At 41.9% G+C, this 72,089-nt stretch overlaps 2 protein-coding genes across 4 annotated transcripts in view; both read right to left on the reverse strand.

Moving 5' to 3' along the window:
• Positions 1-17,790: 17,790 nt before the first annotated feature.
• On the reverse strand, positions 17,791-58,052 carry smtna (smoothelin a; the record flags this gene model as incomplete). Its single annotated transcript, XM_084324931.1, has 10 exons — positions 17,791-18,380; positions 23,556-23,707; positions 26,482-26,605; positions 28,346-28,436; positions 28,856-28,978; positions 32,163-32,238; positions 32,332-32,427; positions 55,265-55,410; positions 55,976-56,026; positions 58,040-58,052. 10 exons carry the CDS (start codon positions 58,050-58,052, stop codon positions 18,233-18,235), a joined length of 1,020 nt encoding a protein of 339 aa, XP_084181057.1. The 3' UTR covers positions 17,791-18,232.
• Positions 58,053-62,422: 4,370 nt separating this feature from the next.
• Positions 62,423-72,089, reverse strand: part of slc35e4 (solute carrier family 35 member E4) — a 20,512-nt gene continuing 10,845 nt past the window's right edge. For all 3 annotated transcript variants that reach the window (XM_084325322.1, XM_084325324.1, XM_084325323.1), the window contains exon 3: positions 62,423-69,618. In XM_084325322.1, coding sequence (XP_084181448.1) covers positions 69,089-69,618 — 530 coding nt within the window. In that variant the 3' untranslated portion in view covers positions 62,423-69,088. The remainder of the gene's footprint in view (positions 69,619-72,089) is intronic.

A 72,089-nucleotide genomic window follows, 5' to 3' on the forward strand; every position in this document is an offset into this window, starting at 1 on the left:
TGGGTACTCTTCCACATTGATTTTGTCTTGTATCTTTCCTTGGATCACCATGTCCCTTCATGCCCCTTTCTCGTGTCCCTTTGTCGTTCTTCATAGTTGATCTGCTTTGAATCGGTTCAGGTCCCCTCTTTTCTTCCTCCCGTCCTCCTCTCCTCGTCCTCGTCTCTCGGTTCTGGTCCACCTGCGCGCCCTCTCCATCCTCTGCGTCAGCGTAGGCCTAGGCCGTAGGCCTCTCTCCTTCCCCTCCCAGCACCTTCCATCCTCTCCGCGCCGTGTCCCTCGCCGCCTCCTGCACGCTGTTGGGACCTGGTTCCTTTCTTTTTCTGAATTTTCTTTATTTCTACATAGCTCCAACGTTTCATTGCCACCTCCGTTGGATTTTTCAGTGTTACATTATATGGTCCGCATTGCTCCTAATCCAATCTGTGTGGTGGCCTGGTTGCCTGAATACTTTTACCAACCGATTTCCAGTTCCGCGTTCACGTTCTGCACTCTGATTGGCCACTGACGTTTCTGGTCGCGCCAATCGTGTGACGCGTCTATTCTTCACTGGTTAAGCTTAGGCACTCTTTCGAAGTTGGTTAAGGTTAGAGTTTGTCTTAGAGCAGGGCGATAGAACACCAGCCCTGATTCCAAACTCTAACCTTAACCAACTTCGCGACTGGGCGCACATGTCACATGACCAGAAACGTCAGTGGCCAATCAGATCGCACCAGAAACGTCAGTGGTCAATCAGATCGCACCAGAAACGTCAGTGGCCAATCAGATCGCAGAACGCGAACACGGAACTGGAAATCCGTTGGTAAAAGAATAGACGCGGCCTGGTTAGCCTCTATGTTAGCTTGTAAGCTAGTTTGTATGTTAGCCTGTAGCTTCTCTGCACTGACATTCAGCGTCCCGCTAGCTTGTTCTACCTGTTGCATCATTGCCTCGTGTTGAGTCTTTTCCATCGGTGTATTCACTTCATCTGGGGCTGCTTTTCTTTCATTTGTCCTCGTGTTCATTCTTCCTTCTTTCTTTTGTCCTCGAATCTTCACTTTTTATTTCGTTTTGAATTGTTTTACTTCCTTTTTTTGATATTCATTGACCGGGAGCTCTTTCATGTGGCTGCTCACCAGAACATCGCAAACCGGAAGTCTATATAGCGATTTTATCCAAATCGCTTTACAATTTATGCCTCACATTTACCCATTCACTCACACATTCACACACCGATGGCAGAGGAATACCATACCAGGCCATACCATACTGTGCCGTACTGTAACATTCTGGGTTCTTGGCTTAGGAACCCAGCTGTCATTCTGGAGTTATGTCACCTGGTGGTTGGTATTTGCACTTTGGTTGTCACGCCCCATTCCTGATGTGTCACTGATTGGAACTTCACCACTGGTTGCTGTCATTGAGCTGTCAATTAGCTGTCACTGTTAATTGTTGGAATGTTGGTTTTGTGACTATTTATTCACTCTCTGTTCCTTTGTATTTTATCGAGGCTTCAGATATCCGTACGTGTGGGAAGGAGCTGGTCAGATGTTGCTGAGCCACTCGCTGTGCACTTATCTTTACTATTGCTCTTTCTCTCTGTTGACGCCCGGTGTCTTTCCTGACTATACGTTGCTCTATGTGTGCTTAATAAAAGACATCTCCAAAGAAAGAGCTTACCTATCTCCGTCTCTCCTTGTCTCCTCCACCATTGGACTCACAACTACTCACCTGCAGACGTAACACCGTACCGTACCATACTATTCCATACCATACCATATACTGCTACATACTATACTGTGCCATACTGTACCATAACATACTGTGCCGTACCATACCATACTATACCATACCATAATGTACCGTACCGTACCATACCATACCATGCCATACCATACCACACTGTACCGTATCGTAGCATACCATGCCATGCCATACCATATACCACACTATACCATACCATACCATACTATACCATATACAATACCATACCATACCATACCATACCATACCATACCATACCATACCATACCATACCATACCATACCACACTATACCATATACCACACTATACCATACCATACTATACCATACAATACCATACCATACCATACCATATTGTACCGTACCATATACCGTACGATCATAACACTTACGCAATAGACAAAATTGCTAATGAATCTCAGTATGTAGAATGGATCTTCTATCAGATGTTATATGTTCAGAGACTGATTCATGTTTATGGTATTTTACTGTGATACTCAATAAGCCTACAGTTGCCTAGTAGCCTCAACTATAGGCAGTAGGGCTGAATAATAGGAAAGAAATTCATATGGTAATCTGGAATCTTTCTGATATCGCTTATATATCACAATATCTGTTGATGTATACAAAATCACAGGATAAATACCAAATTGGTTGTTATCTTTCATTTAGATGACAGAATTGTGCACAAAGATATCACAATAATATGTATCCTGATATGATACGAGAAACAATATTGAATTATCGCCCAACCCTGCAGTCATGCCAGATGTCAGACAGGTACAGACAGCTTCTCCTGGTCCTCTCCCGTCCAGAAATGATATGGCTACACCTTGTTTACTTATTCATGACATTCATATTACAGGCCCAGGGGTAAATGAAAGTTGCATGATGTGACCCATAGTAGCTTAGAGGACTTATTGTGCTCTTCACTTATTATACTTATAGTGAATGTATGGTCATCAAATTCACAGTAAAGTATTAAAGTATTTAGTATATTCATTCAGTATTTAATCAGACAAGTATCGTTCAGTGCCAAAATAGTTTAAGCAACCCTGACTGACAGGCAAGAATATACGCCTGTATAATGTCTGAATTATCAGATCTAAAGCATACATCCAGCACAACCTGCATTTGTTCAGTTTTTCACAAGGCTTATTAAAATGTAAAAACGCGGTGTGAAGATAACAGCCGGTGGCTGTCCTGCATGCAGAGGTTCGGCTGTGATGAGGATCATTAGCTACACTTACCTTCCTGCGTTTCCCAAGGTGAACCTGTCCCCTCGCCAAGATATGTCACTGAGTCACACAAGACGTCTGGTCCATGATTTCAACGACTGTTATCAAGGTCTGACTGTAGGCTGTCATACGGTAGAATAATGTCTGATTCCACGGCCCGAATGAGCCCAGAGTGATGATGCAAGCTGCCGGTACCGTGGACAGCGAAATGCCAGTCGGTCACGCAGCTCGAGGCTGTCGGTGGTGCGCCGTGCTGCCTGTCACGACGAGAGGAACCTGTCACACTTGATGTCTGTGGTTCCACGAGACTGCATATTAATAATTCATACGACAACCGTTAGTTATACGTTGTATATTTTTTGTCTGATCGGAGGCAAATCCTTATTGCATGTTGGGATAATTGCGCAGCACAGTTGGACGGGACGGCTCACCTGCTCCGGCCGCCCGGACACTCCGCACAACGTTCATCGCGCACCTTTCCGTCCGCAGATCGTCCATGATCCATCCATCCATCCGATATGAAACGCGCCCTCTGCGTGGATTTCACTGTTTATGTTTAATGTCAAATGTTGGGGCTACTACCGCTGAGCATCTATCATAATGACGTAGTAGAACACGCACGGCATGTGGAGAATTAAAATAGCAGGCCTGTATAGTATACCTGCTATGCTGAGTGTACTTTGAGTGTAATATACTCATTGCCCGGACGCGTATCGTTATTACCGAATTTACCGGGCAATGAGCCAAGACCTCTCTGGGACGCCCGCCTGGCTATAAGGTCGATAAGCGCCTTTCCAGCCATCATATTCAATATAGGCTGATGGGCCGTAACCTACATCACTCGTCGGGGGAGATTGTCCCATTATGGGAATTGGTAACCATGCACAGACATCACACGATGTGCTCAAATGTAAGCTATTAAAAAACAAGGAGCAACCCTTTAATCTGTTTATAACATCACAAAATTGATTTAAACTGACTCTCCCTCGACCTCTCTCTTTCTCTCTCTCTAAAGAAGATACATGATGTAATTCTTGTTTTATAAGTGTATTAAAGTGGGTAGATGGTTTACAGGCACAATGCTGTCGGCAGGTGGACGACATCAGTCGAAAGGTCAAAAGGAAATCATGCGTAAAATAGCAAAAAAATTACTTAACCAAACAGACATAAGAACCAGTTAGTGAACTGAAAGTGGACTTTCACCTAAATACATTGAAATATATTTTTACATCAAATATTTTTAAACCGTTGGCATGAGATTGTCCTTTCCAACAAAGAATACTGTTTATTTTTAGCAAATAAATACAACTTCAGTTTAAGTTAGGATTTTATTGAATTATTTACTGCTGATATGACTAAAAAACACAAATCAAAGCATAGTCTATAACGCATATACAAATTATTCACAATCTCCAAAGAAACATGGAATGGTTGGAATCAAAAAAGCATAGTGGCACAGGTTTCTCCAGAGAGCAATCAGGCAGAGTGACTCTAGACCAGCAGTTCAACCTGATGACATAAACATTGACATTCTAAATGGACAAAAGTGTATTGTACTTGATGAAACACAAGTGAAGGGAGGTGCCCACTTGATAATGCTGCATGGCTCTCACTGCCTATATCTTATTTATAGACATGTTAGACTTTATTTTGGCAATGGGGGTGGGTTTCTTCATTGAGCGCTTATCCTTATCATTAGGGCACAATCTTGTGTTTTATTATAAATCCCTGTTGCAGTGTTTGTTTGCTAATATAGCTGACAGGGGGGGGGGATATTGGTCCAAACTGTACCCCTAGCAATGCAATCCATGCACTTACATGGTCTATAAACTCTATAAATGCTCTCCTTCAATACATCATGCTGATGTCTATCCAACATGCCATGGATCCACTGGTTTTCACTAAGTTCAAGCCCTTCAGCTCTGACTGCATTAATACATGTGTGCGAAATGACTAGACGTAAATGTCAAATGTGTAATCTGGGTGAAATGGACCACTGATCCTTAAGTGCCAGCTGTCCACTCAAAACACACGCACACGCGCACACACACACACACACACACACACACACACACACACACACACACATATACACACATGGTATGCTGATAAACACACGTACACAAACACAGAAACAAGTACAAACACTGCACATAGTACTGGCTGGTTTAAACCCCAGGCTATGTTATATGATGTTGTATGGTCTGACTACATGCTCCATCGCAGAACAGCATTGACATTAAAGGGGCTTTAGTTAGTCTCTTGTGGAAAATAGTTTGATGGTAGTTTTAGTTTTACCATGGTACAGGGTATTGTATAAATAATTTACCATGGTACTATCATGGTAAAGGTTATATCACCATGGTACCACTTTAGTACTTAAATAACACCATGGTATAATCCAATTTAAAACATTATACCGATGGTAATATCATGGTATTTCCATCATAATTCGGTCACTACTCACTACTATATCGTCATAGTGACAAAAAAACTATGCAAATACTGTGATACCTTTTTGGAAGTACTGTGATTTTTATATGATTGCAATAAGTTAAGAAATAAGGAGCTTGAGAAGTAGTTGTTTTTTACGTTTTTCAAAAGTAGCTGTAATTTGAGCAAAACTAAAATTATGTTATTTGGAAACTGTAGATTAAAGTACAAGTTAAAATAAATGATGTGATTATTGAAAGAGTTTATGAAAATAGGTGTCCATATACAATCTGCTGGAAACCTCACATAAAACATGTCCAAACTAAACTGTCAAGAAGCACAATCTGGATAAAAAAATCACTCTACATTCTCTACTGTTCACTAGTTTTATACCATATTTAAATTACTGCGCTGAAGTATGGGGAAACACTTATAATTCTACACTACAACCACTTTTTATACTCCAAAAAAGAGCCATAAGGGTAGTTCACATTGCAGGTTATCGTGATCACACAAACATTTTTAAAGTCAAAAACATTCAAGTTAAATGATCTTGTGGAATTTAAAACAGCACAATTAATGTATGAAGCAAAAGGTCATGTACTTCCAGGAAACATTCAAGAACTGTTCTTTGATAGGGAGGGGGGTTATAATCTGAGGGGAGAACTCAATTTAAAAGTGCTTAGTGTACGTATACCAGGAGAAGACACTGCATTTCAATATGTGGAGTGAAACTGTGGAACAGTCTGAATGTGGTGCTAAAGCAATGTCCAAATATGAGACAATTCAAACTGAATTATAAAGAAATGATGTTCACGAGGTACAGGGATGAGGAAGGGATTTGACATTCACGGGTGTTTAAATTCTTATTTGATTTATTTCATGTTTTACATATAAAATTTAGTTTTTTGTTTTGCATATATATATATATATATATATATATATATATATATATATATTGTTTTGTAAGGTTTTAAATTAGTACACTCATTGAGTAGTGGGAAAGGGGTATGATTAAATAAGTGTATACTTCTTCCTACTCCTTTTCAAATGTAAATTGAGTTATGTTTAGCTTTTGTTTATTTATTTATTTCAATTAATTTCTTGATCAATGATTTGTTTTGATTTTATATTGTTTGTATTTATTTACATGTTCGAAATAAAGATTTCAATCAATCAATGTGTATTAACATAGACGTATGAGCATATAGATATGTACAGTTAATTATTCTTTAGCTACTTCATTATTCATTAGATTATTGTATTATGGAGCTTGTTTTGTCTGTGTGTGTGTGTGTGTGTGTGTGTGTGTGTGTGTGTGTGTGTGTGTGTGTGTGTGTGTGTGTGTGTGTGTGTGTGTGTGTGTGTGTGTGTGTGTGTGCGCGTGCACGCGTGTGTGCGTGCGTGTGCGTGTGTGTGTGTGTGTGTGTGTGTGTGTGTATCCGAGCTCCGGGAGGGTCATCAAGGAGAACCTGCCTTTTCTCAGTCCTTGCCCCACAATGGTGGAATGAACTACCCAAAGCTAGCTTGTTTGGAGTTTGCTGACCACTCAGTCTCACACTCAGTGTATAAGAACGCCGCTGTTGGTGAGGATGTTTTAAAATTTACCATCAAAGCAAGACTGCAGGTATTACCCACTCAATACAATCTGTCCACTTGGTATCCTCAAACTCACAGTCCATTCTGTTTAAACCATCAGGATTCACAACACCTAGAATCCATTGCACACATAACAAACGGATGTAATGCATACAAACACCTGTACATCGCTTGTCATGACCGTATTGTGGACATTGTGTCTGATGTGGTACGGAACATATCACCATCTAGTGCAGCAATGTACAAACATGCCAGAGTGAAACCAGAGTGGTTTGGCCTTACCAACGATGTTTTTGCTAACATACCAAATACACTGGACGTTGTTTTTGTTCACACCAGCCACAGGGAGGTGCTGGTCATAGAAGTAGGCTGTACCTTTGATCTGTACATGGACCAGGCCTTCCGGGACAAGTATATCAAATACCAACCACTGCTCAGTGTGATGGCTGACCTTGGGTATAGGTGTAGATATAGGTTACTTGTGTTCGGAAGTCTTGGCCATGTACACAAATGCACCATGACCGGTCTGAGAATTGCTGCAATGTCTAAAAGAAAAGCCAAACAAATAGCCAAATATTGCTCTGTCTCAGCTATTATTGGCAGCTTAGCCACGTGGAGAAGGAGGTGCTATGTGTACCCTTAAGTGTTCAGTGCTGCTTGGCCCCGATACATTTGATTCCCTGTTTATGTAATATAATTTGTGGAACCAAATAAAGTATTAAAATGTGTGTGTGTGTGTGTGTGTGTGTGTGTGCGTGCACGTGCGTGTGCGTGTGCGTGTGCGTGTGCGTGTGTGTGTGTGTGTGTGTGTGTGTGTGTGTGTGTGTGTGTGTGTGTGTGTGTGTGTGTGTGTGTGTGTGTGTGTGTGTGTGTGTGTGTGTGTATCCGAGCTCCGGGAGGGTCATCAAGGAGAACCTGCCTTTTCTCAGTCCTTGCCCCACAATGGTGGAATGAACTACCCACCCCAGTTAGGACAGCCGAAACCCGTCCAATCTTTCGCCGTCGACTAAAGACACACTTCTTCAACCATTATCTGAAATAATAATATTTTTTTTTTAATCTAACCCTAACTAACCTTACTGTCATGCACTTGTCCTAATAAACGAACCTACACTGTAGCACTCAACACTTTGATGAACATTGTTACTCAGCTGATAGAATTGTGCCCTTCCTGATGACTTGTCATACAGGAGTGTGGATGGGCAACACTGCCTTCATCAAGGAATGACAACTGCGACCAAATCAGATAATGCTGTGGTTTATACCAGTGGTTCTATGAGATTCTGTCTCAGGGACGCAATTTATGGAGATCTTTGTTGTTAGATGTGATCGAGTCCAGAATTACACAACTGTCTGTACTGATGAGATAACAGTGAAGAGATTGGACTTAACTTCTAGTGAATAAAATACAAGTGAAATTAAACTGATTTGCCATTTTCCTGGGGGGTCCCTCCCCAGACCTCACGTTGAGAGAGGGAACTGAAGGAGAATGAATAGAATACTGTTAGTACCATGGAGGTATAACAGCAACACTTCTTTGGCAAAGCTGCTTCAGAATGCTGTCTGTGGATGGTGGATGGTAAAGGTGTGACTCCTCATGTGTCTTTTCCACTACACTAGTGTGCCATACTATACCATACTACCATACCACACCACCATGCTCAAATTTACTCAGTTTGGGTAAAATGTACTCTGTGAAATTTACTGTGTATCTATAAGGTGTTCTTATGTTCTCTGTCTGTCCATCTGCCTGGTTCCGTTTTCTTTGTCCTGTCCATTTATTCGTAAAAGAAATTCCCCGGGCTGCACCCCAGACCGATGTAAAAATTTGCTTGGGGGAGGGGGCGCATTATAAATGCAAATATCATATCATATCATATCTATCTATCTATCTATCTATCTATCTATCTATCTATCTATCTATCTATCTATCTATCTATCTATCTATCTATCTATCTATCTATCTATCTATCTATCTATCTATCTATCTATCTATCTATCTATCTATCTATCTATCTATCTATCTATCTATCTATCTATCTATCTATCTATCTATCTATCTATCTATCTATCTATCTATCTATCTATCTATCTATCTATCTATCTATCTATCTATCTATCTATCTATCTATCTATCTATCTATCTATCTATCTATCTATCTATCTATCTATCTATCTATCTATCTATCTATCTATCTATCTATCTATCTATCTATCTATCTATCTATCTATCTATCTATCTATCTATCTATCTATCTATCTATCTATCTATCTATCTATCTATCTATCTATCTATCTATCTATCTATCTATCTATCTATCTATCTATCTATCTATCTATCTATCTATCTATCTATCTATCTATCTATCTATCTATCTATCTATCTATCTATCTATCTATCTATCTATCTATCTATCTATCTATCTATCTATCTATCTATCTATCTATCTATCTATCTATCTATCTATCTATCTATCTATCTATCTATCTATCTATCTATCTATCTATCTATCTATCTATCTATCTATCTATCTATCTATCTATCTATCTATCTATCTATCTATCTATCTATCTATCTATCTATCTATCTATCTATCTATCTATCTATCTATCTATCTATCTATCTATCTATCTATCTATCTATCTATCTATCTATCTATCTATCTATCTATCTATCTATCTATCTATCTATCTATCTATCTATCTATCTATCTATCTATCTATCTATCTATCTATCTATCTATCTATCTATCTATCTATCTATCTATCTATCTATCTATCTATCTATCTATCTATCTATCTATCTATCTATCTATCTATCTATCTATCTATCTATCTATCTATCTATCTATCTATCTATCTATCTATCTATCTATCTATCTATCTATCTATCTATCTATCTATCTATCTATCTATCTATCTATCTATCTATCTATCTATCTATCTATCTATCTATCTATCTATCTATCTATCTATCTATCTATCTATCTATCTATCTATCTATCTATCTATCTATCTATCTATCTATCTATCTATCTATCTATCTATCTATCTATCTATCTATCTATCTATCTATCTATCTATCTATCTATCTATCTATCTATCTATCTATCTATCTATCTATCTATCTATCTATCTATCTATCTATCTATCTATCTATCTATCTATCTATCTATCTATCTATCTATCTATCTATCTATCTATCTATCTATCTATCTATCTATCTATCTATCTATCTATCTATCTATCTATCTATCTATCTATCTATCTATCTATCTATCTATCTATCTATCTATCTATCTATCTATCTATCTATCTATCTATCTATCTATCTATCTATCTATCTATCTATCTATCTATCTATCTATCTATCTATCTATCTATCTATCTATCTATCTATCTATCTATCTATCTATCTATCTATCTATCTATCTATCTATCTATCTATCTATCTATCTATCTATCTATCTATCTATCTATCTATCTATCTATCTATCTATCTATCTATCTATCTATCTATCTATCTTCAGGAGATGTAAGCCCCCCCTTTATCCAGTCAACATAGGAGGGAAAGACATCGAGATGGTGGAGTCCTACAAATTCCTGGGTGTGCACCTGGATAATAAACTGGACTGGTCTCTGAACACTGATGCCCTCTACAGGAAGGCACAGAGCTGGCTGTTTTTTCTGAGAAGGCTCAGGTCGTTTGATGTGTGCAGTGACATACATGTTCTACCAGTCAGTGGTAGCAAGTGTGGTATATTCTAAGCACATACCTAAGGTTATTTACAGTACAATGAGGTTGTTATCTGGAAGGAGGAAAGATCATACGTGATAGAATGGTCTCCTCATCTGACTTCAAATATAGCCAGCAAGGAATAAACGTGCAGTCAAGACCATTCTAACCGTTCTAATTCAAACTCATATATTTATTGCAGAGAGGCCCAAAGGTGAAAATGCAGCAGTTACATACAGGGATTATTCATCATTTTACATAAGACATGATGTACAAAAGGATTGATGAGGTTTACATAATTATAGCCCATTCACGGTGGCTCTCACATCAAAACAAGTCTGCACATAAAAGTAGTCATGTTTATCAATGGAATAGAAGACTACTCCCTTTGCCACCACATAGTTAAACCTGGTCTAAGATAGGCATCTTACTCTATATCACAACAAACAGTGATTATTCCATACAGTTTACTTATGTCATGGCAAGAGTACAGTCTGTGGAGCTGGTGGAGGCCAGAAAACCCCTGGGGTGGGGTATATCTGTCTGGCCTGTCTCTGTAACCATGCGTTTCCTATTATATACCCTGATATCCACCAATAATAGCACATTTCTAATAATACGTTTGGTCCAATTAGATTTCTTGATTCTATATATGGAGTCTCCTCTGTTCCAATTGGTTCTGGATTCTAAAAACAGGCGTTCTTCTGTTTCTTGGGTCCCAATCAGATGATCTTCTGGGGGGGGGGCGGTCCGCCCCACCCACCAATCTCCTTGTTGTGTGGGCTGTGGTTTCTTGATGAGCACAGAGTCTTAACCCTAAAACCTTTTCTATATTTGTAGCTTTAATGTAATGAGTTACATATATATTCAGCATTAAACCAATGTGGCATTGTCTATATTTTAATACCAGATTCCCTATATAAAGTATACTGAATTAATAGTTCTAATGGTTTAGGTTCTAGCAAGCTTTACAACCTGAGTGAAATAGCATTTAAGCATTACATCACACGCAGGAGTGGTTTGTGACCAATAAACCATGCCTAGGGGTGGTTGTTAGGCCCGAGGCGCAGCCGAGGGTCGTTAGACCCCCCTAGGCATGGTTTATTGGTCACAAATCACGACTGCACGTGGTGTAAAGCTTTTATACAACTGCCAGATTCATCCAACCTTATTTCTATACAATAAACACACATTAATCGAAGATTTATTGAAAAAACCATCCGCCAGAAAAAGTAGTTCCCACAACTCCATGTGGAAGCAGCTTGAAGTGCATCCAACCAAACTAACACATCCAACTGTGTATTATTGGAATGATTGAGAGAAGTTGCCTCATGTGGAAGCAGCTTGAAGTGCATCCAACCAACTAACACATCCAACTGTGTATTATTGGAATGATTGATTGAAAATTTTATTACCAGATGCAGAATATAAAGTAGGTAAAACAAATTAAAACGTTTTCTTTGCCCTATAGGAAAAAAACGTTTTCTTCGCCCTATTTTTTTATTTATTTCTTTTAGCCTAAACTTAACCAGTTGGAAACCAGGGGTACAGTAATAAAATTAGCAATCAACCAATCAATCAATTCAATAGACCATGCTCACTTAAAACAGCGCTGCTTCTCTCTCAGTCTGACTCCCCCGCTGTTGCAGACAGGAGTGTGTGTGTGTGTGCGTGTGTGTGTGTGTGTGTGTGTGTCACAGTGTGTGTGTGCGTGTGTGTGTATGTGTGTGTGTGTGTGTGTGTGTATGTGTGTGTGTGTGTTTGTGGGTACGCCAGCGACAGTGTGAGAGAGAACGCTGCAGTCAGTAGAAAGTAGGAAGGAAGAAATTTAAATCAATCAATTAATCTATCAATCAATCCGCGATTTTTCTTTTGTTCTAGATTGAGTCAAGACCCATCAATTACATCATCCAACATTGTTTAAAGGACTAACACATTCCCCTTGACAGAATCGCTTCATATTTAGTCGTTATGGTGCTTTCAACATAACCATTTATTGTCCGCGATCTTGTTTTCTCCCGGAGTGAGCCGGGGAGGGTTATGTGATTTGGTTGTGGGCGGGTCCTGAGCCCAGGACCGTGGATTGTTGCCAATAAAGACGTGTGAATGGCCAATCAGAATCGAGAAATTTGCATGCCGTTGTATAATATTACTTAAATAACCAGTTTGACATTCTAAATGATATTCCAATCTAATTAGTCAGTTACCTTTTAAAATGATATGGTTTAGTTTCCTACAGATCTCCACTCTTGAGCGTGGGAAGCTCTACTCATCTTAGTCATATTTGTACTTAAGGCATTATTTGAACCGTGTGTTTTGTCTCTAATCTATTATTGTATGGATTCAAACAGTTTTACACATTGGTCTTGTTTCACAGAGGCATATCAGCTTCATTTAGCCTCTTGCTCCCCGGTTCAACCGTCACCCTAGAAGGTGTTTCTTGTTCTATAGATTAGCAGTTGCTTGAGTGGGGGGTTTGGAATGGCTGTCTTCTAAATACAGTTGAGTAATCTGTTTGTGTGGGGGTTGGCCTGAAGACTCTCCCCAGAATGTCACACAACACTGAAGCCTGATACTGTTTGTTCCAAACTAATTTATACATGGATTTGTTATGAAATACACAGTCAAGAATACCACACAAGCATAGTTTTTTATGCTGCAGTCTGCTGGGGAGGCAACATGTCAGCCAAGAACACCGGGTGGCTGGACAGGCTAGTAAAGAAGGCTGGTTCAGTCCTTGGCAGGAGGGTGGACCCACTGGGGGTTGTGGTGGAGAGGCACACACGGAGCAAGCTGCAGGCCATCATGAGCAATGACAGCCACCCTCTCCACCACACCCTGGCAGGACAGAGGAGCAGTCGCAGTGGACGACTTTTATCGCTGCACTCGCGGACTGAGCGGTTCAGGCTGTCCTTTGTCCCCACAGCCATCAGACTGTTCAACACCATGTGACCCCCCCCCCCCCCCTCTCTCTCTCTCTCTCTCATGGCCTGGGCGCGCCCGCACCCCCCCGCCCCATTGGGACAATGTGCAATTCATTTTAAATTAATTTTAAATTGTAGGGCACAAAACTGTAATTTTATATAGCAATTTGATTTTATTTGACGTAACAATAGTGCTCACCATTTATTTATTTAATTCATCACAACTTTGTACCTCAGCGCTGACCTTCATTGTTTGTTTGTTGTATTGGTTGTCCTTTTTTATTGCTCTATTGTCTGTTAACTGCCTGAGCTGTTACTGGATACCTGCATTTCCCCAAGGGGATTAATAAAGCATCTATCTATCTATCTATCTATCTATCTATCTATCTATCTATCTATCTATCTATCTATCTATCTATCTATCTATCTATCTATCTATCTATCTATCTATCTATCTATCTATCTATCTATCTATCTATCTATCTATCTATCTATCTATCTATCTATCTATCTATCTATCTATCTATCTATCTATCTATCTATCTATCTATCTATCTATCTATCTATCTATTAGGGATGCTCGATATTGGCTTTTTTACCGATACCGATATTCCGATATTGTCCAACTCTTAATTTCCGATACCGATATCAACCGATACCGATATATGCAGGGTTTCCCACCCCAAAAAACGGAATAATTTCAGGTAACTAATCATTTCACTGGATATATATATAACAAATATTGTTATTGTTTTTTTCTTTTTTTAAACCGATACAGATATTTTCCGATATCACATTTTACTGCCGATATCGGCCGATAATATCGGTCGGCCGATAATATCGGACATCCCTACTATCTATCTATCTATCTATCTATCTATCTATCTATCTATCTATCTATCTATCTATCTATCTATCTATCTATCTATCTATCTATCTATCTATCTATCTATCTATCTATCTATCTATCTATCTATCTATCATGGGATGTGGTCGCTCCATTCCCCTCCTACTCCAACAGGATCACCTGCTCAGTACTCAGCCCTCAGATTTATCACCGGTGATCTGCAGTTATCTGCAGTTATTCTTAATTGATCCACAAGGTTCTATTTTGGCCCCTGTCTTATTCTCCATCTTTATAAATTAACTAGGAAATGGGATAAACCCAGCACGGTTTCATTTATACACTGATGATACAGTTGTTTGCACAGTGGCTTCCTCTTTAACTCAGGCCATAGAGCTTCTACAGCAGGGGTGGCCAACCCGTGGCTCGCGAGCCGCATGCGGCTCTTTGCCCGTCAATGTGCGGCTCTTCCATCCATAAAAAAATTTAAATAAATAAAGATTATTATTATTTTTTTTTTTTACTTTTACTTTTTTTTTTTATGTCACTCATTCCATAAGGACGTAGACTAAACATTTACAAAAAAAATTTAAATGGTCCATTTGCATGTTCTTGGTATCTGAATCTAGGGACATATATGGATCAGTGTCAGAAATAGTGTGTCTGTTACTAGGCTTGAGTAAATTGTAATGAACCAAAGGAGAATATCAATTCTATTTAATTTTTTTTTTATCTTTGACTATGAATAACACCATGCTAAAATTGACCAGACCTGAAAAATCAAAGCAAATGAATAAAGGGAAGATGATTAAACAGAAGGTTTTGTAGATACAGTACTGAATTCTGCCATCTTTTTTATAATGTAAATTTCTCCACCATTTTTCATCATATTGCAACACCGTTTTTTGCAAGACGTTCACAGAAAGGTAGAGAAACTAACTGTGTTCTGTTTTATGGCAATAACGTTCAGGTTTGTGGGAGATAATCCCAAAAAATAAGAGAAATAAAAAAGTAAATCCAGAAGTCAGATGATTGACAGGGGCTGGTAGTTTTTCGAAATTTGAAAGCCCTGAGTCTCTTCCTTCAAAAGACTACTCTCACTTTTGGATGTGCCACTTCCTCCAGTCAATATGCGCCGGTTTCCGACTCAATGCCCTGAGATTTCTATAATCTTATATTTCACTAATAACAGTTAAAATAATTGGTAAACAAACGTAATGCTGAAAATATACACTTTTACTGTATATCTCGGGCTTAAGAGGTTAACCCTGTGAGGCCCAAATTAAAAAGACATTAGCAACTTCAGAGGCCAGAGGGTGGGACATATAAACACATTTACTATCAAATAGCATTGTGAGGCTGAACAACAGGACCAACTATACTATGTGCTTAAAGGGGAACTATCTTATAAATGGCCTTTTTCAGTGTTTACCATTGTTTCTTAGCTATGTGGACTTATATTAATAGGATCTATGTCTCTAATTCTCATATTGGCGCATTCTTCCAATTCTCCTCTCACAATATTCACCCTCACTGAACTGAGTCATCTGAAAATGTGCATATCTGTGATGTCAGAAATTTCTCAGCTGCATAATAATGTGGCAGTTGATGTTGCAGTTGGCACCAGGCCACACAGTGGTTGGAGCCCAGCCTCAAAACGGCTTAAGATCTTGAGGTAGAATTCTTTTATTTTTTTTAAACCTAGGTGTTCCATAGACTCACAGGAATTGTGTAAAAGTGCCCAAATAGTGAAAGAAATAGTAAAATAGTTCCCCTTTAACATTTTTTAAATAAACATTATTTTTTTAAATGGCTAAAAGTGATTTTGTAATTTTGCAACCGTGGGTCTCACAGGGTACTTTTAACCCTGTGAGGCCCAAATAAAAAAGACATTAGCAACTTCAGAGGCCAGAGGGTGAGACCTATAAACACATGAAGGGTGCCGTGACTGAAAAAAAAGGTTGAGAAACGCTGGTATATGGTGTGGCTCTTTGTGGTACCACAGTAATTTTTGTGGCTCTTAGGGGCCTTTCTCACTCACTGTTCGGGGTCGAATCAGACCCGGCTCGCATCAGAAAAGGGTGTGTCTGTCTGAGTGAGAACGCTGTCCCCCGTCCACGCCCCCCGCTGATTCGTCCCCGGCGGCGCTGAACCTGGGCCGGTGAAATAGGTGGTCTCGGGTGCGCACTAATGGGAGCGGGGGGCGTGACACACACAACGTCGCATGTGGAGCCTCACAGCTCAGTGGATGAAAACATGAAGCCACGTTACAAAGCACAAAGCGCAACACTTCCCTGGCTCGCATTAGGCCTGGCAATTTTGTTTGCCATTGCTATGTCTATACATACATACAAAATTTTACTCAGTTTGAGTAAAATGTACTCTCCGAAATGTACTGTGCAGTAGATAAATGACATGCAATATAATTGCCATGAGCGATGGGATAATGTTAGCTGCTGAACAGGCTAAGCTAACTAGCGTTAGCCGTTAGCTTAGCGTTTGCCACAATGCTATACTATTATACTGGCATATTCTCTGACTGGTTGGCCACCCCTGTTCTACAGGATGCTTTTAATACACTGCAACACTCCTTGCTAAGGCTAAGACTGATCCTTAATGTAAAAAAGACCAAGTACATGACCTTCTCTCGCTCTCGAACTAATACAGCTGTCCCTCCGATTCTGACACTGGAATGCCTTGACAAAGTAGCATCCTACAAATATCTGGGCATATGGATTGATGAAAAGATGGCCTTTGATGTTCATATTGGGAACCTACTGAGAAAACGTAGACCTAAATTGGGCTTTTTCTTCCGTTTAAAGAAATGTTTCCCGTCTGAAGCCAGGAAGAGAATTGTGCAGAGTTCCTTTCTGTCTGTATTAGACTATGACGATGTGATTTATATGCATGCTCCTTCCTCCCTGCTTAAAAAGCTGGATTCTGCGTACCATACTGCTATACGTTTTGTAACGGGTGCAGGCTCTCGCACCCACCACTGCACTTTGTATCAGTCTTTAGGGTGGTCCTCTCTGTACCAAAGAAGACAATCACACATGTTGATTTTTATCCTTAAGTCATTGCTAGGTATAAGCTGCCCTTATATATCTCCAGACTTCTGTCCTTTTATACTTGCTTTTTTAATACCAGACAAGCAGCAAATGGGATGCTTTTAAATGTTTCTTTGATGCAGTCAGAGCTTGGTGAAGCTGCATTCTCCCACTATGCTCCCTTTGTATGGAATACGCTGCAAGTGAAACTTTGTCTAGTGGCACTTCCTACTGTGAATGCTTTTAAAGGTATGCTACGATTAGCCCTTCATGAAACATGTAACTGTTTTACCTGATGCTATTGCTGATCTGATTATGCTTCTTGCCACTGCACAAATGGCCTTCTGTATTTGTATGTGTATGTTTTTTGTTTAATGCCCTTGTTTTTATGTTTTTTTATGTTGAAACTTGTTGTGTGCTGTGTTGGTCAGGACTCCCTGGAAGAAGAGATCTTGTATCTCAATGGGACATTCCTGGATAAATAAAGGATAAATAAGTAAAAAAAATATTCTTATTATTTTTGTATTTATTGCATGCTGTATTTCTTGACATCATCTGAAATGAGAGTTGAACTTGATTTTTGAGACTAAATAAAGGTTGAATGAATTGGCTTATGGCCCGGTACGGTATGGTACAGTATTGTGTTAGTGTGAGAGCTGTGTGTGGGTCTAGGCTTTCTTCTTGGTCTTTACCAGGCCCTTATCCACCAGGCAGCGATAGAACTCCTGGATGTAGGTGTAAACACACTTCCAGTCAGGCTCTGGCATGCGTACCAAGTCATCCACGTCCAGCAGGGGAGGACAGTCTGCCAAACGTCTGGAGAGAGAGAGAGAGAGAGAGAGAGAGAGAGAGAGAGAGAGAGAGAGAGAGAGAGAGAGAGAGAGAGAGAGAGAGAGAGAGAGAGAGAGAGAGAGAGAGAGAGAGAGAGAGAGATGGATCACATGGATCTTGTAGGAGCCATTATGATGGTGGCATATTATTTTATTATTTGTAATATTATTATTAGACACCTGGTGGCGGGTTTTAGATTTGACAGCACTGGTTAGGTACTTAGGGTCACAGGTGCAGTAATCAACTAGGACACAGGTAGTGAGGAGCACACCGTTCTTACCAGTAGCTCAGTAACAGTAGCTCAGTAACAGTAGCTCAGTAACAGAAGCTCAGCAGCTCAGCAACCAAAAGCCAAGAAATACCAAATAAATATAGAATACCATATAATTCCTACAGAACCCACACTGGCAATAAATTGAATGTACAACTGCAACTTCAGCGATAAACACCCCTAAACCTGGAATCACGACTGGACATCCATCATTGCTGTGTCTACTGCGTAAGATCACTCCCTACCATACCTGTGAAGTAACAGGCAAGAGAAAACAGGACATTGGAAATGAAAAAGGCTGCTAAGTCAAGAGATGTATTGAAAGGGCTCATGAAGTCAGATGAAAATGCAAATGCAGTAAAACGCCATTTGAATGAATTAACCACTCTGTGTGATGAAGCCAAGGAAAGTCATTCATCATTGATGATTTTACCATTACATGAAGAGGAAATTGAAAGGCAAAACGAATGGTTTCAACCAAAAATGACATTCTAGAAGGTTTTATACAGGATGTACATCTGTGGCTATCAGAAGTGGAGCAGCAAATACATGACATACTTGAAAAGGAAACACATGTCACTACTGAAGGTGAAAGACTGAGTGATGTAAATTCTGATGATATTGGACCTCATGACAGTGTATCAAATACTTCAAAATCAAGATCCACACACAAATCCATTGCATCAAAAACATCTTCCACCTCATCTGCTCGTATTTTAGCTCAGGCCGAAAAGGCCGCTATAATGGAAAAGGTTGCTGCCTTAAAGAAAAAACATACACTGGAGGTACAACAAGAACAAATTAGAAAACCAGATCAACTCAGAAGAGAAAATGATGCACAACAAGAGCAACTCAGGATGCAACAAGAACAACTCAGAAGAGAAAAAGAGGCACAACAAGATCAACTCAGAAGAAAAAATGGGGCACAACAAGATCAACTCAGAAGAGAAAATGAGGCACAACAACAACAATTCAGAATGCAACTGGAACAGGGCGGTTAGGTGGCCGAGCGGAGATTGCGTTCGTCACCAGCCCCGGAGCTGTGAGCTGGATTCGCCTGTTCGAATCCAGCTCACAGCTCCGGGGTTGTCACCAGCTTGGCTGGCCGTCTGCACTAATACAATTGGCTGTATTAGAGGGTGGGAGAAGCTGGCGGGGTGGGTCCGGGTCGTTGTAAACAGCGACTCCTACAGTTCGGTCGGGGCGCCTGCTAAGCGCGGATAGGACTCGAGGGGGATAGTGTGGTCCTCCCACACGCTACGCCCTCTCGATGAGAATCCGCGCTGCCAGGTGAAAAGAAGCGGTGATTGGCTGGACGTGTGTCGGAGGAAGCACGTGGTAGCCTCCACTCTCCCAGATGATCTGACTGTGGGGGGTAAGTGCGCAGCGACCAGGAAGGGACTGGGAATTGGCATACGACTAACATTGGGATGGGAGAAAATCGGAGGAAAATGGAGGGGGAAAAAGACAAAAAAAAAAAAAAAAAAAATGCAACAGGAACAACTGGAAATGGAAACACAGCTGGCAGCAGCAAATATAAAGGTGCATGTACTGGAAACAATGGGATCAAGGAACAGTTCAAGAGTGTCAAGTGGGAGGAGCTCAGACTTGCAAAAAGGAGCTGCTGCTGCTCAAAGGGAAACTAAGGCCCAGTCTGAATGAATGAATGAATGAACGAATGAATGAATGAATGAATGAATGAATGAATGAATGAATGAATGAATGAATGAATGAATGAATGAATGAATGAATGAATGAATGAATGAAAACTTTATTTAACAGATTGCAGAATGGGTACAATACAGTACGGCTCAATACATACAATTGTTAAGGGGATGCAGACCTGAAAAAGACGTTTGTCTTGTTTCCATCAGGGTCCCCCATTTTCAATTCATATAGACATTTATGACATACACAACATACATGACATTTATGGCATAGGGACATATAGGTATTTAGTACTGATACATTTGTGACATAAACGGTATTCAAATATACAGTACTGTTACCCCTAGATCCTGACAGAGTATATAAATATGATGGGGAGGGGACTGTACATTAGGAGGGGGTGGGTGGGTGGGAGAGAAATATCCATACGGCGGGGAGGGAATATGTACATGCGGTGGGGAGGAGACTGTCTATTAGGAGGTGGTGGGGGTTTTGGGCATTTACGGTGGCCAGTTTCGAATTGCAGCCTCCCGTAGGTGCTCTTTAAGAGCAGTTTTGAATGTGGGTAGGGATTCACATTCCTTTACAGCTTTGGGTAGGGCGTTCCACATTGATGTGGCATAATTGCGAAACGTGTTTAGTCCCTTGTTTGAGCCGAATCTGGGTTTAACATGATTTGTTGAGCTTCCTCTGGTGTAGTGGTTGTGGTATTCACTGACCTTTGGGAAGTATTTTGACATGTACATGGGTACCTTAGTCGTATAGTGTAGACCAGGCCCATTGCAAGTTGCTGTACTCTGTCGTCTACTCTAAGCCATCCTAGGTTGTCAAAGTGGGCAGGGGTGAGGTGGGTTCTGGGGGTAAGGTCAAGTAGTAGTCTGACCAGTTTGTTTTGTGATGTTTGTAATTTTGTTTTAAGCGCCTTTGAGGTGCTTTGGTACCATGAGGTGCACGCATAGTCGTAGTACCCTTGAATGAGTGCTCCTGCCAGAGTCTTCAGGGTATTCTTGTTTACCAGAGAGGAGATCCGGTACAAGAATCTAGTTCGTTGGTTGACTTTTCTTATTACATTGGATGCCATTTTGTCACAGGAAAGATTTGCCTCTAGGATGGAACCCAGGTAGGTAATTTCGTCTTTCCTTGTGACAATATTGTCACCCACTGCAACTGAGAAGCCGTCGGTCTTGCTGAGTTTGTTATTTGAACCGAAGAGAATGGACTCTGTTTTGCCCATGTGTAATGATAGTTTGTTATCAGCGAGCCATATGCAGATTTTGCCTAGTTCCGAGCTGAGGGTTTTTTCAACCTGCAACTTGTTCTTGTCAGAGACCAGCAGGGCTGAGTCGTCCGCAAACAGGAACAAGTTGCAGTCACAGGCTGACGACATGTCATTTGCATAAATTAGGAAGAGTAGCGGTCCTAGTATGCTTCCTTGTGGAACACCACAGCTCACTGTGAGGGGGGGGGGGATAGAGTACCGTTTACCTCTACCATCTGTTCTCTCCCCTCCAGGTAGGATTGCATCCAGCTCACTGATAAGCTATCAAGTCCACACGAGCGCTGGATTTAATGTAACCATGATTGTGCAGTTGCACTGTTCGGGCACACACAACCGGGGTTTTGCTACACTGCAACCATGGTCTTTGAAAACCGGAGTCCAGGGTGAAGTTTTGCGCACATCCCGGTTGCAGTGGGTGCGTGTGGTGTGGGCATAGCAATCGAGGTTATTCCCAGTGTTTAGAGCAGAGCTGTCGCAATTATTTCCCATGTTCACGGCAGACTGTCGCAAACAATAGCAAGTTAGCAACCGAGCACAGGGTTAGAGTGATTAGAGCAGAGCCAGCTACACCAGTGTTTACAGCAGAGCTGTCCCATGTAGCGTTATATGAAAATGATTGTAACAAACTTTTGTTCGAAACGTATTGTTGAAGAGTGTTGTGATCGACTGATGTCTGTTGTCGCATTCCTGACCCGACCAGAGTAAAACCTGTAGCTGCGGCTAAACTAAACTCATGTGTTGTCAAGTTATTGTTATAAGGAACCCAGTCCAGACTGCATCCCCTTAACAATTGTTTGTATTGAGCCGTATTGTATTGTACCCATTCTGCAATGTGTTAAATAACGTTTGCATCCATTCATTATACTAGCGTTAACGTTACATTATTATGTTAGCATGTAAGCTATATACTATACATAGAGAATGCCATTCACATTAGCATGTAGCTAACAACACCGGATATCTTTTTGTGAGACTAAACTATCCGCTCTTGGTGGTAAATTGTGTTGCTGTTGGTTTTGTTTCATCAACAAATGAGAGGCAGAACACAGTGAATGTATCCGTTTGTTTATTGCACTTTCTTTCTTTGCTGAAAAATATATGCTCCGTTGGCTAAATGGCTAACGCAAGGGTATTTAAAGATGGCGGCTTTGTTTTGTTTTTAAGCAGGAAGTGTAGTGAGCGTTCAACCTTTTCTGATTGGTTGAAATGGCCTTCATGTCTGAACAACATCGCCGCCTACTGCTTTGGCATTGTACTACATGTATCGGTTGCTGGTTTTCCAGCCGCCGTGAGTACGCGGTTATACGTGGTTATTCACCTGTGTGGACAGAGGTTTATTTTTTTCAAACGTCGGTTACTTTAAATCCAGTGCTCGTGTGGACTGGTTCAAAGCCTCCCTCCCTGCCACAGGCTGTGAGGCCTAAACAGCCTATTTGTGATACACCTGCCAAAGCTCATTCTATGACTCCTCTAATGCAATATTCTCTCCCCAGCCAACAGGTTCAAACTGAAAATATACAGGTTCATTTGGAAAAGGATGTTCAAGGTCATGTCATTCATACTACACCCCCTGCCGGTGATATATGTGCTACAAAGACAGAATGACATAACTGCTTTACTGGTTAAGCAAAATCTGTATTATACCACCAAGAGACATTCCTGTGTATGATGGTGATCCATTAAAATATGAAGGTTTTATCAGTGCATTTGAGGGAGGAGTGGAGAAAAGAACTGATGATGACAGTGACTGCTTACACTTCCTAGAGCAATACACAAGAGGACATCCAAAAAACCTGGTCCGCAGCTGCCAACATCTGCCTCCATCACAGGGCTATCAGAGGGCAAGACATCTGCTCAAAGAGCATTTTGGGAATGAGCACAAAATTGCAAGGTTAAGGGAGGGGTGGGTTTATACACATGAGAGAAAAAGTAAGGGACCCACTCTGCGGTACTGAAGGCCAGCTGGAAGTTTTCCCTGCGCTGGGTGGGGTTGAGGGTGTAATACTCGAAGGCATCGGGGAAGAAGCGGTGCACCAGGGCGCAGAAGGCAATGCCGTCACTCCAACTGGATGAGAAGTCACGGATGTTCACTCCCTGGACATAGACGAGACAGAATCGGACATCATGTTATTTCCACCATTTTATGATCACTACGACAGTACCCTCAGTATCATGATTTAAATTGGATTATACTGTGGTATTACTTCAGTACAGAAGTGATATCATGGTGGTAGTACCATGGTAAATTATTTATACGATGGCCGGTACCGTGGTAGCAGTAGCACATCATTTGGTTGCACAAAAAATTTCATGAATGAGATGCTGCAGCAATTTTCTCTGTGGTCCTCTTTTTCAGTGTGTCCGAAATAACCCAGATAAATTGCGGTATCATTAATAAATGTTGGGTTTACATTGGCATCTCCTCCTCAGCAATGTTGTACTTGATGATCATTTCCTCTTGTGATAGGTTTGGTCCCTTTCACACATGGACTGGCCTCCTGGTCTTAGTCGCACATCACAGCGCAGTCCTAAATGTGTGTAATTACAAACTGAGCCCATGTCCGAACACAAGCGGGTCATTGTTTGCAGTATTCACACAGCAAGCAAGTATTGATTAATATGGACTAACCATATTCAATCAATATCTGAATTGAGAAGAGAAAAAATATATAATAATAAATAAATAAATAAACGACTAACATTCATACTGTCTTTTACTAGTATGCACTTTGCTACTAAGGAATCTATTTCTGCTGTACAGTCCTTGTCCTGAGTGTACATATCTGTTTAATTGACTGTATGTCCGAAACAATATCTATATTTATTTTGTGGTGTATTTGCTTTAGTCTATATATTCAACAGACCTATATTTTGTCTACTTATATGTAGATATGTGCAATACGTCTGGCATATATGTGTATAATTTGACCTTGTGCTCATCTCATATTGCAATGAAAAAACTTCAATAAACAAAGTTTTGAGAGAGAAAAAAAAAGGAATCTACCTTGCCCATATTACTACCTACTATGCTAATATGTCTATACTACTATGCACTCAAGACTGTACCACTCGCTCAATAAAGCTTTGAAACTGGAGATTCTTTAAATATCAAGTCAAGATGATGAGCCAGTTTGCGCCGCTGTGGATGAGAATATGAAACGTTGTTTGCTCATCATCCAAACAGTTCACATAGATTAACAGTGTATGAGTAATAAAAACGTTTTGGATTGATGCACCTGTCCTGGCAGCGTCTATTCGAATACCAACCGTTTTGTGCGTTTTGCAAATCTGATTGGCCACTGACGTTTCTGGTCATGTGACATGTGCGCCCAATCGCGTGACGCGCCCATTTCCGCCCCGACCAGCAGCAAACTACATAACGCCTAGTTTATCACTGGTTAAGCTTAGGCGACTCTTTCGAAGTTGGTTAAGGTTAGAGTTTGGAATCAGGGCTGGCGTTCTATCGCCATGCTCTAAGACAAACTCTAACCTTAACCAACTTCGAAAGAGTGCCTAAGCTTAACCGGCGAAAGAACTTGCCGTCACACGATTGGTGCACATGTCACATGACTAGAAACGTCAGTGGCCAATCAGATTCGCAAAACGCACAAAACGGTTGGTATTCGAATATAGGCGTCCTGGCATTGTATGTGCTTGCAATTTCTGGTGTGGTAGTGAAGTGTCTGGTGTTTGAAGCTGGCAGTTCCAGGTGTGAGTTTGGCATTAGTTCCAGGTGTGAGTTTGTCATTAGTTCCAGGTGTGAGTTTGGCATTAGTTCCAGGTGTGAGTTTGGCATTAGTTCCAGCCTCAGGTGTGAGTTTGGCATTAGTTCCAGCCTCAGGTGTGAGTTTGGCATTAGTTCCAGGTGTGAGTTTGGCATTAGTTCCAGATGTGAGTTTGGCATTAGTTCCAGGTGTGAGTTTGGCATTAGTTCCAGATGTGAGTTTGGCATTAGCCGCAATAGTCTGCCACACTGTTTGCAATAAACACAGTAGGCCTACATGTCGTTTTGTGTTTCCTCATACCTTAGCCAAACCACTCGGGTGAAATATCGGGGTATAATATCTTATGTTGCAATGCCGTGACCAATAACATTTTTAGTAGCACCGGACAGATTTACGGAGGACAATGCGAGCAAACTGAGTGCAGTCTGGAGTCCGGGACAGAATAAAGAAGAAAACCTCTACATGCTCTGACTACAGCAAGATGTATGTGTTAATAATACCAAAACAAAAAAGCAGAATTTGTATTGTCTTTCTTGTTAATTTAGGTGAGCTATCTTTATATTGGTAAGCCTCTAGGGGTTTTTAATCTGTTTCAGTTATTGCTTGTTCCCTTGTGCAAAAAAGAAAAAAAACTATGGTGCATTTTAAGTGGGGCAACAGTGGCTCAGGGGTTAGAGCGGTCTCTCTGGTAATTGAAGGTTCCCAGTTCAATGCTGGCTCCTCCCGGCAGCGTGTGGAAGTGTCCTTGAGCAGGTTGGCACCTTGCATGGTCGCCTCCGCTGTCAGTGAGTGAATGTGTGAGTGAATGAATGTGAGGCATACGTTGTTGCATAAGCTTTGGATAAAAGCACTACATAAAGGCAGTCAATTTACCATTTAGGTGTCCACATGTTCACTGTGTTAGCTGTCCTAGCCTACAGGAGAGTATTCATAGCATATTTAAGTCTTCAAAGTCTATATTAACACCAGCAATGAGCAGTAATTCACATTTATATGGAGTAGCTCCAAGTGCACCCATATGACATCACGGGTTAGAGTCTCAGTTCTGGCTACTTTTTGGGTACCCGTGCCTTTTAGAGGACAGTGGATGAGGTACTGGAGAGCTATATTTAGCGGGACAGGGCAGTGATTCAGAGGACAGACCTCATATGGTTGTGTTTTGGCTTTGCACCACTCCAGCAGCATGTGCTTGACGTTCCTCAAGTTGGGCGCTGCGCTTGCTGCGGGGGCAGGACACGTCACCGCGGCTGCAGAGGGGCTGGCCTGGCTGGAGAAAAGACACACACACATATACACACACATACACACACACACACACACACACACACACACACACACACACACACACACACACACACACACACACACATATACACACACATATACACACATATACACACACACACACACACACATATACACACACATACACACACACACACACACACATATATACACACACACACACACACAAACATATACACACACACACACATATACACACACATATACACACACATATACACACACACACACACACACACACACACACACACACACACATATACACACACACATATACACACATATACACACACATACACACACACACACACACACACACACACACACACACATATACACACACATATATACACACACAGATACACACACAGATACACACACATATATACACACAGACATATGCACACACATATACACACATACACACACATATACACACACATACAAGTATACACACACACATATACACACATATATACACGCACACACACATACACATATACACACATACGTATACCTGTCAGCTTAATGACCAGCCTTATAGGACAGTGAAGCCACAGCATACAGCTCCTCAGCAGCTTCATGTCATGTCATCTTATTATATTTTTACACCATACCTACAAAAATGTGGATGGAGGAAGTAAATGGATTTAAGGCTTTCCTCTCTCTTAATGGTCACCACTGATGTGCTCTTTAGCAAGGCACTTAATTCCCCCTGCTCTAGTGTCTCTACTTAACTGGTCAACAGTGCCAGACTGTGGTTGTACTGGGCAGCTCCTAGTGGTCAACAGTGTCAGACTGTGGTTGTACTGGGCAGCTCCTAGTGGTCAACAGTGTCAGACTGTGGTTGTACTGGGCAGCTCCTAGTGGTCAACTGTGTCAGACTGTGGTTGTACTGGGCAGCTCCTAGTGGTCAACAGCATCAGGCAGTGGTTGTACTGGGCAGCTCCTAGTGGTCAACAGTGTCAGACTGTGGTTGTACTGGGCAGCTCCTAGTGGTCAATAGTGTCAGACTGTGGTTGTACTGGGCAGCTCCTAGTGGTCAACAGTGTCAGGCAGTGGTTGTACTGGGCAGCTCCTAGTGGTCAACAGCATCAGGCAGTGGTTGTACTGGGCAGCTCCTAGTGGTCAACAGTGTCAGGCAGTGGTTGTACTGGGCAGCTCCTAGTGGTCAACAGTGTCAGACTGTGGTTGTACTGGGCAGCTCCTAGTAGTCAACAGTGTCAGGCAGTGGTTGTACTGGGCAGTTCCTAGTTGTCAACAGTGTCAGACTGTGGTTGTACTGGGCAGCTCCTAGTGGTCAACAGCGTCAGGCAGTGGTTTTACTGGGTGGCTCCCAGGTGTACTGTGAGTGTGAAGCAGGGAGTTGCTGAAAGAATGTAACTTTCCCTGGGTAAATAAAGGTTAAAAATGTATTCTTCATTCAGATGTGAGGGAACATGGACATGTTGGTATTATTATCATGACATGTTGTAGACAGCACTGGCATTTAACCCTTTCACTACCACACTACAGAAGGTTAACCTTTCACTACCACACTACAAAGGGTTAACCTTCTGTAGTGTGGTAGTGAAAGGGTTAACCATTTGCCGTGTGGCAGTGAAAGGGTTAATCTCATAAAGAAGACATCAGCAGGAGCAGCAGTCTAGATGGCTTGTCAAACGTTGTCAAGACGTTGTTGTGCTACAGTGATATGACTCACCTGCCTGCTGTCCTGTTGAAGGGTCCGGGGGAGGAGGAGGAGGAAGAGGAGGAGGAGGAGAAGGAGGAGGAGGAGGACTGGCTGCTGGGTTCTGAGGAGACACAGAAAACCAAGAACAGACCTGGAAAAAATATTGATGATAGGAAAGAAGCTTGGATGCAACTGTGTGTGAGTGCAGTGCAGTGTTGATGTCAATTATCTTCCAAATTCAAATCAATCAATCCAAAATATAATGTGCAACTAACTACTATTAATCATCTTCATTATAAACATGGGAACACAGTAACAATTTTCTTTACCAAAATATTTTCCATTTAATTGAATAATTACACCCTGAGTTGACTGTACTGAAAGCTAGTTGACCCATCATCATCATCTTCTTCCTCGTCTTCATCTCCATCATCTTCATCATCATCATTGCCACCATCAACACCATCCTCCTCCTCCTCCTCCTCCTCCTCCTCCTCCTCCTCCTCCTCCTCCTCCTCCTTGGTGTGTTGGGATACTTACTGTGTGTTTGTGTCTGGTTGGTGGTTCCTCTCCCTATGCTGCTGGTATTAGTGGTTCCTGTCTTGGCCAAACCCTGCTGCTTCAGATCCTGCTGCCTCGAGCCACGCTCCTTTTCCCGCTTCTCTGAGGACAGAAACAGAGGAGGGACATGTCTGAAGGGGCAGAGACTCCAGGGACATTCTCATCTCTAGTTAAGGTTATGGAGGGCCGTGAGGTCTCCAGTTAGGTTATGGAGGGGCGTGCGGTCTCCAGTTAGGTTATGGAGGGGCGTGAGGTCTCCAGTAAGGTTATGGAGGGGCGTGCGGTCTCCAGTTAGGTTATGGAGGGGCGTGAGGTCTCCAGTAAGGTTATGGAGGGGCGTGAGGTCTCCAGTTAGGTTATGGAGGGGCGTGAGGTCTCCAGTTAGGTTATGGAGGGCCGTGAGGTCTCCAGTTAGGTTATGGAGGGCCGTGAGGTCTCCAGTTAGGTTATGGAGGGGCGTGAGGTCTCCAGTAAGGTTATGGAGGGGCGTGAGGTCTCCAGTTAGGTTATGGTGGGGCGTGAGGTCTCCAGTAAGGTTATGGAGGGGCGTGAGGTCTCCAGTTAGGTTATGGTGGGGCGTGAGGTCTCCAGTTAGGTTATGGAGGGGCGTGAGGTCTCCAGTTAGGTTATGGAGGGCCGTGAGGTCTCCAGTAAGGTTATGGAGGGGCGTGAGGTCTCCAGTAAGGTTATGGTGGGGCGTGAGGTCTCCAGTTAGGTTATGGAGGGGTGTGAGGTCTCCAGTTAGGTTATGGTGAGGCGTGAGGTCTCCAGTAAGGTTATGGTTAAGGTAAGCATAAGGTTTATTAACAGTCTACTCTTGGTACTTTAATCCCTGTATTTTACTGTCCCGGCCGTTACATTCCCTGTACTGGAGTCTCCCTGTGGAGAGGAGTGTGCCTCACTCTCACACAGTTCTACACATTCACACCTGGGAGCTATCCAGTACAACTACAGTCTGACACTGTTGACCACTAGAAGCTACCCAGTACAACTAGAGCCTGACACTGTTGACCACTAGGAGCTATCCAGTACAACTACAGTCTGACACTGTTGACCACTAGGAGCTACCCAGTACAACTACAGTCTGACACTGTTGACCACTAGGAGCTACCCAGTACAACCACTGCCTGACACTGTTGACCACTAGGAGCTACCCAGTACAACTACAGTCTGACACTGTTGACCACTAGGAGCTACCCAGTACAACTACAGTCTGACACTGTTGACCACTAGGAGCTACCCAGTACAACTAGAGCCTGACACTGTTGACCACTAGGAGCTACCCAGTACAACTACAGTCTGACACTGTTGACCACTAGGAGCTACCCAGTACAACTAGAGCCTGACACTGTTGACCACTAGGAGCTACCCAGTACAACTACAGCCTGACACTGTTGACCACTAGAAGCTATCCAGTACAACTATAGTCTGACACTGTTGACCACTAGGAGCTACCCAGTACAACTACAGTCTGACACTGTTGACCACTAGGAGCTACCCAGTACAACTACAGTCTGACACTGTTGACCACTAGGAGCTGCCCAGTACAACCAGAGTCCAATGGTCACCTCCATTAAAGGGCATGGACAACATTAGCCTGGATGACCTTAGGCTGACGTCATCCAACAGCCTTCAACCTAGACAGGTGGTAACAAGAAGCTCAATCAATCCTCCTTCCAATTTTCTGCTCCCAGCAGTTGGAACAACATGCAATAGTTACCCTTCCCTGTTACCCTTCGAGACATCTTTTTGTCCTCTTGCCAGGCCATCATTGTTAATAAGAATTTGTTCTTAATTGACCTGCCTGGTTAAATAAAGGTTGAATTAATACAATACATAAAAGTATTGTATTGTGCTGTGCTGTGCTGTGCTGTGCTGTGCTGTGCTGTGCTGTGCTGTGCTGTGCTGTGCTGTGCTGTATTGTATTGTATTGTATTGTATTGTATTGTATTGTATTGTATTGTATTGTATTGTATTGTATGGTATGGTATGGTATGGTATTGTATTGTATTGTATTGTATTGTATTGTATTGTATTGCATTGTATTGTATTGTATTATATTGCATTATATTGCATTGTATTGTATTGCATTGTATTGTATTATATTGCATTGTATTGCATTGTATTGTATTGTATTATCCTTGGTATTTACCTCTCTTCTTCTTGAGCAGGTCTCTCAGTGTATTGTATAGTATTGTATTGTATTGTCCTTGGTTTTTTTTTTTTTTTTAAGGGCATGGACAACATTAGCCTGGATGACCTTAGGCTGACGTCATCCAACAGCCTTCAACCTAGACAGGTGGTAACAAGAAACTCAATCAATCCTCCTTCCAATTTGCTGCTCCCAGCAGTTGGAACAACATGCAAAAGACTTAAAAAAGGTACAAATTGATCCCCCTCACTACTCATTTAAGAAGCTGTTTATACACACCTGTAACTGTCACCCAGCCTTTTAACTGTAATTTGACTGTTCTGCTTCATGTATTACATACCTTGTAGTTTCCCTTACCTCTGTGATGTACATTTACATTTACATTTAGTCATTTAGCTGACGCTTTTATCCAAAGCGACTTACGACAAATCATCAGGAAGGGCACAACTCTATCAGCTGAGTAACAATGTTCATCAAAGTGTTGAGTGCTACAGTGTAGGTTAGTTTATTAGGACAAGTGCATGACAGTAAGGTTAGTTAGGGTTAGATATTTTTTTATAATTTTTTTATTCAGATAATGGTTGAAGAAGTGCGTCTTTAGTCGACGGGCGAAAGATTGGACGGGTTTCGGCTGACCTAACTGATGTATGTATCGTCTGTCTCTTTTCTATTTTATAAATAAAAATAGTTACCCTTCCCTGTTACCCTTCGAGAGGCCTTTTTGTCCTCTTGCCAGGCAATCATTGTTAATAAGAATATGTTCTTAATTGACCTGCCTAGTTAAATAAAGGTTAAATTAATACAATAAATAAAAGTATTGTATTGTGCTGTGCTGTGCTGTGCTGTATTGTATTGAACTGTACTGTATTGTATTGTATTGTATTGTATTGTATTGTATTGTATTGTATTGTATTGTACCATACTGCATGTAAGCCAGTATTGTCCTTGGTCTCTCAGTGTATTGTATTGTATTGTATTGTATTATCCTTGGTATTTACCTCTCTTCTTCTTGAGGTCTCTCAGTGTATTGTGTTGTATTGTATTGTATTGTATTGTATTGTATTGCAGTGTATTGTATTGTATTGTATTGTATTGTATTGCAGTGTATTGTATTGCATTATCCTTGGTATTTACCTCTCTTCTTCTTGAGCAGGTCTCTCAGTGCTGCCCTCAGTTTTCTCCTCTCCTCAAAGTCCACGGCCTCGTCCAGCTATCAGGCCGGTTCAAACAACAACTCAAGGTCACAATAAATCCTTCATATTTCTCTTTGGGAAACAGAACATAATCACTTTGACATGCTCACCATCTTATTGAGAACCTCTTCATCGTCAATAGCAGCCAGATCCTGGCTGGACAGCCCATCTGACCCTGCTGGGCTTCCTTCCGCCGCTGACTCCATCTGCAAGGAGGGTAAATGGAGGAGATGTCACTGCCATTATATTGCATAATATCCTGTTAAAATTGGGATATAAGGCATTCGTCTGCATTTCCATTCAATTTGGTTCTCTAACACTTATGGGAGATGAAACCTCTCCCCCTCTCTTTGATCTTTCCCTCAACCATCCTTTCTTCCTACCCCCACCCCTCACTAACCCAAATAAACCCTCCCCCATCTTTCCATTATGTCCCCAAATTGTCACGACACCCCTATACATCGTGTCTTCCTGTGGCCCCCACCCCTTCCGATGTCTATGTATAAAGATGTTTGAAGATCCGGTGGGGAGTCTCTCTTCCAGTGGTGTCCTAGCTAAGCGCCTCGGTGAGAGTCATCCAGCCTAACTCTGACTATTTTGTATTGATACTTTGATTGAGTTAATACATTGTATTAACCAGGTCTCTTTTGTCTGAGTAAGTTATTAGCTTCGGCTATTTCCACCACACACTCCACCAGTTCAATCTGAGCATGTGCTGTACCCCCATTCCTCATTGGGTGGCTTACTGGTGACTTAGCCTCTAATATATTAGCCTTGTCCACAGGAAGTCACTGTACAGGGTAGTGTCTAGATCCCACTGCCCGGAGGGATGTTTTTTAAATGTATTTTTAATGTGTAGGTAGTGGGAGGAGTTACAGCAAAGAGGGCAGTATAGTCTATACTATAAAGAGGACACGCTTGAACATCACAATATAGTCTATAGGGAGAGGACACGCTTGGACATCACAATATAGTCTATAGGAAGAGGACACGCTTGGACATCACAATATAGTCTATAGGGAGAGACACACTTGGACATCACAATATAGTCTATAGGAAGAGACACGCTTGGACATCACAATATAGTCTATAGGGAGAGACACACTTGGACATCACAATATAGTCTATAGGAAGAGGACACGCTTGGACATCACAATATAGTCTATAGGAAGAGACACACTTGAACATCACAATATAGTCTATAGGAAGAGACACGCTTGGACATCACAATATAGTCTATAGGAAGAGACACGCTTGGACATCACAATATAGTCTATAGGAAGAGACACACTTGGACATCACAATATAGTCTATAGGGAGAGAACACACTTGGACATCACAATATAGTCTATAGGAAGAGACACGCTTGAACATCACAATATAGTCTATAGGGAGAGGACACACTTGGACATCACAATATAGTCTATAGGGAGAGGACACACTTGGACATCACAATATAGTCTATAGGACACGCTTGGACATCACAATATAGTCTATAGGAAGAGACACGCTTGGACATCACTAGCAAAACTGACTCGTGCAATAACAATCAACTGACTACTAACAAGGCTTGACTACTGCAACGCACTGTCATAATCACAGCACGGGCCTACTTCACTCCCCCTCCTTTTCCCCTCACGTCCTCCACACGCTCCTCTTCATCCCCCTCTCCATCCACTGCACACTCCTCCTCATCCTCTCTTTCTCCAGTCACCCCTTCCTTTACCCTCATACGCCCAGCTGTATTTCATCCCCCTAATTCGCACGCGGTCAAGCACACCACTCTCCACAGCTGCACTCAATCCTTCCCTGATGGGGGGACTACTTCTACACCTCGACGCTGACCAGAAGCTGTCGTGGTATTAATTACCACTGCCCAGGTACGACGTCTCTGCCGAAAGCTCTGCTAGATACCAACCGCGTATTTGTAACCGCGTATTTGTAACCTCTAACCTGTTTCTCTCCTGTGCCCCAAAGGACCGCCGTCCCTGCCTGGACGTCACCTGTTCCCGACGAGGAACACTTGTTCTCCCGCTGCAACCCAGCAGCTCCCAAGACAAGCACCAGGACCGCTTGCTCGCTCACTGCCGCCGCGGCAGCCACAAGACAGAACATAACCCTGTTCTATTTCCCCCAATTCCTGTGTTGCTCAATTGACATTAAACACCCTTGAAACCGCTCCTATCTCTTCTCGTGTATTCAGCAATTGGGCTGTGCTCCAGACCCCAGTTCTCACACGCACTGCTCATCGGGATCCCTAGCAAGAGCATCCAGAAGCTCCAACACATCCAGAACTGTGCTGCTAGGATCCTGATGAGAGTGCGGAAATATGATCACATCACACCCATACTCCATTCCCTACACTGGCTCCCTGTCTCCTCCAGGGTTGAATACAAGGTCTCCCTCCTCACCCATCAGTGCATCCACAGCAATGCCCCCTCCTATCTAAAAGAGCTTATCGTTCCCCCGACCTCCACCCGCTCCCTCCGCTCTGGACACTCAAACACACTCCAACCCATACACAGGACACACCTCTGCACCATGGGTGACCGGGCCTTTTGCTCAGCTGCTCCTCGGCTGTGGAATGCCCTTCCCGACCATCTGAGAGCACCACAGTACGTTGAGGTTTTTAAAAGGGGCCTAAAAACATTTATTTTTAACAAGGCACTTGCCTGAATTATTCTTTTACTTTTAATTTGACTTCTATTCATTTTTATTATTATTATTATTATTATTATTATTATTATTATTATTATTATTATTATTATTATTATTATTATTATTATTATTATTATTATTATTATTATTATTATTATTATTATTATTATTATTATTATTATTATTATTATTATTATTATTATTATTATTATAATAATTATTATTATTATTATTATTATTATTATTGTTATTATTATTTTATTTTTATGTTCTTCCATTTCATTGGTTGTTTTATTCATTTTAATTGTTTTTATTGATTTTACTTTTTATCTTTATCTCCTGTAGCACTTTGAGATTTTCACAAATATAAAGTGCGGTACAAATTGAATTTATTATTATTATTATTATTATTATTATTATTATTATTATTATTATTATTATTATTATTATTATTATTATTATTATTATTATTATTATTATTATTATTATTATTATTATTAACTGCTTAAATATCAGGAATGTCAATTTCAATATGGTGAATCAAATATTTTCTTAATTTCATGTCAAAACTTGTCAAATCGTTAGCCTAGCTTGTTTGTAAATCATCAAAAAAATTGAAATATGTCATCAGTATGCACCCAAAATATATTAAAATAAATATATTTTTAAAGGATCCGTTGAATGTCATTCCGAGTTTAAAATGTCAATATGTTTCTAAGACCCTAAACATGGTAAAGCTGTTACTCAATCAAATAAGCCTCCTCTGATATAAGCAATAATACGTGTCACTCCAATCAAATGTTCCCACAGCTGGTGACGTCTCGATTTCTCCCGACTCTGGTTACAGTTAGGTTAAAGGTGCTATAGATAACATTCAGCCACTAGATGTCACACTAGAGCACCAGCATTTATCCAATCATGTGTATTCCACATGGGGAAGTGGGAGGTAGGGAGGAGATACAGTACATGCATGCGACATGTAAACAAAAACATACATTTCGGACCTGCAAAAAAAGATTTAGATGATAAATTCATTAATCAATATATTTTTTGGGGGGAAAGCAATACTTTTATTCTGCACCTTTCTAAAAGCTCTGTGGATGTATTCTTTTTTTTAATGATTACTCTAGATAACATGTCATTTATGCCTTTATCACCTTTAAGGGATAGATTTATAAACTTGTTTTTTAGGTGAAAATAATGATGAGTTACAGCTTTGACCCCCATCAAAACGTCCTTCTGTGTGATGGGATCTAGACACTACCATTATGAAGACTAATGATTCAACAGGAAGACTGTGTGTGTGTGTGTGTGTGTGTGTGTGTGTGTGTGTGTGTGTGTGTGTGTGTGTGTGTGTGTGTGTGTGCGTGCGTGCGTGCGTGCGTGTGTGTGCATGTCCTGTGCACAGCTATGTAGTCTGTATCCTTTAAGGTGTTGAAGAAATACAGAAATTATAGGTTCACTGCACACTAAAAACTCTACAGATTAATGTTAGATTCACTGCACACAAAGAATTCTACAGATTAATGTTAGATTCACTGCACACTAAAAACTCTACAGATTAATGTTAGATTCACTGCACACTAAAAACTCCAACCAACCACCTCAAACTGAACCTAAACTAAACAGAATTGCTCCACCTGCCAGCCAAATCCTCCCCCCTGACCGACCTTTCCATCACAGTCGAGAATGCAGCTGTGACTGCGTCACCGACCGCCAAGAACCTTGATGTTGTCCTCGACGACCAGTTGAACTTCTTCGCTCACATCGCAGCGACAACCAGAACCTGCAGATTCCTCCTGAGCAATGTCAGAAGGATCCGCCCCTTCCTGACAAAAGAAGCCACCCAACTCCTCGTCCAATCAACAGTCATCTCCCGCCTCGACTACTGCAACGCACTGCTTGCTGGCCTTCCGGCCACTGCCACCAAGCCACTTCAACTCATTCAGAATGCAGCGGCCCGCCTGATTTCAAACCTACCGAAGTCAGCCCATGTCAGCCCACTTCCTAGGGACCTGCACTGGCTCCCGATTGCCACACGAATCCGCTTCAAGGCCCTCGACCTGGCATACCGTGCGGCAAAGGGAACCGTGCCCCCCTACCTCTGGTCAATGGTCTCTAACTACACACCCTCAAGGTCCCTACGCTCTGCATCTTCTGGCCGTCTCAGACCCACTCCTATCCAAGCTCCGGGAGGGTCATCAAGGAGAAGCCGCTTTTTCTCAGTCCTTGCCCCACAATAGTGGAATGAACTGTCCACCACAGTTAGGACAGCCGAAACCTGTCCAATCTTTCGCAGATTGCAGAATGGGTACAATACAGTACGGCTCAATACACACAATTGTTAAGGGGATGCAGACCAGAGAAAGACTTTCGTCTTGTTTACATCAGGGTCCCCCATTTTCAATTCATAATCAATTGTAAGTAAGGGTGCAATTAGCACCGTGCAATCCATTCTTTGTGGATCTAGCCCTAAGCGTGTTATCAATATTTAGTCAGACAACATTATAAACTTATATATAAACTATAACATTCCTTGCTATCAATACCATCCATGAGAAATTCCAAATTTCAAAACAGCTCACAGCACTGAAACAGCACTCCTGAGAGTCCAAAATGATTTGCTCCTCAGGTAGTCCTGTGATCCTGGTGCTTCTAGACCTCACACCTCACGGTACTCTATCCCCCCCCCCCCCTCACAGTGAGCTGTGGTGTTCCACAAGGAAGCATACTAGGACCGCTACTGTTCCTAATTTATGCAAATGACATGTCGTCAGCTTGTGACTGCAACTTGTTCTTGTTCGCGGACGACTCAGCCCTGCAGGTCTCTGACAAGAACAAGTTACAGGTTTAAAAAAAAAACTCAGAACTCGGCAGAATCTGCACCTGGCTCGCTGATAACAAACTATCATTACACCTGGGTAAAACAGAGTCCATTCTCTTCGGATCAAATAACAAACTCAGCAAGACCGACGGCTTCTCAGTTACAGTGGGTGACAATATTGTCACAAGGAAAGATGAAATTACATACCTAGGGTCCATCCTAGAGGCAAATCTTTCCTGTGACAAAATGGCATCCAAGGTAATAAAAAAAGTCAACCAACAAACTAGATTCTTGTACCGGATCTCCTCTCTGGTAAACAAGAATACACTGAAGACTCTGGCAGGAGCACTCATTCAAGGGTACTATGACTATGCTTGCACCTCATGGTACCAAAGCACCTCAAAAACACTAAAAACAAGATTACAAACATCACAAAACAAACTGGTCAGACTACTACTTGACCTTACTCCTAGAATCCACCTCACCCCTGCCCACTTTGACTACCTAGGATGGCTTAGAGTAGACGACAGAGTACAGCAACTTGCAATGGGCCAGGGCCCTCATTCATCAACGTGTTCTACGCACAGATTTGTGCTTACCCTGTGCGTACGATCATTTCTAAGCAAAGAGTGGGATTCATCAATTTCAACTTGAACTTGACTCCGTGCTTACGTCTACGCACAGGTCAGAGCACACTTAGCTAACGCCCAGTGGTAGAATATCGTTACTACGCATAAGCACTCCTCAGTTCTGCATTAGTTTCAAGGCGGAAATAAGCTTCCGTGCATTAGTGTTCAACTTCTGTATGACCCGTAATTCATTATAGTTCATTGTAAAATAGCGACAGTAGTGTAATTATAACGGGCTCACACGCGAACAAGAGGTTGGCCTGCTTGTTTGGCACGGGGGGGCAGACGCAAAACACCAACCTCCAAACGCGATTAGATATTGTTTCAAATAAAAAGCAAATTATTTTGTGTGTCATGTTTCCAAATAAGATTGGTCACGAAATGCTTTCTACTTCAATTTGTTGGTTAGAATAGATGACCTCCGTTGAAACTTCACTGAGACTAACAGTCTATTTGTGAGCTCCCGCACAGATGTGATGATAATAATAATAACAATAATAATAATAATAGCTTCATTTTATATAGCGCCTTTCAAGAGACCCAAGGTCGCTTTACATAGATAGGGGGGGGGGGGGGGGAATAACAAAGTAACAAACATAGTGGACAGACACACAACATATATATATGATGATGGAATTCATTCAAGATCCTCTCCACCCTCGGGTCTTTGCCACCGGCACGGTCCATCGTGATATTGGAGATGGATCGAGCAATAGACTGTTACTGTAGCTGTCAAAGCTCCATCACAAATGCAGTTATGTGAATAGAAAGGGATTCCACTCAGTCAATGTTGCGATGCGCATTTGCCTGATACATGTTATTGCTGGATGCCGGGAGGAAGGCGATGCTGAATGTTTTCAATTCATTAAATAAAACGGATACTTTTTGCAAGGGTTTACTGACTGTCATACAAATAATCAACCAACTACATACTGTAACTTTTCAGTGCACGTTCTTATTTACATTGTGACAACAGCCTTGTGAGTTCCCGCAGTGACCCGCACACAGACATGATGGAATTCAAGTTCATGTTTGTATTGATCACATATAGGCAGGCTACACATGGCGTATCTGCTACATCATACATGGCAGTAAGAATCATTGTTCTTGTATATGCTCTCGTATTATTGTTTATATAGGCTACCCAATACTGACATCAAAATAGATTGTAGTATGCCTCTAGAAATCATATGCAGCAGGTAGAGAATTGACGGGAGATCCATCGCGATTTGGAATAAAATTGAGGAGAACTTTAATCCCTGGGTATTAATCAAACAACACGGGAAAAGGCAGTCATATTCCAGCGCGGTATTTATTAGTGTTTGCGCTGCCCAGGCAGCAATGGTTAATAGATATCATATCCAGGCATGCGTTGTTCATGGGACGGGGTAGCACGGTGTGCAAGCTCACTCGCTATTTGCATATCAATAGCGCCGGTCGTCAGGTGTGTTAAATACGTTCTCAGACACATTCACACCTAACTTGTTGTGAAGACGTGTTACATTCCATTCGTAGAGGCAATTAGGCACTGTCTTTAGTCTGTGCCCAAGCGAGGGGACATTAAATGCGCATTCGCGGGAGCGCGCGCACGCGCCGGGAGCGCGCGTGCACGTGGTGCGTGTCACCCCAGATGATTTCAATAACGCACCACTGATCATATCCGACATCACCGTAAGTGTACATGTCTGTCAGCCTGTCTCATGACACGCTTCCCTCGGCTTAGTCCATTTTTCCACATTTCATGGGTGTATTCCATTACCGTATATGGTTAATCGGGGCGTTTCTGGTATGCAAATACTTAAAACAGTGCACGAGCTCAAACGTAGGATCAAAGTCATATTCATCATGACAGGTGTGCATAGAACCTGCGTACGCACGTGTGATGAATCCCGACTTCCCTGTGCGTACACTCATTCTAAAGTGCTTACGTGTGGAAATAGAACATGTTCTACGTACACGTTGATGAATGAGGGCCCTGGTCTCTTCCTGAAAATGACTAAATATTCTGTATGTATGGTGAGGACTGAAGTTAATAATGATATTAATGAAAAAAAATTGGAACAATACATGAAAAATATATGTTTTACTGAGATCGCAGTTTCAGTCACTAGGGAGACAGGTAGTGTGTTTTTTGAAGGTTGACTCAAGGGTTAAGTTGGTTTCAGCCCTACCTAACTGACCAGAGTTTCTCTGTGCAGCTAGGTGACTCCCTCTCTTCCATGGCCCCCTTACGTGTGGGGTTCCTCAAGGGTCAATCTTAGGTCCCATCCTCTTCTTACTGTACATGCTACCTTTAGGTGAAATCCTGGCCAAGCACAACATATCCTTCCACTGTTTCGCAGATGATGTACAGATCTACCTTCCTCTCAGGGCCACAGGACAGGTCGCACTTCAATCACTGCTTGACTGTCTAACCGGCATCAAAGCATGAATGAGTGCTAACTTCCTCAACCTTCTCCGAGATAATCATTTTTGGCGATACCCCTCCAGTCCCAGTCCTCTGGGCTCTACCATCCGGTCCTCCGTTAGAAACCGCGGAGTGATCTTTGATAGTGCCTTTAAATTCACCAAACAGGTCAGTTCAGTGGTTAGGAACAGCTTTTTCCATCTCAGAACCCTAGCGAAGACCATGGCCTATGTCTCCCAGAGCAACCTGGAGAGAGTGATCCACGCCTTCATCAGAACTCGGCTGGATTACAGCAATGCTCTATATGCTGGCATTGATCAGGCCTCACTCCGCAGCTTGTCCAAAATGCAAAATCCAAAATCCCTAAATGGCCTGGCCCCACAGTACCTGACCGAGCTCCTGCGTCACCACACCCCATCCAGAGCCCTAAGGTCAGCCGGCCAACTGCTGCTAAAGGTATCCAGGTCTAGGCTCAAAACCAGAGGGGACAGAGCCTTTTCCATAGCCGCCCCTAAACTGTGGAATAGCCTCCCTCTCAACATCAGGTCAGCCCAGACCTGTAGGCCTTTAAGTCCCGGCTAAAGACTAATCTCTTCTCCCTATAGCCTTTGACCAGAGCTGAGCCTGCATCCTAGGTTGCTATTGGACCTAGGATCCCTTTATGCCTTATTTTGTAATCTGCTGCACTTTTCTTTATCTTTTTATTTCTATCTGAACCCTTGCACTTATTTGTATTTGCACTTTATGTTTAGTATGTACTGTATATGTATTTTTTGCTCTATGCTTTTATCTGTGAAGCACTTTGGTACAGTCACAACTGTTGTAAATGTGCTATATAAATAAAGTTGATTATGATTCAACTGAAAGCGCTTGTGCGGAAAGCAGAGATATTTCAGAGTTGCAGTACAGATTAGCTTAAGTTTCACTTTCACTTAGAGTATATTTTAACGTCACGTGAAGCAGAGAAAGAAGACTCAATGGCAGAGGATTTATCATTTTTAAACATCACACTCGACTGGAGAGGAGCTCAGAGGACCAGTCCCGACCAGCAAAAGTATTCTTGTGTGTTTGTCTTTTTTTCTCGGATCAGCTATGAGGGAAAGTCACAAGGAAGTATGTGTGTGTGTGTGTGTGTGTGTGTGTGTGTGTGTGTGTGTGTGTGTGTGTGTGTGTGTGTGTGTGTGTGTGTGTGTGTGTGTGTGTGTGTGTGTGTGTGTGTGTGTGTGTGTGTGTGTGTGTGTGTGTGTGTGTGTGTGTGTGTGTGTGTGTGTGTGTGTGTATGTGTGTGTGTGTGTGTGTGTCTTTCCAGTGGTTAACAAGTGAGCAAACAAGAAAAATATGGAAATGTTCAGCCTATTGTAATGACCCTGCTGTGTTACGTATCATTGGTAGTAAAGGGGGGGAGGAGATAAACAGCTCAGTGCAGAGTGTGTGGTTGTTAAGTTGCTCCGTCCACTTGTCATCATGGCTTTACAAGCTTCAACGTTTTATTTATCATCTGAATTTGGCAATGCAAGCTTGATATTCAACGTTAAAGATCAAAGTAAGCCGCTACAGATATTGAGCATCATTTTGTAAAATGTGCAACCCTAGTTTCACCTACAGTATTTCATATAGTCCCCCCTGAGACATATTCATCATATGGCTCCCGCTCCACGTACCGAATTGTGATGTCCATATGAAATTGTGGGACGAACACATGTACCATTATTTTACAACCCTATTGTGTTGTTATGTATTACTTTGTATTGTTGTGTATTGTTGTGTAGTGTTGTATATTTTTGTATATTGTTGTGTATTTTTGTATATTGTTGTGTACTGTTGTATATTGTTGTGTATGGTGTGTGTTGTCTCATATGCCAGTGCCAAATATGGATTTCCATTTTATGTAAATTGAATAGACAATAAACTCCTCTGAATCTGAATCAAATACGATTTAAATATCCCATGGATTATGTGTACTTAAGGATATAAAGATAATCGTCTCTGCTACTCTGCCTGGCTACCTGTTAACCCTTTCACTGCCACACTACCAAACGGTTAACCCTTTCACTGCAACAATACACAGAAGGTTAACCCTTTCACTCCCACACTACAGAAAGTTAACCCTTTACTAACCGTCGGTAGTGTGCTATTAAAGGGTTAACCTTCTGTAGTGTGGCAGTGAAAGGGTTAACAGCAAAAACACAATCAGTAAGTATATGAACATGTCCAAGACTGACAGGTACCGGCCCTCATTTATCAACAATTCTTAGAAAGTGTTCTATCTTTGTTCTTAAGCACATAATTTAGAATGTGTGTACGCACAAAAAAAACTGGATTTATCACACGTGCGTACACAGGTCGTACGCACACCTGTCTTGATAATATCACTTTGATCCTACGCTGCAGCTCGTGCATGGTTTTACGTATTTGCATAACAGAACCGCCCCGATTATCCATATATGGTAATGAAACACCCCCATGGGATGTGAAATAATGGACTGACCCGAGCGAACTCTGAGAAACTCCACGAGAGATTGTTCACAGAGGCGCTGCCGAACCAAGAAGACACAACCCGTGTTATGGGATAATAAATAAAATGCTGGCGGACTTGTACATGGTGATGTCAGATATCAACGACTCCCTAAGACCATTGCTGCAATTCTGCCTGGACAGCTCAAAATACTAATAAAGACCGTTCGTTAACCACTGTTTGGCGCGTTGGTGTGTCATTATTATAACCATGCTGGAATATGGATTGGCTACCGGGTATAATATGATGTGTGTAGAGGCATATGATACAATCTATTTTGTTGTCGGTATTTGGTAGCCTATATGAATTACATATAATAGCAGCCAGCCCATAGCCTACATTATGCAACAGTAACTTGCGCATATATAATAGCACATGACACAGCCCTGCGAACCCTGCACAATAAACTTACTTGATCATTAATCTAGCTGTTGTATCTTTACGCTTATGAAAACATTAAATAATATGTATAGGCTATAGGCCGTCGCTTTGCATTAATTCTCAAATGGCATTTAATGGCTATCCGACTCCTCGCTATCCTCGCGGACGGACCAGTATACCTTATATCATATCATATTCATATTCATATCATAGTTTACTCTATCAGCCCACCCAGCATGTAATACGTTCTTTGTTAGAACTCAACTCGTTATTATTTTGTGCATAGATTGCAGAAATACGGGAACGTTTTGATTTAGGCTTTGACATTGTAAAACTAAATAAGTGAAATTCTGTAAGCAGAATACAAGTCATGATATCACCCACACGATAACTCTGTATCCAGAGCATGTATTTTCATTCATTTAAGACATATTTATTGCAAGGGTTTTGTAATACACATACACTCAACAAATAACCTCTGTTCTCGTTGCAATGCGTTTTTTATTCTTTCTTATACAGTAGGAAGGGGGAAGAACACTATATCGTGGCCCACGATTTGTGGGTGTTCATATGACTTGTATTCTGCTTACAGCTTCGGGGTTCCACTTATTACGTTTAACAATGGCAAAGCCTTTTAAATATAATCAAAACATTCCCGTATGTCTGCAATCTATGCGCAAAATAATAACGAGTTGAGTTATACGCGGAGCGCAGTCAGTGCTTATTTCCACGTTGTAAACACATTTTACCACCGGGCGCCAGCTACGCATGCTCCGAGCTGTGCGTAGATATAAGCACAAAGTCAAGCACAAGTTCAAATTGATAAGTCCCACACTTTGCTTAGAAATGATCGTACGCACGGGTTAAGCACATATCTGTGCGTACGCAACGTTGATAAATGACTATACTACTACCTAGTTAAACACTAGATACAGTGCAGCTGCTGCCTGTGCATAATTGTATGTTGCAGTTCTAATACTGTTGTCCATGTTGAATAAAATAAACGTAACTAAACTTAAACCTGGTTATACAGTCAAAATATAGTAAGACAATAAAATGCCATTTGCACATGTTTCTACTATGTCCCATGATAACAAACTACTGGGAAGAGGTTGTGAATATAATATCTAGTTCTAAGTATCAGAGACTCCTAGTTTCATATTTCTTCTTGGCCAGAAGCTGAACAATACCTAGCCAGGATTTTTAGTATCACAGTAAGAAAACAAAGAACTAGGAACTGGTTGAAACTACAATTGAAACATTAAAAGACTCAGTAGAAGAGGTTTATCAAATACATAACATATAGAATAAAGGGGTGCGGGAAATATAGTTGAGAAAAGATGGAAAATATGGAGAAATGATTATAGTAGATGAGCCCATAAGTAAATAAATAATTGATGTAAATGGTAATTGGCTAATTTATATTGTTTGAGAAATAAAGACTGCGATGTGTGTAAAACACATAAAATGTCATTTATAGCACATTTAAGGGATATATTTATAAACTTATTTTTTAGGTGAAAATAATGATGAGTTACAGCTTCTTTGACCCACATCAAAACGTCCTTCTGTGTGATGGGATCTAGACACTACCATTATGAAGACTAATGAGTCAACAGGAGAGCTGTGTGTGTGTGTATGTGTGTGTGTGTGTGTGTGTGTGTGTGTGTGTGTGTGTGTGTGTGTGTGTGTGTGTGTGTGTGTGTGTCTGTGGGTGTGGGTGTGTGTGTGTCTGTGGGTGTGGGTGTGGGTGTGGGTGTGGGTGTGCGTGCGTGCGTGCGTGCGTGCGTGCGTGCGTGCGTGTGCAACAGCACCACCACCTGGCCATATTTGGTATAGTCTTCATTGACCAGGATGGGAACAGGATTGGGGTCCTGGAAGCGTCTTTATTAAAGCCAGCCCAAGAGTGCTTCCGCATTCGCCTGATTGGCCCCGGTAACGCACGCAATGCGCATTTTCTTTTTTGCCACTCACTCATGGAAATGGAATACATATTATCCAAACGAGGACCAGATTCACTCATAACGCCATAACGTTATTTTGCGAGCCCAGCTGTCAGAAACTGTACATTGTAACGTTAACACAGCCCAGCTGTCAACTGTACATTGTAACGTTATGTTATTTCGGGCGTTTTATTCATAACGTTATTTTGCGCGACTAGGCCTGCCACGATAACACATTTTGCTGGGCGATTAATTGCCCCCGAAAATATCGCGATAAGCGATATTATTGCGACCTTAGAGATTTTTTTTTGAGAAATTTATTTCCCAAAACTTTTATTTTGAAGCCCACCGCTCCGTCTTTTCCGGTGTTTGACTTTTATTTTGAAGCCCACCGACCGGACCGGAAGCAGAAACTATGAGCCGACAACATGCCTCGTCCGGTTCTGTTTTTGAGCTAATGATAAAACAAATTGTTGGTGAACAACTACCTTTCGGTTAGTTTTAACGTTAGCTACTAACGTTAGATGCAGCTACTACAGGCAATCAACGATGTGGAGGAAGCGTCAAAGCAGTAATAGAATAGCTGTGGTGCGTAAGCACTGCAGCACGACTCGAAACTACCGGAGTGTTATAATAAATTAATTCATGTTTAACTTGTCCCCGTGTCCAGTCCTTTGACTAGCCCCACCCGTTCATTGTAAACAATGATGCATGTAATTGTATTAACGTTATTCTGTGTTGTACTTGTAGCTATGCTATACGTTGTATTTCGTTTGTTAGATATTTAGCTAATGTTGTTAGCATGGAATGAGAATCAAAGCTCTATCTTTCATCTTTATTTAGCAGTCCAGTTTCTCCGGGCAGTAGCGAGTAACTACTTGGGTCTAAAAATAGCTAACGTTACACTACAAATAATGCTACTTGGTTAAAAGGAGCAACACTATTGAGAAATGTAGTTAAGCTGTGGCGTTGCCCCACGGAGCTCCCGTGCTGTACTCTAGTAACGTCAGCGGCCCGCCTCCCAACACGGACAGTGACTGAAGGGGCACTGGTTCCGCCTCATTAAAACAAACGCGCAAATAGCAATTAATCGCGCCCGTCAAAATCATTGCATTCATTTTAATTATCGCAGCAATTAATCGATTTATTGCTTATCGCGGCAGGCCTATGCGCGACTGTACATTGTAACGTTAACACAGCCCAGCTGTCAACTGTAGTTTGTAACGTTATGTTATTTCGGGTATTCATAACGTTATTTCATGCGACTGTACATTGTAACGTTAACACAGCCCAGCTGTCAACTGTACTTTGTAACGTTATGTTATTTCGGGCGTTTTATTCATAACAAACATTGACGCGATTCCGCCAACACATATGTAATATTAATAGGTTTTGCTATGCATAGAATAACAGAACAGATTGACAGGTGGTGACAAAGCACTCGGCATTTATTTAAAAAGCTGTGAACTGTACTTTGTAACGTTATGTTATTTCGGGCATTTATAACGTTATTTTGCGCGACTGTACATTGTAACGTTAACACAGCCCAGAAATAACATAATGTTACAAAGTACAGTTGACAGCTGGGCCGTGTTAACGTTACAATGTACAGTCGCGCGAAATAACATTATGAATGCCCGAAATAACATAACGTTACAAAGTACAGTTGACAGCTTTTTAAATAAATGCCCAGTGCTTTGTCACCACCTGATGTAAACAAGACGAAAGTCTTTCTCTGGTCTGCATCCCCTTAACAATTGTATGTATTGAGCTGTACTGTACTGTACCCATTCTGCAATCTGTTAATAACATTTTCAATCAATCAATCAAACCTGTCAATCTGTTCTGTTATTCTATGCATAGCAAAACCTATTAATATTACATATGTGTTGGCGGAATCGCGTCAATGTTTGTTATGAATAAAATGCCCGAAATAACATAACGTTACAAAGTACAGTTGACAGCTGGGCTGTGTTAACGTTACAATGTACAGTCGCGCGAAATAACGTTATGAATACCCGAAATAACATGTTACAAAGTACAGTTGACAGCTGGGCTGTGTTAACGTTACAATGTACAGTCGCGCGAAATAACGTTATGAATAAAACGCCCAAAATAACATAACGTTACAATGTACAGTTGACAGCTGGGCTGTGTTAACGTTACAATGTACAGTTTCTGACAGCTGGGCTCGCGAAATAACGTTATGGCGTTATGAGTGAGCGAGTTATGAGTGAGCGAGTGAGTGGCAAAAAAGAAAATGCGCATTGCATTGCGTTACCGGGGCCAATCAGGCGAATGCGGAAGCACTCTTGGGCTGGCTTTAATATAGACGCGTCCTGGAAGCCTGAATGCCTTCTACAACATAACTGCATTTCCGCGTCTCTGATTGGCCAGGTCATTTCTGGTCATGTGACATGTACGCCCAATCGTGGGACCGCAAGTTTCTACAATGGTTAAGCTTAGGCGCTCTTTCGAAGTAGGTTAAGGTTAGAGTTTGTCTTAGAGCATGGCGATAGAATGCCTGCCCTGATTCCGACGGTTAAGTTTAGGCACTCTTTCGAAGTTGGTTAAGGTTAGAGTTTGTCTTAGAGCATGGCGATAGAACGCCAGGTAGTTTGCAGGCTGTTAGACCCGGAAATAGGCGCAGAACTTGCTGTTCCACGATTGGCGCACATGTCACATGACCTGGCCAATCAGAGCGCAAACCTCGAACGTGGAAATGCAGTTCCGTAGTCGAAGGCATACACGCGTCCTGGAAAATGTATGTGTCAACTGTAGTTTGTAACGTTATGTTATTTCGGGTATTCATAACGTTATTTCATGCGACTGTACATTGTAACGTTAACACAGCCCAGCTGTCAACTGTACTTTGTAACGTTATGTTATTTCGGGCGTTTTATTCATAACAAACATTGACGCGATTCCGCCAACACATATGTAATATTAATAGGTTTTGCTATGCATAGAATAACAGAACAGATTGACAGGTGGTGACAAAGCACTCGGCATTTATTTAAAAAGCTGTGAACTGTACTTTGTAACGTTATGTTATTTCGGGCATTTATAACGTTATTTTGCGCGACTGTACATTGTAACGTTAACACAGCCCAGAAATAACATAATGTTACAAAGTACAGTTGACAGCTGGGCCGTGTTAACGTTACAATGTACAGTCGCGCGAAATAACATTATGAATGCCCGAAATAACATAACGTTACAAAGTACAGTTGACAGCTTTTTAAATAAATGCCCAGTGCTTTGTCACCACCTGATGTAAACAAGACGAAAGTCTTTCTCTGGTCTGCATCCCCTTAACAATTGTATGTATTGAGCTGTACTGTACTGTACCCATTCTGCAATCTGTTAATAACATTTTCAATCAATCAATCAAACCTGTCAATCTGTTCTGTTATTCTATGCATAGCAAAACCTATTAATATTACATATGTGTTGGCGGAATCGCGTCAATGTTTGTTATGAATAAAATGCCCGAAATAACATAACGTTACAAAGTACAGTTGACAGCTGGGCTGTGTTAACGTTACAATGTACAGTCGCGCGAAATAACGTTATGAATACCCGAAATAACATGTTACAAAGTACAGTTGACAGCTGGGCTGTGTTAACGTTACAATGTACAGTCGCGCGAAATAACGTTATGAATAAAACGCCCAAAATAACATAACGTTACAATGTACAGTTGACAGCTGGGCTGTGTTAACGTTACAATGTACAGTTTCTGACAGCTGGGCTCGCGAAATAACGTTATGGCGTTATGAGTGAGCGAGTTATGAGTGAGCGAGTGAGTGGCAAAAAAGAAAATGCGCATTGCATTGCGTTACCGGGGCCAATCAGGCGAATGCGGAAGCACTCTTGGGCTGGCTTTAATATAGACGCGTCCTGGAAGCCTGAATGCCTTCTACAACATAACTGCATTTCCGCGTCTCTGATTGGCCAGGTCATTTCTGGTCATGTGACATGTACGCCCAATCGTGGGACCGCAAGTTTCTACAATGGTTAAGCTTAGGCGCTCTTTCGAAGTAGGTTAAGGTTAGAGTTTGTCTTAGAGCATGGCGATAGAATGCCTGCCCTGATTCCGACGGTTAAGTTTAGGCACTCTTTCGAAGTTGGTTAAGGTTAGAGTTTGTCTTAGAGCATGGCGATAGAACGCCAGGTAGTTTGCAGGCTGTTAGACCCGGAAATAGGCGCAGAACTTGCTGTTCCACGATTGGCGCACATGTCACATGACCTGGCCAATCAGAGCGCAAACCTCGAACGTGGAAATGCAGTTCCGTAGTCGAAGGCATACACGCGTCCTGGAAAATGTATGTGTTTTATTGATTGATTGATTGAAAACTTTAATGAACAGATTGCAGAATGGGTACAGTACAGCTCAATACACACAATTGTTAAGGGGATGCAGACCAGAGAAAGACTTTCGTCTTGTTTACATCAGGGTCCCCTATTTTCAATTCATAATGACATTTATGACATACACAACATACAGATATACAGATATAATAATCTAATCATCTAATATAATCATGACATTTATGACATACAGATATACAGTACTGTTACATTTGTGACATACAAGATATGCAAATATACAGATCCTAACAGTAAATATATACATACGAGGGGGAGGGAACTGTACATTAGTAAGGGGTGGGTGGGTGGGAGGGAGGGGGGTTCAGACATTTACGGGGGCCAGTTTCGAATTGCAGCCTCCCGTAGGTGCTCTTTGAGAGCGGTTTTGAAGGTGGGTAGTGATTCACATTTTTTTACGGCTGTGGGTAAGGCGTTCCACATTGATGTGGCATAATTGCAGAACGTGTTTAGTCCCTTGTTTGAGCCGAATCTGGGTTGGACATGATTTGTGGAACTCCCTCGGGTGTTGTGGTCATGGTATTCACTGACCTTTGGGAAGTATTTCGACATGTACATGGGTACCTTAGTGGTGTAGTGTATCTTGTAGACCAGGCCCATTGCAAGTTGCTGTACTCTGTCGTCTACTCTACTAAGCCATCCTAGGTTGGCAAAGTGTGCAGGGGTGAGGTGTGTTCTAGGAGTAAGGTCAAGCAGTAGTCTGACCAGTTTGTTTTGTGATGTTTGTAATCTTGTTTTTAGTGCCTTTGAGGTGCTTTGGTACCATGAGGTGCAAGCATAGTCGTAGTACCCTTGAATGAGTGCTCCTGTTAGAGTCTTCAGGGTATTTTTGTTTACCAGAGAGGAGATCCGGTACAAGAATCTTGTTCGTTGGTTGACTTTTTTGATTACATTGGATGCCATTTTGTCACAGGAAAGATTTGCCTCTAGGATGGAACCCAGGTTGCAGGTTTTGCTGGGGGTTGCGTGGAAGAATAAAGAACATAGAATAATAATATTCCTTTCTCACGCACACACCTGCCGTCCCTCCTCCTCACTCCCTTCCTCTTCCCTTCACACCCTACCTCACAAACCTTGTCTCTTTCACCCCCCCACCCATAGGTTAAAATGTTTCACAGAACTGGGAGCTCAGTCTGATTTCTCCTGGCCGGAGAGCAGAGGCTTCCACTCAACTCCTGACCTATTTTTGTATTTGACTTTCAACGCTTTACCAATACATTTGCCATGAAGATTTGACCACACGCATAATTGACCTCATCGGTTCGACCGCAAGAGAAAATACTGTCTGTACTGTATGTTTAAAAGCAGCATCTATCTAACTGTACACGCCTGTGACACAACAGCAGTAGATACTGATGACAATCATACAGCTGAGTCATCCACTTAGTTATCAAGAATAAACAGAGAAGACAGTGTAACCTAAATAATGTAGCAGGGATTATTCTATCACAGCTGTGTGTGTGTGTGTGTGTGTGTGTGTGTGTGTGTGTGTGTGTGTGTGTGTGTGTGTGTGTGTGTGTGTGTGTGTGTGTGTGTGTGTGTGTGCGTGTGTGTGTGTGTGTGTGTGTGTGTGTGTGTGTGTGTGTGTGTGTACACTCGCATGTGTGAGTGTGTGTCTAAGCTGACATAAACCATGCAGCTGAGTTGGAGAATGTGTATTTTAGTGAAATACAGTTCTCTAAGCTGGTAATGTGTGTGTGTGTGTGTGTGTGTGTGTGTGTGTGTGTGTGTGTGTGTGTGTGTGTGTGTGTGTGTGTGTGTGTGTGTGTGTGTGTGTGTGTGTGTGTGTGTGTGTGTGTGTGTGTGTGTGTGTGTGTGTGTGTGTGTGTGTGAGAGCGCGCGTGTGCGCGCGCACGCGTGTGCGCGCGCACGCGTGTGCGCGCGCACGCGTGTGTGTGTGTCTGTGTGTGTGTGTGTGTGTGTGTGTGAGAGAGAGAGAGTGCGCGCGCGCGTGTGTGTGTGTGTGAGAGAGAGCGAGTGTGCGCGCGCGTGTGTGTGGCTCAGCGCGGGGCACATAATGAGTGAAATGAGTACATATATAGTCACGCAGCAGGAAAACTCCTTTATATAAAAAAATAAAAAAAGAGAAGACATTTGATAATAGCATACAACTATGTACTCAAACATAGCCACGGTCAGCTAAATTTAAACACCAGGACCACAAGACACACAACATTGGACAAGCTGATAGCGGGCAAAGTTTTGAGGCAATGAACTTTTTAGGCAAGTTTGCCACCAATAATGACCAACATCACCGGTTCCTTATAGAGGGTTTCAGTGGAATTGTGCTGCTAGGGAAACACGTGGAACCGTATGTATATCAAAAGCTGACAGGAAAACAAATGTAATCCATTTAGAATGTTTATGTTGTCAGGTTGAAATGTCTAGACTCAGCAGCTGCCATCACCCCAGTCATCACACACATAATAAACCTCTCCATAAAACAGGGACACGTCCCCATGGACTTCAAAATTGCGAGAGTAACACCCCTGCACAAAAAGGGCAGCAAATTAGACCCAGGCAACTACCGCCCTGTTTCTATCCTTACATCCATCTCGAAAGTCATCGAAAAAATAGTATACGAACAGGTCGAAAAGTACCTCGCGGAAAAAAATCTAATCTACGAATTCCAATCTGGCTTCAGAACATCCCACTCCACTGACACATGCCTTCTCTATTTGAACGACCACATCAAGCAAGAGGTGGACGCGGGCAAATACTGCGGCATGGTCATGCTGGACCTACAAAAGGCCTTCGACACTGTCAATCACACCATTCTGATTGACAAGCTAAAAGCAATTGGTTTTGATAGTCTATCAGTGAGCTGGATACAATCCTACCTGGAGGGGAGAGAACAGATGGTGGAGGTAAACGGTACCCTATCCCCCCCCCCCTCACAGTGAACTGTGGTGTTCCACAAGGAAGCATACTAGGACCGCTACTCTTCCTAATTTATGCAAATGACATGTCGTCAGCTTGTGACTGCAACTTGTTCCTGTTTGCGGATGACTCAGCCCTGCTGGTCTCGGACAATAACAAGTTACAGGTTGAAAAAACCCTCAGCTCGGAACTAGGCAAAATCTGGCTCGCCGACAACAAACTATCATTACACATGGGCAAAACAGAGTCCATTCTCTTCGGTTCAAATAACAAACTCAGCAAGACCGACGGCTTCTCAGTTACAGTGGGTGACAATATTGTCACAAGGACAATAGAGGCTAATCTTTCCTGTGACAAAATGGCATCCAATGTAATAAAAAAAAGTCAACCAACAAACTTGATTCTTGTACCGGATCTCCTCTCTGGTAAACAAGAATACCCTGAAGACTCTGGCAGGAGCACTCATTCAAGGGTACTACGACTATGCTTGCACCTCATGGTACCAAAGCACCTCAAAGGCACTAAAAACCAAATTACAAACATCTCAAAACAAACTAGTCAGACTACTGCTTGACCTGACTCCTAGAACACACCTCACCCCTGCCCACTTTGACAACCTAGGATGGCTTAGAGTAGACGACAGAGTACAGCAACTTGCAATGGGCCTGGTCTACAAGATACACTACACGACCAAGGTACCCATGTACATGTCAAAATACTTCCCAAAGGTCAGTGAATACCACGATCACAACACCAGAGAGAGCTCCACAAATCCTGTTAAACCCAGATTCGGCTCAAACAAGGGACTAAACATGTTTCGCAATTATGCCACATCAATGTGGAACGCCCTACCCAAAGCTGTAAAGGAATGTGAATCACTACCCACTTTCAAAAACACTCTCAAAGAACACCTACGGGAGACTGCAATTCGAAACTGGCCCCTACAAATGTCCTAACCCAGTTGTACAGTAAATGACCAAGTATGGCTTTGTCAGTATTCCAATGTACAGTGTACAGTGCCCCCCCCCCCTCAATCAATCAATCAATCAGCCTGTGACGTTATCAACCTAGTCTCTTTAGCAAATTCATTGATCCACAAGGAAGCATACTAGGACCGCTACTCTTCCTAATTTATGCAAATGACATGTCGTCAGCTTGTGACTGCAACTTGTTCCTGTTTGCGGATGACTCAGCCCTGCTGGTCTCGGACAAGAACAAGTTACAGGTTGAAAAAACCCTCAGCTCGGAACTAGGCAAAATCTGGCTCGCCGACAACAAACTATCATTACACATGGGCAAAACAGAGTCCATTCTCTTCGGTTCAAATAACAAACTCAGCAAGACCGACGGCTTCTCAGTTACAGTGGGTGACAATATTGTCACAAGGAAAGATGAAATTACCTACCTGGGTTCCATCCTAGAGGCTAATCTTTCCTGTGACAAAATGGCATCCAATGTAATAAAAAAAAGTCAACCAACAAACTTGATTCTTGTACCGGATCTCCTCTCTGGTAAACAAGAATACCCTGAAGACTCTGGCAGGAGCACTCATTCAAGGGTACTACGACTATGCTTGCACCTCATGGTACCAAAGCACCTCAAAGGCACTAAAAACCAAATTACAAACATCTCAAAACAAACTAGTCAGACTACTGCTTGACCTGACTCCTAGAACACACCTCACCCCTGCCCACTTTGACAACCTAGGATGGCTTAGAGTAGACGACAGAGTACAGCAACTTGCAATGGGCCTGGTCTACAAGATACACTACACGACCAAGGTACCCATGTACATGTCAAAATACTTCCCAAAGGTCAGTGAATACCACGATCACAACACCAGAGGGAGCTCCACAAATCATGTTAAACCCAGATTCGGCTCAAACAAGGGACTAAACATGTTTTGCAATTATGCCACATCAATGTGGAACGCCCTACCCAAAGCTGTAAAGGAATGTGAATCACTACCCACTTTCAAAAACACTCTCAAAGAACACCTACGGGAGACTGCAATTCGAAACTGGCCCCTACAAATGTCCTAACCCAGTTGTACAGTAAATGACCAAGTATGGCTTTGTCAGTATTCCAATGTACAGTGTACAGTGCCCCCCCCCCCCTCAATCAATCAATCAATCAGCCTGTGACGTTATCAACCTAGTCTCTTTAGCAAATTCACAGTAGCATTCCATTACATCATCACTACATCTTGGTAGGCAAACAGGTGATTGTAATTAAACAACAGGTGCTTGTAATCAAACAACAGGTGATTATAACTAAGTGACAACCATAGCCAATTGGCTGTGTTTATGGCATTTTGGTAGCAAATGCTATGGATTGCCATCCCTGTTGAAAGCAATATTGCCTTAGTTGTCCAGCTATCATGGTGGAGAGTGGTGTTGAGCTGTGACACCTACCTGCCCCCCGCTGTGCCGTCTGCTGGGTGAGAAGAGCGCTGCCGGGTCTGTCTTACAGATGTTGAAATGCTGCCTGCTGTTTGGGGAGTATTCAGTGTCCCCTCTCTCTCCCTCTCTCTTCTCCTCAGACTGGTTCAGGGGAGGATCTGAACGCAGGCCCTAGCAAGATCACACCCCTCATCTGGCCCTGGGCTCCACAGGGAGGCATGTTTAGAGCAGGCTGTTTATATGAATGATCCAGACGAAGAGGACACCAGATTTAGGTATTTCTTTGTATTCCGTAGTAGTCTGCCTGCCTGTCTGTGTGGCTGTCTGTCTATCTGTCTGTATGCCTGTCTGTTTGTGTGCCTGTCTGTCTATATGTCTGTATGATTATGTGTCTGTCTGTCTATCTGTGTGCCTGTCTTGTCTGCCTGTCTGTCTGTGTCTCTATCTGTCTGTCCATCTGAACCTCATGAAAAAGTGTCATGTTCCATAGTTTTTTGGTCACTACGATGATAGTATACTGAGTAGTGACCACAATATGATGGAACATACCATTATATTACCACCGGTATCATGTTTTAAATTGGATTATACCATGGTGTTATTTACGAACATAACTTTTATCATAGCAGTACCGTGGTAAATCATCTATCTACAGTACAATGGCCGGTACCCTGGTAAAGCTGAAAGTAGCATCATACCACCATGATGCTGTTTAAAGTGAACCTCTGACTAGCGTGCCCTCCAGCAGTAGCTCCCAGATGACGTCGTGTGAAGCTGGGAGAGCGGGGGGCGGGGCATCGGGAGAACACTCCGTCTTCCAAACGTCAACAGTGTGTGACACTAAGCGCTGTAGACCCAGTCAGACCATGTAGCTGATGGATTGATTGATTGATTGATTGATTGAAAACTTTATTAACAAGAATGGGTACAATACAGTACGGCTCAATACAAACAATTGTTAAAGGATAACTCCAACATTTTGGGAAATTAGCTTATTTAACATCTTCCCTGGAGTTAGACAAGAAGATACATACCTTTTTTGTCTCTGTGCGTGCATTTAGCTTTGGGAACAGACGCTCCGTTAGCATAGCTTAGCTTCATCACTGGAAGTGAGGCAGGACAGTACCCTGACGTTCCCTACAGGTTTGTTGATATTCTCATTCCTTCAAAGGATCTGAACCGATTGAAGTTTATGGATACCATGACTTAAAATCCTCTTACCTTGACGATTAAAAGCCTCCCCAATTTAGAAAACAGTAATCCAATGGCTGGTATTGATATACTACTAACTACTGCACGCTAACGGAGCTAACCGGACACTCAAGCAGATAATGAGAGCAATGACTTCCTTTCTTGGGGGTTTCAAAATAAAAGAGCGACGTCTATAGCAGCGGAAAACGTTTATTTTGTACATTATCTAACGTTAACACGAACCTAAACTAACTTTAGGTTAGTTGTAACATTAGTTTAGGTTCGTGTTAACGTGTTAACCGGTTAGCTCCGAGCGTCCAGTAATTAGTAGTATATTATCAATACCAGCCATTGGATTACTGTTTTCTAAATTGGGGAGGCTTTTAATCGTCAAGGTAAGAGGATTTTAAGTCATGGTATCCATAAACTTCAATCGGTTCAGATCCTTTGAAGGAATGAGAATATCAACAAACCTGTAGGGAACGTCAGGGTACTGTCCTGCCTCACTTCCAGTGATGAAGCTAAGCTATGCTAACGGAGCGTCTGTTCCCAAAGCTAAATGCACGCACAGAGACAAAAAAGGTATGTATCTTCTTGTCTAACTCCAGGGAAGAAAAATGTTGGAGTTATCCTTTAAGGGGATGCAGACCAGAGAAAGACTTTCATCTTGTTTACATCAGGGTCCCCCATTTTCAATTCATCAAGACATTTATGACATACGCAACATACAGATATATATCATGACATTTCTGACATACATGACATACAAATATACAGTACTGTTTCATCCTTACATTTATGACATACAAGATATACAAATATACAGTACTGTTTGAGAGAAAGAGATCATTCGAGGGGGAAGAAACTGTACAATGGAGGGGGGCGGGTGGGGGGGGGGTTGGACATTTACGGGGGCCAGTTTCGAATTGCAGCCACCCGTAGGTGCTCTTTGAGCGCGGTTTTGAAGGAGGGTAGGGATCCACATTATTTTACGGCTGTGGGTAGGGCATGCCACATTGTTGTGGCATAATTGCAAAACGTGTTCAGTCCTTTGTTTGAGCCGAATCTGGGTTGAACATGATTTGTGGAACTCCCCCTGGCGGCTGACGGGTTGACTAACGCTGTAGACCCAGTCAGACCATGTAGCTGACGGGTTGAGTGCCCAGTTCTGGGCCCTGCTAGGTGTCCTCAAAGGGGGTTCCTCAGAACAGTGGTTCTCAAACCTTTTCATGTGAAAGAGCCCCAAATTGACACATAATTGGCCAAGGACCGCATTTGATAAGAGTGTGTCCCAGGGATCCCCATCTGAGAAAATATTTGCGTTATATAATCCAGAAGTTCATTACTGTCCGTCTATACTGTAGGTGGCAATATAACAGAGGAGAGAGCAGAATAGTCATTATTTTTTTTTTATATATTTTTTTTTATTATTTTTTAAACATACACATAAACATAAACATAACAACAAATTAGACACACAAGCATTAACAGTAAACATCCAATGAAATCACCATTTGAATCATTATAAATGTAGTTTACGAGATATATACCTAATACTTGCTATCTAATACCCTACATATGCTCTTGCTCGCTCACCGGTTGAATGCATCGTGATGCTATCAGCTTTTTAGCAGCTGTGAGACCGGATAAAACTAGTCTCTTTAGCTGTATAGGGGCTCCATACTGAAAAACATCATTCAACAGCAATACAGAGGGATGTACAGGTATGTTCAGAGATAAGAATACTGATCATTGCTGGGTCACTTCTTTCCAAAATATCTTAACCGGTGGGCAATCCCAATACATGTGCATGAATGTACCCTCATCCCCATTTGTACATAAGGAACATAGGGAGTCTTGTTTAAGTCCCATTCTGTTCAATCTTATAGGAGTCAGGTATGTCCTATGAATATAATTAAGATTAATTTGTTGATGGTCCGGGTTACATGACGCAATTCGAACGTTTGCCCAGACTTCTTGCCAATCAAAATCTATTTCCAAGTCTGGTATATCCCTCCTCCAGACTGAGTCTAGTGGGAGGATTCCATACGAAGACGTCAGTAAGTGATGATAAAAATCAGATACGAATCCTCTCGATGTCTCTCTTTCATAGAAGAATGTGATATCTGTGATGCTCAATTGGTATCAGAATAGTCATTCTTATACATTATCTCATTGTCCTAACTTCTAGTGGAGAAAATATTAGTGGAATTAAACTCTTCCCCATTTTAAGGGTTTAATGGTCCCTCCAGGAGGCATAGTTAGATTTTACTGTTATTTCTTTCAATAGAACTTTGCCCAATCAGATAATGTATAAGAATGACTATTCTGACCGCAGGTTTCACTCCCTCCTCTGTTCTCTCACTGTGGAATTCTGGACTAAATCATATAGAGCAGCAGAAATCCTCTCCTGGTCCCTAGTCCCTAATCACTTATCAGACGGGGGTTTCTATTCCTGTACATGGACAGGTTTCTGAAACATCTTTAGACTACACTGCAGTGTTTATAAATCGTTTGCCAGAAGGGGCGAGTGAAGGGCCAAGCATTCTGAGAGAAGCTAGCAAACGACACTTCCTTATTCAGGCAAGAAGCTGTAGGTCTGTAGGTCTGAGACTCTGCTCTGAGACTCTGTTTACAGCAGCACAGGGATCTCTGTATTGAGGGGTTGGGACTTACACACAAAATTGGCCAGAAAACACAAGGGTACACACACACAAACACACACACTCAGGACACATTCTTCTACACATGCATGCATACAATACATCAATCACATGGACACACACACACACACATACACATACACACATGCAGTGTAGCCTAGAGTAGAAGATGTTTCAGAAGCCTATCCATGTACAGGTATCGATATTGAGAATGAGTTTAATTTGATGTTTTATTGTCCATTATATTATGAGTTGCGTCAAAAGTTATTTGACAGGTGTAAAAACCTTGAGTTAATGTGGTTTAGTGATGCAGATAGATTAAAATGGATTTTTGATCACAGGGTATTTGCACTTTCAGAATATTTAGAGAAGGCTTGGGATAAACGCACGAAAATAACATATATGTGATGTATTTTGGCCTCTGATGGTGTGCACGGTGTAGCTTACAGTACAACAGCCTCGGACAGTCCTTCATACCAGCGGCCATCAGGCTCCACAACAGTGGGCAGCGACTAGCAGCCTCCAGGCCCCACAACAGGGGGCAGCGACAGCGACTGCTACCAGACATTGACCTGGGACTTATAGGAACCCAAGGGGGACAAAGTAGACTACCCTGGTACTTTGATTAATGTATACCCAGTAGATAGTAAATTATTATAACACTACCTCTTGCATACTGCACCTCATGTGACACTGTGAATAATGTGAATATTCCTCAGCTAGTCAGATAGTAAATTATATTGACCATATTGATCAAATTGTTTACACTGCCTGTGTTGTCTTTTACTACCTGTATACTGTGTTGTTTTACTACCTGTACCCCTCCCCCCCTCCCCCCCATGCTGCTATGATGCCTGAATTTCCCCAAGGGGATCAATAAAGGAATATCTTATCTTAACCCTTGGGAAGTGATTGTTATGTTCAGTTGTTGTTTTTGATGTCTTATAATCCCATAAGGGATGGGTCGTCGGACATGACACAAATTTAATTTCATTCATTCACACACACACACACACATTTGACAGGAGAGCAAATAAGAAGAAAAACACGCTCTTCATCTCATTATGATCTCTACATTCTAAAAGGTTAGAGGCATTTGGAGTTCAAACCAAGCAGAAACTAAACAAACAGCTCCACCCAGTGGTCAATGGAAGCACCTGCCGAGCTGGGTGCCCATAGTCCGGTGCCCTCGGACCAACAGTTGTATTCCTGCCTATGTATGTATATTTTATACAGGATATTTATGTATACTGTATATCTATATTTATGTATATATAATGTATACAATATTAAAAGGTACTAAAAGCTATGCCAGAATGTTGGCTATTTCTCCTGTATGAAAACGTGCAATTGATTGAATCAATTAAAATGATTTCTGTACAGATTTAGACTTAAACCTACACACAGTGAATGAGATGCAGACTCTTATCTATATTTCATGCATTTCTTCTGGCCAGCACCTGTAGTTTTTTGGATGCATGTCTGATAGTACAATCAGTAGACTGCTTAAAAATCAGGTCCTATGTTCTTTCTAATTGTAAGCCTGTCTGTCCTAACCCAACCCCCTCCAATGTACAGTAAATGTCCTAACCCAATAATACACGAGACCCTCTTCTTGGGACCAAGTAAGGTTTCGTCGATAATCCAATGTACAGTTGTTGTTATATATAGCCTAAGGATGTTCTTGGTAAACTTCCATGGTACATCAGTTACAAGCTTGAATTCATTAAAAACTCCCTCAACCTCATATCCAGCACCTGGATGCGCTCGTCACACAATACCGCCCGTGCGGACTGAGGCATGCAATTGTAAAAGAAGCCTATTTTATTTTGGTCCTTGGTCCTGGAATGACCTCCAGACACGTCTCAAATTGGCCTCTCCGACCTCCTTGTGTTGCTTCAAACTATATAGGAAATCTGTTCCACCTGCTGCTCCTGCTTTGATGTTGAATAAAATAAAATAAAAAGTTGATTGTTTTTTTGTGCTTGTATTTTTTTGAAGGATTTAAGAGTCTGAAACTATCTGGATTTAAGAGTCTGAAACTATCTAAATCCTTCAAAACATTCAAAGAAATCACTGAAAGAGGAACTGCTTAAATCATATCTCTAAATAGAATAGGTATACATTGTCTGTATTTATGTATCTATGTTTTATGTCAGTTTGTATGTAGGTGTGTAAGCCTACCCACGTTGTATGTTCTTGGCCAGATCACCCTTGAAAAAGAGACCTCGGTCTCAATGGGTTTTTATTTCTGGTTAAATAAAGGTTTGATGATTTGATGATGACAGGGTTCCCACAGACATTGCAAAATTAAATTCAAGGACTTTCACATACTTTTCCAAGCACTACTTTTCATTTTAAAATGATACAATTAACTTTTAAATTAAAAAAATGTATTGAAAAGAAATCTGATCCAATATTTATGGCTTAAAACCAATTTCCGACAATTAGTTACACTTTAGATTAAATTTTTTTTCTTGATTCAGAACTATTTTATCATGGGTGAACAAAACTTTCAATGCAAATGATTGATTTGAATTACAAGGACTTTTTAAGCACCTTGTTAAAAAATGGGCTGTTTTCAAGGAATTCCAGGACTTGAATTGTTTTGGTAAAAAATCAAGCACTTTAAGCACTTCAAGGACCTTGTGCGAACCCTGTGATGATTAGATATACAGTAGGGTTACTTATTATTTAGTGTTGGTTCACGTCTGACTGGCAGTCAGCTATTAAAACCACAAGTGTGCACTTTAGCTTCTGGAATAAACTCAACTGGTATAGTATGCAGTCATGTGACTTCCCTTTGTCTTGTATTTTGTAACAAGTTTGTATTGCTTTGCGGATATGATCATTTGTACTACTTTTTCTAAGTAACTTTAGCTAACTAGACTATATTTCTCCTGAGGGTAGCTTTGCTGTACTTTAACTTGTTTCCCCAACACTGGGTAAACCTTCGTATTCTGTATACCTCCAAACTGTAAGGGTACAGAAAGAAGTGTAGGAGTGTCATCGATAAGAATAACTGAAAATGTCCTTCCCTATCCAAGTAGCTCATGTGCTCCTGTTTCAATTCTCCAGGTGGCATGAAGTTATTTTTAGCATTAGCAAAACAGTAGTGCTGTAAAATGGAAATGCTGGTAAGACATTAAGGACGTGAAGTCACATAGAGAACGGACACACAAGTAGCACTGGCACTTTGTGACCCAGGGCCTGTATTTTATAATCATAACATAACGTAATTACGCGTATCATATCTATTTGAAGTAAGTGAAGCTGTTCATACGTGTTAAGAACAAAAGACAGGAGGCAGTGATGTCATTCTTGAACCTGTATATTTGAGCCAGCCATCCGTGACTGTAAAATACATAAATATAATAAAATAATAATTTACATTTACATCCGACTAACTTTGCAGACAACAATCAAAAACAATATGTACACAAGAGCTGTATGCTTTTAAAAGGCAGCATCTCCACAACTCAGTGCAATGTACGCGTTGTCTCGTTCTCACCTCCTACAGCACCTGTGAGCGCAAGCAGCTGGACAGTCACATCCTCCACAGCTTTAGTGGACCACGCCGTACCCACTGGCACAGTACATACAGCGTTAGTGGACCACGCCGTACCCACTGGCACAGTACATAGTGTTAGTGGACCACGCCATACCCACTGGCACAGTACATACAGCGTTAGTGGACCACAGCGTACCCACTGGCACAGTACATACAGCTTTAGGACCACGCTGTACCCACTGGCACAGTACATACACAGCTTTAGTCAACCATGCCGTACCCACTGGCACAGTACATACAGCTTTAGTGGACCACACTGTACCCACTGGCACAGTACATACAGCTTTAGTGGACCACGCTGTACCCACTGGCAGAGTACATACACAGCTTTAGTCGACCATGCCGTACCCACTGGCACAGTACATACAGCTTTAGTCGACCATGCCGTACCCACTGGCACAGTACATACAGCTTTAGTCGACCACGCTGTACCCACTGGCACAGTACATACAGCGTTTCAATCAGTACAGGTACACTAAAAGCACGTTGGTACTGGCCCACAGCTGTATTCCTGTGGATAACCAAAGGGTACTGGTATTGAACCGTACCCAGAGCAGGCCCGGTACTGGAATAGTGTGGTACTGGCTCAGCATGATACTGATATAGTATGATACTGATATAGTATGATACTGATATAGTATGATACTGGTACAGCGCGATACTGGCACTGCAGCATGATACTGGTACAGCATGACAGTCCAACCAAGATTATATGAAGGCCAAACACACCAGCAAGGGTAGATGTATTTCAAATGATATAATATCCCAGTAAGATAAGGTAACTGGGGGGGGCTTATAAATCATTTCTCAAATTATACTTGTGAATTGGTACTTATGAATGTTTGTAAAATTCCAGTTTTTAAATGTGTTCGCATTCCTGTAAGCAGATCAAATTATCTCCTTCCTCAGCCAGAATGAGTTGCCATAGTATCATAGTATCTTGGTTGTTGGGCTTCCAGCTGCTTCATCTCACTTCAGCATCTTTACTTTATCAAATAACAAATAGGCTTAACGAGGCCTGTTGACAAGTGACGTATTCAATAACGTAAAACCACTAACATTATCCTCTGTGTGGAACTCTTAAAGCTGCGGTCCAGGCCTGGTGACGGAGAGCTCTGCGGTGACATGTTGCAAGGAACAAGTACCTTGTTGTATCATTTAGAATGTAGTAGCAATGGAGGAGCATCATCTGTGACCATGACAGAAACCGCCCCCAATTGGAATCTCATGTTGCACACGTTCCTAAGAAGTATACATTCATTTTTCAGAGCACAATATTCTACTGAATAAACAGCACCCATAGAGCCCTGGTTTGACAGAGATCCTGAGAAGGATGTCAGTTTAATCTCTTTCATGCCTTCAATGCCATTCCAAGTTGCACCGCCAATGTGCAGCAGGCTATTGGAATCTACAGATTCACCAGGATATTTATAAATTTGTTTATAAATAGTTGGTCAAAGGAATGTCTACTACATCATCATTTCTCCACATTGACCAACACGTGTAGTATTTACGACTCCGGAATGCAGCTTTAAGAGTTAAAACCAGACAACGACTTTTCTTCCGCTTCCTCTTCAAAAGGGAGACTTCAGGATGAGTTAATAATACCTCCCAGCCTCTACTGTGCCTACTGTTAAAACAGAGACACCACAGCTGAGGCAGGCGTGTTAGTAAAGACAACGTTTCTACTTTTTAACTCACGGATGGCTCGGTTGTTCCGTCTTATCAGAAGCTTAAGTGAATGTGAGCCGGTTTGAGTTTGACTGATAAGTCGGGAGTAGTGGTGGTCACATTAACTACACATCAGCGCCTCACAACTCGACATTTGGCAAACTTTAAAAACAAGGAGGCAAGATTAGACATGTTGATATTTCAGTTGGTTAGAAGTTAGAACATTTTCACTTTTTAGCTCGTACAGCTCCGTAGGTTTTCAGCAGCCTGGAAGTCTGATCTCACTGCCTGCTGTACAGTTGATATCCAGTTACAGAGGCATGTTACTTCTTTAATTAAAGCTCTGGTATGTCGTTTTAGGAGCGGGAAATGACCCCTGGAATAATTAGCTGCAAATGTTTAGGACCTTAGGATGTTTCTTATCTCAACATGTATCCAAGAAATTACATTTAAAGAAACCATGTTGACCAACATTAACCTTAAAAGATGCATCTTTGTATTGTAAATGTAGTGGGAGGGTAGGACACCACAGCCAACATACTTTATAGCTTCATACAGTGTTCCAGTTTTCACTCTTGGGACACTTAATTAGTTCAGTATTAAAGATATAAAGGTTGGAATTTCTATCCTAAAACGACATATTGTAGCTTTAATGTTTATTCTTGAATTATTATTACCTGGGCCTAAATATGCCATGTTTGTATAGGTTTTCTAATAAGGATTTTAGACCAGGCGTTCAAATATAAAACGACTGGCAGTGACTACAGCTCCTCCAGAGTGGCCAAGTCCTGTGGGTGTCGGTGCGCTGAAAAGTAGAAAATGTTCTAGCCGTGACATGGAGGGCTCTGGGAGAAGCGGAGAGACAGAAGGCAGGTAGAGCCATGCAGGTTGGAGGCCGGCTGGAGAGGGTTCTACTGAGTCAGCATTTTGTTCTCATATTGTACGCATGGAACATCAAGAGCATGCAACTTAGCAGGAGCACAAGCTCTCTGTTCCGAGTGAAATCTCTCTCCCATCCTGGAATGAAGGATAAATACACTATGCACATACAAAATGCAGAGTAGGTGATCTACTGAAAGCCATTTAGAGAATTGTGCTCCTAGATTGTTCAACGTAGGAGTTCTGCTGCTCTAAAACCAAAAGGTGTGAGCCGAGAACCCTACAAGTCCAACAGAAACGTTTCTGTTCCCTCTTAGTCCATTGATTTCATCTTGGTTGACCAAGACTTTCTGTTTTTAAATGTTTTCTTTCCCCCATGCTGAATGGGTTGTATCCTGAAGAATGCTAAGCAGATCTCTGGTCAGTATTAAATAGAATATAAAGAGGTTCTTCTGCGTGATTCTATGTGGGGAAACCCAGTTATACAGCCTTGTTGATTAAACCAAATCAACAGTCAAAAGAAAATGAGTTAGTGGACTTCAGAATGTGTTTAGTGGAGGACGGCCTACTGCCGACACGTCATGTCATTATGAACAACCTCATCATCACGCCTTCATTCTTAGACTGAACAAACAGCATTACAAAGTATCGTCATTAGTACAACAGACTAAAACTAAATATATATTCTCTTTTTCACAATCATTAAAAAGGGGCATAAAATATTTTGTGCAAAAAAAGAAAAATAATCATAATAATGAAATGCATCATCATAAACGTAACAAACACTGCCCAGCAGCAGAGTTCTAGATGTACGGGTTTAACCAAAACCAATACAATAAAATCACATGTAAAAGAAGTCCCCCCAGTGAACAGACAGGATCCTAGCAGGATGGCACTGGTTGGTCTCTCCTGTGGGGAACACTCTGCTAAAGTGGACTGAACCTCCTTAGAGAACAGAGGAGCCTAATAATAGAGGAGGGATGCTGTTGCAGCAAAATCAGGAAGTAATTGGAGTAATTCTTCAGAGTCCAGGTTTTTTTTGGCTCTCTCCCAAGCTGGTCTTACTCTGGGCCTTGAAGGAAGATTTCAACCTTTTAGTTTGTTACTTTCTTTACTGGGAACTTGTGAAAATGGTCATACATTGGCACTACAGTTGACTATAGAGTAAAACTGTATATTGTATAGTAGTGTACATAGGACGCAGTGCCTTAATTCGTAGCTTAACATTGTATTGCATTTATCTCAGGACTTTAACTATTTTATTATCTTCTACTTATTTTATTTACTATTGTATTCTTGCACAATAGAAGCGGGCATGGCTACCCACATTCCACTGTATGCCCTGTGTATTTATGTGATAAATAAACCTCTTGAATCTTGACCAAAAGACAACCCGTTAGCAACGTTAGCATTAAAACCAATTGGCACTGTTATCCACAAGAGACTCAACAAGTGCCATGATGTCACTCTGTTCACTCACCGACGTCCCTCCTGTAAACTGTCTGGACATATAGCGCTGGAAACAAATTAACCGTCCTCATTTAACAACCTGAAGGGCGTCACCGGGCATCATAAGATTTATGCATCAGAAAAATAACATGCATTATATTGTATTATAAGATACATTAGCGTTGTGATGACTGAGTTATGCGAGCGTTATTGGCCCTGGAGGATGATGAGCCGATTGTATTTATGGTGTGTATTATAGTATAGTATATAGTGTTCTCATTATAATGCATTCATAATGCGCTTATGATGCCTTGCGACCAACACTTCAAGTAGTGTCTCCTATACACACACACACAGCTGCCAGTAACCCGCTCCTCCAGCAGGGTGGTGTGTAAGTCAGTGGTAAATTATCTCAGGCCTTTTTCTATTGACCGTATATAATGATATAACTTTGTTTGTCCAATATAAATTACACAGGAGGGACATGACATGGTGCAGCTTTCATTCAAATTGGTCTAAATCAAGTTAAATAAATACAATATTGTTTATGATAGTATTGCAAAACTGAAAAAAAACATTGTGGAGCCGGAGCAGTGTGCTTTAAAGAATGTGGTTTACCTCTGAGCCTTAGCTCAAAGTCTGGTTTAAAATGCGGTTTACCTTTCAACACTAACTCTGAGTCAGGTTTAAAACATGGTTACCTCTAAGCACCAACTCAGAGTCAGGTTTAAAACATAGTTTGCCTTTCAGCCTTACAACCTTTCAGCTGCAAGGTTGTAACAGTACAGTACCATACCATTTTTATTTGATTTGTGCCAATCTATATCTGAGGTGGAGTCATAGTGTGTTTAAATGTACATATCCTGGTGATGGTCTTAGTCAGGATACAGTGTTTAAATATGCTGATCATATGCCTCACTATACATGAGTAGACAGAACATCGTCATGGAGACAGAATTTAGGCAGATGGTAAAGAGAACAGGATGAGGTGTTAACATGCCTCTGTGTCCTGGTTGATATCAAGACATGTCACTGATTATATCTGGATGTCTCATGCCGAGGACATGACCTTATCCAGGCACGTACTTTGTCCTCTGGGACAATACATTTCTTCTCATCTTAGCTATTTTAAGTAAGCTAGTGTTTACATGCCAACAAAGCTAAATTATTAGGCTTAATCCTTGTCTGTCACGTGCCGAGTGCTGAGACATGGATACTTTAGGTAAAGGGTAAAGGTATTTCTATCACCTACCAGTACCATCACATATACTAGGTTTCCAAGTCTTACAATTGATGTCACCTGGACTGCTCTTCAGTTGTTATGGTCATCTGTAGTAAATAGACACCCGATAAAAATGACCAGACTGGTTCTAGGGCTTGGTATCGGCACCGATTACCTGATTCGATTTCGATTCACAAGGTCCAATTTGATTTCGGTTTGATTAAATTTGGCCTCAAATTCAACCTGCCATTATTGTCAAAAGATGTAATTCGGTCAACTAAGTTTCCGTAGTAGTAACAGAAACTTGGTGCAAAGCAAACCAGAGACGTCTGCGGGACGGGAGGTGTGTTAGAAATAACATTTAGTTAAAATATTCACACAATCCATTTGAAGAGGCATAGATTAAAAGATTGAACTTGAAGACAAAGTACTTGTGTATCCCACGTAAAAAGGAAATACCGTATTAATGTAAACACTTGTCAGGTTCTCTACAGTATCACCACCAGGTCAAGCCCTCAGTCCATGAGGACGTCTTCACAGTGGAGAGACATGCGAGCGACAGCGCAGGTACCTCGCCCCGTTATCTGTTTAGTGTGCTGATGCATGTGTATATATATATATATATATATAACATGCATGTATGAGTGCATGTGCATGTAAAATAGTGCATGTGCATGTAAAAGCTCAAATGTCTATGCCAGTCCCCCCCTGGCGGAGGCCGGCAACTCCATGAAACCAGAGTAGTCATCGATTGGCACAGTGATGAAAAAAAACAACAGAAGACTGAACTCTAACAAGCTCGTGTGGAGATTAACAACGGCCTTGCAAGGTCATGGTCACATTCTGTCTCCATGACGACTGGCTCCACCCAGACCCTGCAGCCAGGGTTTCAAACCCTACGATACGACAGGGTAATAATCCCTGCTTCTTCGGACCACCTAGGTGAAAAGCATGAAACATAACTACATTTTGGTTCTTCTCCTTGCATAATGCGCTGAAATGAGTTCCAGTGGTGCCGTATCCTTAAGGGGTGGTTTATTCGCTCCATTAGAGAATCTCTTATCCCACATCTCTGCATTAAAAAAAAAACATCCACCGGAAAAAGGTTGACATTGCCACCCAAGACAGCACAGTTCAGACCCTGACTCAACCGTCGCACAGTTCCGACCCCGACTCAACCGTCCCACAGTTCAGTCGATCTTGTCTTGTGGTTTCCCCTCCGGTCTCTCGTGCTGATGATCCGGCGGCGGCTCCGTCGGGGTGGGTTCCGCGGTGCCTGTCCCGACCCCCGGCGTCTCCCCGGGCACCTTGGTCCTGGCCCGGCGTGTCTCCATGTACTCCGCCAGGTACTCAGAGTTCTGGTAGATGAGCATACCGGAAAGGGTGAGCACCACGCCGAGACAGCTGAGCGTGGACAGCTCGCTGCCGAACAGCAGCTGAGAGAGCAGCAGGTTGCCGACCACGCTGAGGTTCCCCAGGATGTGCAGCGTGACGGCGGAGGTCAGGGTGATGACGCAACAGCTGGCCAGGTTGTACATGACGGAGCCCAGGCAGCTCAGCAGGATCAAGAGCCAGAGGTGGCAGTCGTAGTGGAGAGGGGACTCCAGCAGCGCCCAGTTCTCAAGGGCCAGGGCGGCCACGGCCAGGATGACGAAGCTGGGGATGGACATCAGGTAGAGGAGGAAGACAGAGTTGATTTTCTCCTCCTGGAGCAGGATGCCTGAAGACACAAAAGGGAACAACGTGGTGATGTGGTTGATAAGGTAAGCCATCGGTATTGACCCAAATCAACTCAACCAAAGTAGTTTTATTTATCCTAAACTAATGAACAGTCCCCAAAATGTGGTTGTATAGGAAGTCTCAAATCTACCCTCCCAGTCCCAGGATGTCCATAAATCTGTTTGATTGGTTCTGTCCCAGACGCGTGAACACTTAGGTAACCTACTTGCGTTCAGCGTTTCTCTGATTGGCCACGACGCCCACGTGACCGTGCGCTAGCACGCCCCCCTTATCGCCGCCTGCCGCTCCTGTGTGTTGCAGCGCGGCACGAGCGGCAGAGGTCCCTCACGGAAATGAAATGCGGAAATGTAATGTTATGTTCGAATCGAATCGCTAGAATACACAACATATTTATCAAAACAACTACCAGATTCACTCATAACGTTATTTCGCGTGACAACACTAGGGCTGACCTTCAAAGCTTTTTTTGGCAATCGAAGCTTCGGGCCGAGCTTCGATTTTAATTCGAAGCTTCGAAAATTATGTCAGTCTACAGAATTATGTCAGTCTACAAGTTCCGGATTCTACATGGTCCGACAATGTAGACCTTGTAGACTCCACTACAGACCAATTATCAGTGAATGTTCATGCATTTTTAAGAAGAGCAACTTCCACAAAAAAACAAAGAACTCACCAAAACATCTCAGTAGCACCTTATCTAAATTTTATTTCCTATTTTGTTTATTCATCCCAGTATCTTTCTTTCTTATGTGTGGAATTCTACAAGGCATGTAGGTGTATATGTATTTGAGGATGATATCCTTCAAACAGGCAATAGTGATGATATAATTTGGGCAGTGCTGAGCTGGGTTACTTTCCTCCAGTGTATTTGTCCCCCGGCCCCACCCAATGGCCCCATGCACACACACACACATTTACATTTAGCTGACGCTTTTATCCAAAGCGACTTACAAGTTCTGTACGACAAGACAGCAAGAAGGGTACAACTCTATCAGCTGAGTAACAATGTTTATCAAAGTGTTGCATGTTACAGTGTAGGTTAGTTTATTAGGAAAAGTGCATGACAGTAAGGTTAGTCACGGTTAGATTTTTTTTTTTTTTTTTTTTTAAATCATTTCAGATAATGGTTGAAGAAGTGAGTCTTTAGTCGACGGCGAAAGATTGGACGGGATTCGGCTGTCCTAACTGGGATGGGTAGTTCTCACACACACACACACACAAATCGAAGTAAAAAAAAAAGTTGAAATTTTTTTTTAAACTTCGATTTTTTTTTAATGTTCGAAGCTTGTGCCATCGAACGAAGCTTCGAAGCTTCGAAGTATTTAAGACAGCCCTAGACAACACAGCCCAGCTGTCAGAAACTGTACATTGTAACGTTATATAACGCAACGTTATATAGCGTTATTTCACGTTTTTTTTCATAACGTTATTTCGCGTGACAACAATGCACAGCTGTCAGAAACTGCCCATTGAGGGGGTTTGAATCACAGTACATCAGTGGAAGCTGCCGACTGATTAACTATAAACTGTACATACAGAGTTAAGTGTACTGTACAATACAGAGTTAAGTGTGTACTGTACATACAGAGTGTAGTGTACAATACAGTTAACTCTGTATGTACAGTACACATTTAATGCTGTATGTACAGTACACTTAACTCTGTATGTACAGTACACTTAACTCTGTATGTACAGTACACGCTTAACTCTGTATGTACAGTACACGCTTAACTCTGTATGTACAGTACACACTTCCTGATTAACTAGAAACTGTACATTGTAACGCAACGTTATATAATGTTATTTCGCGTTTTTATTCATAACGTTATTTCGCGTGACAACACTGTACATCAGTGGAGGCTGCTGACCAAATGTTTAGGTGAAGCACAAATTATTATATTATATATTCAATTATATTTTTTAAACATCCCCAACGCTGCAACACCCCCATTCCTCCCAGGTGTCAGGCTCCTCATTCGCTTCCATTCATTTTGGGGACCATGTTTAAATATCGGAGATGAACGTTATTTCGATTGATATGAATAGCTAGTTACGTTTATATAGAGATGATAAATTAATTAAAAAAAAATTGAAGTGATTTCGAACTTGTCACAGACTGACCATAGGCTCTACAGCAAGCTGACGAACGAGTTGAGCTATCCGTCGATATTAAAACTGAGTGACGAATGTATAATTTACACTTGTGCCAATTGCCTACTTATTATTAAGCTAGGTATTGCGCGAGCGTTGCTTGATTAACCTGCGTGGTTATTATGTAGGGGGGATTACGAATGCATAATACCGCGGCAACCTATTAATATTACCTATGCGACCTACAGTATGTGACACATTAAAGATGGCGGCGCGCGTTCTGAACGAGCGTATTCGCGAAGGAGAGTGCTCTGCCGCGGGGGCGTCGTGGCCAATCAGAGAAACGCGGAACGAAACGCT

The sequence above is a fragment of the Notolepis coatsorum genome, assembly GCF_963971535.1.
Source record: "Notolepis coatsorum genome assembly, chromosome: 11".
NCBI classification, from domain to species: Eukaryota; Metazoa; Chordata; class Actinopteri; order Aulopiformes; family Paralepididae; genus Notolepis; species Notolepis coatsorum.